A 72089-nucleotide genomic window follows, 5' to 3' on the forward strand; every position below is an offset into this window, starting at 1 on the left:
AGAAAGATTGGCTCCCTGTTATGCTCAGTGTAGTGTGCACAACTAGTAAACAATAGCCTGCTTACACAGAGCTTATTACAAAGTTGTATATTAGCATCCAGGAAGAGCTTTTTTTTTTTTTTTTTCTTTTTTTTTTTTAATGGTAGAAACAACAGAAGAAATGATAGGTGAGAGTAATTAATAATAATAAATTTGCTCGCAGGGATTTCTGTGGCTATTTTAAGGAGAGACAGAAAAGCAAACTTTAACATAAATATATGGAAATATCAAGGGTTATACTTCATTGCATCATTGCATGTGACCAAACACCTGCAATCAGGACATCTACTACTGGAATGAGAACAATCCACAGGTGGAGAAAAACTGGTTGGAGGTGAACAGAAGTAAGAATGATGTCTGACTGGAAACACAAAAGAGGACATCTTGAAGGGTATGTAGACACAGCATTTTATTTTGTTTATTTTTATTTTTTAACGCACCTACAGTTAATCCTAAATTAGGCAACCTTCAGCAATCCCAAAAAGAGTGAGGCAGTAATGCTGTCCTTCTGGTGGAGTACTGCCTTTAGCTTGATGATTGCAGTCCAGACAATAACTTGATTATAGTGATTCACACATGTCACTTTTCATTTGGAGTATTGCAACTCCATATGGGTGGATGTAACATCCTTAACACTTAGGAAGTTCCAACTCATGTAAAATACTTCAGTACCTTTTCTCCACAGCACCAGCAATCACAAGCATTATCAAATTTATCCTTTCTGCCTTACTTTGCCTCTCCAGAGATTATCAGTCAATTCAAGGTCTTTGTTCTTATCATAAAAGCATTCCATGACCCGTGCCAAGGCTATCTAACACTGCAAGAAAAAGTTGTAGGATAAACACTGCTTCTCTGGTACAATGGAAATTTCAACAGTGAAGAGGATTTTTTTTGTGTGGAAAGGAGAATTTTACACTGGCTGGTAGGACTGTGTAGTAAACTCACTTGTCTCAGTGCCTTCTCAATAAGTTATTGTGTTACTTGTGTACCTGAACAATATTTGCATATTCAAAGCATCTGCTTTTATGTGCAAACTGATGGAGCATTGTCTTTGTGACTGAAACATTTGATGAGAACAGCTGGACTTGACATACATTTTTATGGGCAGATAATATTTGGGTGAAATTTAAGCCTCCAACTTGAAAATTTGAACTAATACATCTAATTTCCTGCAATATCTACAATACTCTGCCACTGAATGGCAATAGGTATCTATGCAACTGAGTTGGTATTATGCAGTATTAATGTTATAAATGTTTTGAAATGACTTTCCTGTTTAGCTTTCCTGGCTACCTTTTAAAAAATAAGATGAAAGCCATACAGCGAAGAGAAAAAAAATATATGATAGTTTCATCTGGACGTTAGAAACCATACAGTTAGATTGTTTCTAGGGCTTTTATTTTCTGAACAGCAGAGGTCTGTGAGAATCCTAATTACTTAAGATATGTTCATTTTACTGAACACATTGATACTACCTGCTCAGAATTAAAAACATGCTCAAATCTGTTTGCTGCATCTGAATGATCTAATCTTCTTTAGCAGAGAATATTAGGATTTTGCAACAAATTAAAGCCACCAAATTTGTAATACTCTGATAAACACCAATGAAATTACTACATAAATTTGAAATTCAAAATGTCGCACTGACGAACATGTTTGACTGACAATTTTCTTTGGCATAGAGTAAGATGTCATTTTTTATTTTATTTTTTTTACATACAAAGGTATTTTGTAAGCATTGTTTATTGTATTCATAAAAATATAATGTCTATAAAGATTCAGTGACTGTAACAAACAATACATAGCAGTTTTGTGACAAACTACTGCTAATGGAAGCCATCTACTAAAAGTATTATATACTTTGAACAATTTTTAGTGAGTCCCAGCTGGTTTATTTAATCTCACAAAGACAGTGAAGATTGTTTGTGAGCTTCTGAGAGACTTGTTATCACATAACATATTTGAGAGATTTTATGGTCTGCTTCAATAATTCTACTGACAAGCCCAGCCTGGGAGGATAAGTGAACAAACTCAGCGGAACAGTTATTGTTCTTGTTCTTGTGTCTTCTGTTTCTGTAGAAACCACTTTCCAAAATTTACTGCTGTAAATTTCTTACTTATCATTTGATTTATTTTTAAGCAATCTTGATAACATTTTTTTCCTAAAAATATTTGTCATTAGTTTGCCCTCAACCATGATCACTTTCGGTCTAATCATGAGGCTGTGTGCAATAACAGTTACCTTCTCCCCTGCTGTACAACAATTTGGCAGACTTTATGAATCCCTAGAGAGCAGTTAGGTAAAAATATACACAAACAAATTTGATAAAAATATTTAGGATGTTTCAGAATGTAAATTGAAATAAAAATTGCAATCTGCCCATAGGTCATTGGTGCCAGCAAATGGACTTTAGGCTAAACATCTCCAGTTTCTCAACAAAAATATTTTCCACTTTTCACTTTGAACAGAGCTAGGAATAAGGTGGTGCAAAAATACCTGAGTCTCTATTTGAGTCATGCCTCCTTGCAGCTATTTTCTGGGTCCGGAGGCTCTGTGAAGTATGTCTAGGAAGGACATAGAGACAGAGCACTCTTTAGTGATGACAGCCACTCTCTATCAGAAAAAAAATCTCATTTGCTGTATGAGCTGTAAGACAGTGTAAAGGAGGCCCTGTTATGTTCTACTGGCTGTTCTTATCCTCTTCTGCTCAGCAGGAGCCACCTAAGGCAAACTGGGACAGAAGTTTCCAAAAGTGCCGTGCTGTGTTTTCACTAAGAAAGGAAACTAAGTCACAGAAATGTGCCATTATCAGACAGTCTATTTAACTCTAGGTCCCACCCACTTCATGGTTCATTTGATTTTTTCATATACAAATGGTTTAAGAGCAGATTAAATAAATTTTAGTAAGCCCTTGCTCCTAGCACACAGGCTACCAAGCTAGTTATTTACATGAACTTTCAGAACTGTTGTTATTTCAACTACCTTTGAATTTCTATAAGCACAACTGGAGTGTGTGTAGCAGTGTCCACTGTTAAGTGTCTTTTCCTCTTATTGTAATTAGGCCATAAAGGCAGCATGAAGAATATGCCTTATTGTGTGATTAGGCATAAATCACCTTTCTGTGAAAAAACTTGGCAGATTAGTGCTCCTAGTTTTGAAAGATCAGTGGTGAGATACTTAGTAAAAAGAGCAGTTAAGCAATGTTCCACAGATATAGTGCTGACAACAATACTGTACACAGTGGGGAAATCAATACTACTGAGTGGGGATCCAAAAGTGGTGCTGAAAAGGGTCATCAAGGTAGTTTGCAAATAACCTGCCAAAAGTAAGGAAATGACTGACAAAGCATGTATTTGAAAACAGTGAGGAAATCAGAAGCCTGATAGAAGAGCCACACGTACACATTGTTTTACAAAGAGAAAAAAATCCTGAAGGCATTCTCAGCGTGGCCTAAAAAAAAAATCTTTCTTTTCTTTCTAAATAGAAAAGAATAAAACTGGTAACTCACAATAATCTAATATGTTTGTGCAAACATTAACCATTTCCAGGCACATGAAGGAGAAGAAAATCATCAGGAGTAGTCAGCATGGATTCACCAAGGGCAAGTCATGCTTGACCAACCTGATAAATTTCTATAATAAAATAACTAGCCTGATGGATGAAGCGAGAGCAGTGGATATTGTCTTTCTAGATTTAGTAAAGCCTTTGACAGTCTCCCATAGGATCTTCATAGAGAAGCTGTTGAAGTATGGGCTGGATGAGCATACAGTGAGGTGGATTAAATACAAGCTAAACAGCTAGGGCCAGAGGGTAGTGATCAGTGGCACAAAGTGTAGTTGGAGGGCAGTAACAAGCAGAGTCCCCAGAGGTAAATACTGGGTCCAGTCCTGTTTAACATCTTGATTAATGATGTGGATGACAGGGTAGAGTTCACCCTCAGTAAATTTGCAGATGAAACAAAACTGGGAGGAGTGGCTGATTCGCTGGAGAGCTGTGCTGCCATTCAGAGGGACATTGACAGACTGGAGGAATGGGCTGACAAGAACATGTAGTTCAACAAGAAAAAGTGCCAAGTTCTGCACCCAGGGAGGAACAACTCCAGGCACCAAGACATACTGGGGGTACCCAGCTGGAAAGCAACTTTGCAGAGAAGGACCTAGGACCTAAGTTGAACATGAGTCAGCAATGTGCCCTTGCTTCTAAGAAGGCTAAGAATGGCTGTATGAAGCAAAGCATCACCATCAAGTCAAGAGAGGTGATCCTTCCCCTCTACTCAGTGTTGGTGAGGCCTCACCTGGAGTACTGTGTCCAGTTCTGGATTTCTCAGTACAAGGGAGACATGGACGTACTGGAAAGGGTCCAACAAAGGGCCACCAATATGATGAAGGGACAAGAACTGGGACTGTTCAGCCTGGAAAAGAGTAGGCTCAAGAGGAAACTCATCAATGTACTTAAATACTCGAAGGGAAGGTGCAATGAAGATGGTACCAGGCTCTTTTCAGTGGTGTCCAGTGACAGGACAAGAGGCAATGGGCAAAAACTGAAACACAAGTGCTGTCTAAACATCAAGAAACACTTTTACAGTGCAGGTGACTGAACACTGCCACAGGTTGCCCAGAAAGGCTACAGAGTCTTCCTTCTTGGAAATCTTCAAAAGCCACGTGGACATGGGCCTGGGCACCCTGCTCTGGGTGTCCCTGCTTGAGCAGGGGTTGGACCAGATGCACTGCAGAGGTCCCTTACAACCTTAACCATTCCGTGATTCTGTGACTGTCTTGGACTGCAACAGGATAGAGATTCTTATGCAGAGCTGATGTACTTATTTTTTTAATTTGGGCGTGGTGGTGGTGGTAAATCTTTTAGCAGTTGTTATCCTAAGAGCTGCTACTGTTTTCACAGTATGGTTGTTTTCATAGTTAGCTGATGTTAGTAGAATATATGCTACCCTTAATTCACAGCAAATACTAAATTAAAAATGCAAAGCTTCCCTATTTTCCCTATTCTTCCCTATGTCCCTGATGTAATAACAGTGATGCTGCTATGCAGCTCCTGAGCTGTGAGAGACCTTTTGAGACCTTTTTTTTGTCTTTCATACACCTAAGTTATGAAGGCAGAGGTTTCATAGGGTATAGATATAGAAAGAGCTGATTGTAAGAGACAGTGTCTCTGCTTTTGTAAGAAAGCTGCAGGCATGTCTAAGCCAGACAACAGGACAGAGAGGCTCAGAGACATCTAGGGAAATACTTTGTGGAACAACCTGGTAAAAAGCTAGAAAATAAAAACTATGCAGTCTTCTTTACAGGAAAAAAAAAAAAAAGCCTTGAAATTATGAAGAAATAAAGAGCCTCCTTCTGTTTAATTCATGCTAACTTCAGGGGTTTTTGACCTTTTTCCAAGAGTGTGCAAAAGACATACACCTGATGATGTATTCTACAGTTGTTTCCAACCAACACACAAATCAGCAAACAAACAGATAAACAGATCAGTGAAAATCAGCCAAACAAACAGTCATTTTCTTCCCCCCTAGATACAAGGGTGCAAAGGAAAATTATTTATTGAAACTTTAGCAGCAGGCAAGCTACTCACAGTTTCTCCCTTTCTAGGCACCCTTTCCCTGCCTTGGAAAGCATGGAGAGGATTACAGAGGAAGAAAGGAAGAAGGTTGAGAGAAACCTTTATTCTGGTACTATTCCACATGAAGAATATCTTTTTTTTTCTTATTTCTTTTTTTTTTTTTTTTTTTTCTGAAAGTGGGGAGTGGCAGGGGGAGAGAATGAGAGACCTCTAACCCAGAAAGGATTGGGGTTTTAACTAGAGGCACTAAATGAAGTCCTGTGTTCCAGTTCAGAATTTAAAGCATCTCCCAGGTGAATGCCTTGGGTGGAGGTTGTCATCAGTTCGTAGACTTGAAAGGAAGATATTACAGTTTGCACAAGTAATCAACAATTTACTGGTGCATATACTTAACTTTTAAATAAGACATTTAAAAAAAATTAAAAAAATATTAAAAAATATAAAAAATTAAAAAAAATATATTTTTTTTATTTCAGGAAATTTCTATAATTACAATTATTTTAGTTGGAAAATGAGTCTTGCTCTGCTAATACCCATATTTTTTCTACTAAAATCTAGCATTTCCTTCAAAAGAAAACCTTACAACAAAACTGTTTCCAGCTCATCATATGAGCCTTACTCTGTCACAGGTTCTTTATTCATCCTTATTTATCTTTAAATCTTTACCCTTCTTTATATTTAGTCTGTTTATTTCCATTTCACTGTATATACTCTGTGAAAAACTTTAACATTATTCTGTTAACTGAGCGTATTATTGCTTATTTTTGCTTAGTCTTGTGCACTACTCTGAGGTATTAGATTCATTTCTATAGACATCTCTGTAAAGCCAAATCTCACCATTCTTACCTATCAAGGGAACTATATAGTCAGTGTTAGTAAATAGGTAAGTACTGTATTATAAGAAAACAGACAGTGTTGGGACATGTAATGATGATGTACTCTTGTAAATATATCTTTTTGTTTGTTTGTTTGTTTGTTTAAAAACAATACAGATGAGCTTTTAATTTTGCCACTTCATTCTAAAAAAAAAAAAAAAGTACTTTCTAAAGGTGACTATTTCTAAGTATCCATTCAAATAATTCAACACATCATTAAAGAAATAATAATAATAATAATAAATCTCTTTGTAGCCTCTTCATTTCTAGGAAGATAACAAGTAAATAATCCATACGCAGGCAGCAGAATTGCACAAATACAGATACAGCATTTTGCTAGTCAGTCCCACTTGGTTTTCTGAGTTGGTTAGAGACATATCAAGGGCCAGAATGGTGTCTCAGACATCTTCTCAGACAAGACATAACCATTTCCCATCTTTGGCTAGGTTTCTTGGCTGAAATCATATTTACTTGGACTTTATCAGAAGACCAGTCCTACCAGAAGATTGGACACAGGCAAGATGACAAAGGACATGGGATGGGACATAGGACCATGGATATGGATCATATACAGATGCTGGCAGTGCTTCTAAATGGTTGCAATACAAGTTGGAAGCAATTTTGTTCTACAAAGTATTCTTGACATTATTTTTGGAGTGTACAGGAGGAGTGAATTGGCTATTATTAAACATTGAATACTGAAAATGGAGTGGTATGTTTATATGTACCAGAAGGTCTAGTATTTTCTATCAACAGTAAAGAATGGGCCTCAGAGGATTCACTGAGGGCAAGAATAAGTGTTACTGCCAACTCAAGGCTGTCTGAGAATTTGTAATGTGTTGGGAACAAAATAATATCCTAGCTAAACAGAGGAAAGAAGGTCCATCAGTAATATTCAAATTTTAGGGATGATAGAGTGATAAATAATCATGTAATACAAAACTGGGACAGGTAAGCATATGTGGTGGTTTTACCCAGCCGGGCAAAGTCCACTGCAACCACTCTCTCACTCCCCCTTCTCAAAAGGAAAGGCTGAGGAAATATGATGCAAAGGGCTCAAGGTTCAAAATAAGAAAAGGGAGATCGCTCAACAATTAACATTATGGGCAAAAAAAACCTCAGCATATGGAGCATATGGAGATTAAATAAATTATTATTTCCCCTTCCAGGCAACATCCACCTGCTCCACCGGGGGCTCCTCCACGGGCTGCAGCATGGAGATCTGCTCCACCATGGGACCCATGGGCTGCAGGGGGACAGCCTGCTCCACCAGGGGCCTCTCCACAGGCCGCAGGGGAACTTCTGCTGTGTTCCTGGAGCACCTTCTGCCCTCCTGCTGCACTGACCTTTGGGGCTGCAGGGTTGGTTCTCACTCCTCACTCTCCCAGCTGCTGTTTTACCACAGTTTTTTTGTTGGTGGTGGTGCTGGTCGTTTTTGTTTTTTTGTTATTTTTACTTTCTAAAATCTGCTTTCACAGAGATGCAAACAGCATCTCTTATCGGCTTGGCTCTGGCCAGCAGTGCGTCCCTTTGGAGCCTGATGAAGCTGACCGTTAACTAACACGGGGCAACTTCCCTGCTTCCAAAACCTCACCATGTAAACCCACTACAACGTACCCTAAAAAGATGACTGTAAGAACATGGTTGGAGCCAACACAGGCCACATCATCCAGGCAAAGAAAAGTCTGTCACTCAACAGCCTCACTGGACACTCAGGACAATTGTGGAGGAGTATCTGGTCTGGAGATGTTAGTAAGTATAGGAAGAGCTATCCCTACAGTCTTGCCCCATGTCACTTAAAATGAGACCATTGTGGTAAAAGTAGCTACACAAAACCAGAAATTATTAGGATACATGGAAAAGCTTTACAACCACATCAAGGATACAGTGGCCAACAGAAAATTATTATACACCAAATGGCAAAATACAATATGGGAGAGCAGAACTATTATGGTGATGTTTATTATGGTGATGTTTATTCATCAATTATCAATTTGCCAACTTACTTAAGGCTGGATGTAATGATTGATGGCCCATCACAATGTCTGTGGTAAGAGATATCTGTGCTGTTTGTATAATGCAAACAGAAGGATTCAGTACAGGTGGATTGCCAATGATCAGTTACCAGAAGAAAAGAAGAGTATAGACAGATAGATTCTAATGTATAATAAAATGCTAATCTTGCAGGAGAAAATACCAGGAGATTATGGATTGACAGTGTATGAGCCTTGGGGAAATGGTTCACAGATTCAGGATACCTGCAAGGATACCTGCAAGGACATCTGGTTTGCAACGATGTCTGTTTATTGACTATTCAACATAAAAGACAAAGAAGGAAGCACTTCTTTACTGTATGGATGATGGAGCACCAGTTGCTCAGACAGTTCTGGTTTCTCTCTCCTTGGATATCCTCAAAAGCTGCCTGGACATGGTCTTGGGCAATCTCATCTGGGTAGCTCTGACTAAGCAGGGGTATGTGTCACTATTGGCTAGACCTGGGAGTGGAGAACAGCAGCTTCCGTTTAATGAGACCAAGAAAGAGAAATCTCCTGGGTCTTAAAGTTCCACAGATTTGTTTTCCCTTAACGCAGATTCCTTCCTATTTACCCATCATGATTTAAAAAAATGGATCAAAGGACTTCAGCATTCCATAAATGAGGTTATATGGTAATGCAATTGATGAAGTTAAAGGCATAATTTGTATTAAGACATATTTTTAATATAAATTAAAGTTGCAGCCTGCCATTCAAACTGACTTCAATGGCTCTGTTTTGCTTTGAACCTGAGGCGATAACAGTTTTGAGCAGTCCCTCAGTGTGTCGAGCCACAGGGCTGTGAAGCCTGTTACTGTGCATTTATTCTTTGTCTCGTACTTCAGTGTGGCTCCTTGGAGGCTAACATGGCACAGCTATTTTGTGAGCCTGCTCATATTCCTCATTGTTCTGCACAGAACCCTGCTCTGAAACCTCAGAACTAGGAAAATTTGCAAAACGTAAATCTCATCAAAAGGCAAGGAAAGTAAGAAGTGACAATCACACAGTGGGTTTTTTGTTTGCTTGTCTGCTTATTGAAGATGTCTGTATTTTGAAATTGGCAGTGTCTACCCACTGAAAAGGGTTCTACTGCAATGTCTCTGGCTTTGCCTTGTACTGATCTTTGAAGTAACGCATAAGACCTTATGCCTTTCTCACCAAAACAGAGTTTTGCCATTTACTTTAATCATGAAATAGGATAAATCTTTATTAGCATATATTTCCCTAAAGGACAGGAAGTATTTATTATCAGCTCATCAGAGATGGGCTCCCTAGACATGTGATTTGATATGCCCTATAACATTCATTTAGATAGTGTAAATTGTGTAAATGAACACCATTATCACCACGGCTAGCTAATGATAACACTGTGAAAGGTTATGCTGTTGCATTAAATGTTTCTTTTGACTAATAATAGTTATTGTTCTATTATTTCACTTCACTGAAGTGAAAGGATTTCCTGATATAATTTAATATTGGGCTTTTAATTGAGATTTGCTTTGCAAAACTATCATGAAAATTTACAAGTAGAGGAAAAAAAAACATTGAGTGCGCTCTTCACAATACTGACCATTGAAAATGATAACACTTAGATATTTTAATCAGCTGTCAAAGATGTCCCATTTAGCCTGAATGACTAGAATTTGAAAAGGCAGATTTAGACAATGCTTTTTTTTAAAGTCAAGGCAGGTTCCATCAAAAAAATTGCAGACACAGATTTGAAGTACTGCAGTCATAGACAGTCTTTGTTATGAATTTAAATTTGAGTATTTTTTGAACTAGACAAGACTGAAAGTAAACACTATAAAATTAAGAAATAAATTAAAATAAGCTATCGAGTGCATTGAAACTCAAGGATCCCAGTAGTGGGTTTACATGGCAAGGTTTTGGTAGCGGGGGCCTGCAGAAATACCTTCTGTGAGAAGAATCCAGAAGCTGCCCCATGTTAGTTAAGGCCCAGTTTCAGCTGGCTCCAAAGGGACCTGCCACTGGCCAGAGCCAAGCCAATAAACAATGTTGTTTGCATCTCTGTGAAAGTAGGTTGAAGAAAACAAAATAATAATAATAATAACAACAACAATAATAATAATAATAACAAGAACAGCAACAATCTAATAATAATAATAATAATAATAATAATAATAATAATAATAATAATAATAATAAAAACTGCTCTTCAACAGCAGCTGGGAGAGTGAGGAGTGAGAAACAGCCTTGCAGGCGCCAAGGTCAGTGCAGCAGGAGGGCAGGAGGTGCTCCAGGCACGCAGCAGAAGTTCCCCTGCGGACTGTGGAGAGGCCCCTGGTGGAGCAGGCTGTCCCCCTGCAGCCCATGGGTCCCACAGGGAGCAGATCTCCACGCTGCAGCCCGTGGAGGAGTCCCCGGTGGAGCAGGTGGATGTGGCCTGGAGGAGGCTGTGGCCCATGGAGAGCCCCCGCAGGAGCAGGCCCTGGGCCGGAGCTTCAGCCCATGGAGAGGAGCCCACACAGGAGCAGGGGGTCTGGGGGGAGCTGCCGCCCGTGGGGGACCCGTGCTGGAGCAGTTTGCTCCTGACGGATGGACCCTGTGGTATGGACCCATATGGGAGCAGTTCTTGAAGAAGAACTGTTCTTGAGGAAGAACTGTGGCAAGCCCCCACAGGATCAGTTTGGGAAGGATGGCATCCCGTGGGAGGGACCCCACATGGAGCAGGGGCAGAGAATGACCGTGCAGGAGCAGTGGAGACTAAGTGCTATAGACTGACCGCAGCCCCCATTTCCTGCTCAGCTCACGAGAGAGGAGGTGGAAGGGGGTGGACTGGGGGAAGGTGTTTTTAGCTTATTTCCTTTGTTTCTCACTTCTCTAACTTGCTAGTAATAGGCAATAAATTTTACTAATATTCCTATTCTGAGTCTGGTTTGCCTGTCAATTTTTGAGTGATCTCTCTGTTCTTACCTCGAACCTTGAGCACTTCGCATCATATTTCCTCAGCCTTTCCCTTTGAGGAGGGGGAGTGAGAGAGTGGTTGTGGTGGAGCCTGGCTGCCCACCCGAAAAAGCCACCACAATCCAAAATGAAATCAAACAGTATTTTGGCACCTAGGATTCTTAGGGACTCCTGCCACTACTGACTTCACTCTTCAGGGCGCTGTTTGTGCCAAACATATCTGCTAGATAGAGTGGGGTGATCCCATTGGCTATAATTGTGTGCTTGGTTGTGCAATTTGGCTTTATGTGGTTTTGTGTTTGTTCAGACAGGAAAATGTAAGAATGAGGTTCTCTGACAAAAAAAAAAGGACTCCAACTGAGGTTACAGTCCCATGTCCGGGAAAAAATACATGACAGTTACATCATTTTGATAATTTCAAAGATTCTTCATAAAGCTGGAGATGTAAAAGACCTCTTGATTTATCAAAATCCATATCTAGCCAAACAGAGATGTTACCCTGAGAAGAGATCCATTGCCTGCTATGTACAAAATAAAAGCTCATTCATACAATGTACACTGTCAGGCAACGAACATACATATATGCACGTCTGGCCACACAAATTAACCCAGACAGCTCTCATACAGATACAGGCAGCACCAATGGCCTCATCCTGTTACTCCCCTCTGGCTGGGCAGGATGGAGGTCCATAAGTGAGGATACATGTACACATAGGTACTTGCGTACCTACACTGGCTCCTGGTGCTGTACCATGGACACAGGGGCTCTGACTCTCACCCACCATGGGGCTGGCACTTGGTGTCACTCACTCAGGTCATCCCAGTCACTGGCACTCAGGCACACGCCATTTCCCATGGTCCAGTTCAGCTGCTGGTGCCCCGCATGACCACTTCTGTTTATCTGCTTGCCCTTCTATTTTCTGTGCTCCTTTGTGGATGTGCAGACAGGTTTTTACATCATATAATGTGACATAGTCAAAAAAATATTTGATATTTAAAACATCTATTAAAAGTAAATATTATATTTAGAAACCAAACATTTCCAGAAATGCAACTTAGCAAAAGTCTGTTTGGTTCAATATCTTTCTATTAATGCTAGGCAAAATGCAACTTCAAAGGGAAGTCAGCCTGAAGAAGAAACAAGTCAAGATATATATATATATATATATAATTTAATATGAAAATTGCAAACTTAATCACACAAAAATTCTATAATTCTCTTAAGACATAAAATGCTCTATAACTGAGCCTACTGAAATCCATGAGAGAATCCAGAGAACGTTTTAATCAGTTTTCTACACTGAATGTTTTTTTGTGATACTTTACTACTAATACCATGCTGCCAACTTTTAAAAGATGTTTTGACAGCATGGTTCAAAGATGAGAGTTAGGGGAAATTTCTTTTCATATCATGGATGTTAGCTAAAATGGCTGACGTTAATCCAGCTGCAGACATTGGTCTATAATACAGCCCACATAACTACACCCCTTGAAAACACTTGCTCTGTAGGATAAGTTGTCTGTGCCTGATGCACAGCTGTGGCCAGACATGTCACCCTGGAAGAAACTGCTGTGAAGAGCAAAATCCATGTAAGGAGTATCATAGAGACAAGGAATGATTTTTTAAAGGCATCCATAATTTTTAGGCATGATTTTTCACTCAAAATGAAAACTCTGAGGGCAACACCATATGTCCAGCTAGCTGCAGACACAATATTACTTTTTCACACAATAAAACTAGTATCTCTTTGACAACCATTTTTTCACCATTAGCCATCAGGAAGTTATGTTACTGAATCTAGTAAATCTACTGAGGTTCTCCAGAGAGCTTTTCAGGGAAGACAACAAAATATAATCTTCAACAGCCTTGTTCATCTAAGCTTCCTTCTGTTCTTGATATACTTTTCCTTTGAGGCCAACATTGCGTAGTACATCCCTACTAACTGGAGCTGATCCTTTTGAATCTTATTTATTTTTATTGTCATCTTATAACTTTCCGTCAATCTTATGTGGATATTTTGAATTATTATTATTATATATTTTTCCTGAACTGTCATAAGACCAACAAAATGATGGTGGGAACATTATTACGTCTCTTTTTTAAAAAGCTCAGTTTAGTTTCACTTTTGTTGTTGTTGTTTGGTTGTTTGTATGCTTTTGCTTGTTTCTTTGTTTGTTTTTCCTTCACAGACTTGATACTGAGGACAGCTAAACTTAGGTATATTTCTTTATCTGGAATTATTACTGAAAATGCTCTCAGAACTGATAAATCTTTAACGGTGAATAAAAATGCAAAATATCCTACTGAAGAGGTTTCATCTCTGCATGAAACAGCATGGATGTTGTTAGCAGGAGAATCTCTATTTTCAGGTGCATCAACAGAGAAATCTGGCCAATCTTGTGTCTTCTCAGTCTGCTCTTTTCTGACAAAAGAGTTGTACACACACTTTCATCCAAGCATGCATGAAGAAAAGGATGTATAAATTCATGAATGGCAACATAGAGAGGCGGTTGTAGAAAAGGCATAAATAGAAGATACAGGAAGAATAACAGATGGGTTTCATTCATATTGGACAAGTTTGATTATACTGTAGTTGCACATATTTATCCCAAAATTTTAAGTTCTTATTTTTATTTTTTAAATAAATACATCCCACATTGTACAAGATATTGAAATCCTGCCACTTTAAAAGCTCGTTTCCAAGTCTTTCTTTTCTATAAATTGTTTTAAGGGACTGTAATCTGGTTCTCTGGTTGTGATGGCCCATGTCTTCACCTTCATTGCCGTTTGAGAGCTAGAGTATTGCTTTCTTCAACACTCTTGTCACTTAATTCACATGAAAACCTACAGAGCTCCTTCAAAGTTATTACACAGAAACAGTTGTCTGAACCAAGTGAACAGATTTAAGCAGTATTTCATCTAAATTTAGATAGGTGTGATATTTGTCTGGAAAGGTTGCAAAGCACTTAAATGCAGCAGGATAGAGTTGTATATTAAGCTGTTAGGACATAGCCTCATACTATAAACGCTGTTCATATTAATGTTATGAACCAGCTACTATAATATAATTTCTTTTATGTGCATTCAAAATGCCATCTATTTAATCAAAATTAACTGGTTAATGTATAATTCTGTAACAGTAAAAAAATTTAGAAGTAAAAAGCATCAGAAAATATCCTCTAGTTTTGCATGTGAATGCATGAAAGTGGAAGTTGAAAATATATTCTGTTAACCATGTATATGCCTTTAGGATGCAAGCTGGCAAACCTTTTATTCTAGTCCTTCCTCTTTTTTCACTTGCATTTGACTTCATCTCAGTCCAGCAATGTCTCTCCAGGAAAGAAAGATTTTGTGTGCTGTGTGTGAGATTTGAAGGAGATGTAAAAAGATTGCTTAAAATAGAGTAAAACTCAGCTGTGCTACAAGTGAGAGCCAAACAATAAAGAATTGGCAAAAAAAGAGTGTAGTTTGTAATTCAGCAAGAAATCTGTATTACAGTAGTTAATACCTTAGGAAAAAAAAATCAAGTGAATAATCCAGGAAGTTTTCATGAACTCCCATAACAGACAAATCTGAGCAATCATATTGCCGACTATTTCTCATATTCCCAATACTTTTCTGAACTTGCTTGAACAGAAGCTTGTTCAAAGCTTCTGCATATTCAGTGTTGTCTCACATCAAAGACTATTCTGGAAAAAAGTTGGCAGACCCCTCATTTGTTTGCTTTAGAAGTATGGATACCATTCATTAGAATAGCTTCTGAAATGAATTACTTGCTGCATTTGGGTGAATGGTACATTTGTGGCTCATGTAAATTACACATTCTTCGCTTTCATTGTTTCACATTATTTTGAAGATGGCTGCAGTCCATGGCTTGAACCCCAAATACGCTAATGGTGGTACAGTTAATAAAATAAATATTGTATGCTGGAGTAATGGAAAACTCAACAGCTATCACTTCTTATAAATAAACTAGACAGAAAGTGCCTCCACATTGGAAGAGAATTATCTGAGAAACTGCATAGCACAAACAATCCTTAAATTAATATTTGGCAGCCTAGGATTAGTCAATAGCTAATGATCATTTGATTTACTCCAGACAACAATATCTAGGAATTTCTTAAGGAAAGTGTAAAGCAAGAACTTTACATTTCCAGAAGTTTAAAAACTGTATTGTCAGCTTTCCTATCCCCTCACCATAAACAACTGGACAGTCCTGCACATGATGATCTTTTATGGCACTTCGATACTGAATTTGAATTAGCGCATCCGTCCAGATAGTGTCCTGATTTTTTTTTTCCTAAAATATAACACTAGTGTAAAAGAGCTTGGTCCTTCCTAAATAACTCATGTATTCAGAGTGAAGTCACTGCAAAAAGGTGAATTTATAGCTGCAAAAAGGTGAAAATATAGCTGCATCTCCCAGTACAGGTTTATCCAAAAGGAGCCCGGTTTGTGCAATCCAGGATTGCTCCCTATGTGAGCCAATGCACAAGAAATGGAAGTGACTAAGATAGTCGTTTGAAAAACACAGTTCCAATGTAAAGAAAAATCCTAATGCAAACATAACTTTAATGCTGCAGAAGATAAATCACACCAGAAGAGCATCATGTTTTACATCTTTGCTTGGTCTGAATCAGTAACCTCCTTCAAAAAGACAGTCCAAGCTACTAGTTGAAGAAGATGCTTTAATTCTTTTTTTTTTTTTTTTTTTTTTCTTGCCAGGGAAATTTTACTTACATAACTAATTAAACTTGCACTGGAACAAGGACTACCTTTAAGATTACTCACTTCTTAGGTGAGGGTGGTAACCTAAATATCCATTATGCAGAAAATTCATTGTTAATACGAATCAGGCAGAAAATAGGGCTGTCACTTTTTTTTTTCTTTTTTTCTTTTTTTTTTTTTTTTAATGTCCTAACCAGGCTATTGAATTACTCTCAATAAATATTTAAGTATACTGCACAAGGTAATTTATCTCTAACAGGATAGATTGAGATCGGAACACCTGAAGGAATGATGTTTAGGCTTCTTAGACTTAATCTACAGCACCAGACATAGGAGAGTATGGTATTCATAGATCCATGTTCAGACTGTCATTTTATAGCTCCACCACTTTACTGTTAGAATGGAGGTGGGTTCAAATTAAGAGTAAAAGCATTTGAATCCAAGTCCAACTTATATATACACCTTCTGAAGGGGGAGAGGCTTCCTCCTTCTATGTAGGTGTGAGCACCTAGTACTCCTTTCTGACATGCTTCTTAGTAAAATAGAAATATTTTTTCCTACAGTAACTTAAATGTTGAAGTAAAATGAAAAAGCAAAAAACAAAACTAAAATGAAGATTATGTTGGTACCACTACTGAGTCCTTTTAAAACTATCTTTCTTCAGATTTATTTATTTATTTATTTATTTATTTTTCCTGATAATGAGAATCAAGTTTAAGGCAAGGAAAGCATGAGGAGGAACTGCATGTTGCAGCATATCATTTTACTTTCTGCCTAGTGAGGTACCCAAAAGCCCAATTAAGTCATTATGTCCATGAACATTATGAAGGTATAACTAGTATGTTATGAAATTATGTTCAGTTATTATTGTACTTGCACTGCCATTTTAATAAATAATCATTAAAATATGTTGCAGTTATGTATCATTTTTATCTTAATATTTTAAATTCCACTACCTTTGCTGAAGCCTCAGAGCATTATTGACTAAGAAGGTAAGTCTAATTTTGCATTTTTGCATAATAGGATGAATATTCACATCAAATACTAATACTCTGATATTGCAAAGCCTTCATACTTTCCCCTCTTTGTTCCCTTTTCTTTTCATAAGTATACGAAAAGTCATCTCACTGCTCTGTTTGAAATCTCTTCTTAACAGTTTGTTCTTCCTAAAAGCCTAAAAAAAGATATGGAAATGACTAAGAAATGTGTGCTATGACCTCTGTTTTTCATGGGACTCTCAGAATTATCCCTATAGTGGGTACTTTACACTGTATCAAATCTTCCTATCTAACACAGCATTTAAGGAAACAAATTTTTCCTAGAGGGTTTTCAGTGCATAAAACCTCTTTCAGCAAACTGCAGCCTTGAGAGACCAGACCCACTGTGACCAGCAGGCAGGTAGGGAAGCTGTGGCCACACTCATCTCTCATGAAGCCAAAGCTCCTCCCTGTGCAGTTGTACCTGGCCATGTCCTCTGCTGCATCCACGAGTGTCAGAAGCTGGAAGTCATTCAAACTACATATAGAATAAAGAGCTATTGAGAAGTCATGATGCTTCCCTGGCAACACAGGGGTCCTCAACACTGTGGCAAGGAATTACAAGGTAGGGTTTAATAGGGAGGTAAAAGCATCTTAGATTCTCCTGCACTGCTATAATGTGTGCACTGGGTGTCTCCTCATGTGTCTCTCTATGACAATGATAACACCCTCTCCCAAGAGTATAATACTTTCCTATTCCTACTGCTCTTTTGCTTCCTTACGCATGGGGAAGAAACATTTGTAATATCTCATACAACTGCTAAAAGCAGCAATCGTGTTGTGAATGGTGAATCTTCTTCCCCAACAGATTAGAATTCGCATTAGGGGTAGATAGGTCAGATTTGCAAGGTATTTTATAAAAAGTGAAGAAATCTTGCAAATATTGTATTCAGAAACATTTTAGCAATGCTATATATGCTAGAACATCACTAATTCTTTGTTGAAAGTTCAAGGGAATTTGTTCGTTTTGCTTTTTAACTAAAGAAATACATTACTGTATGTTTAAACACATATCATCATTTGATTGTGGACATGGGAAAGAGTTTGTTTTGGAGGATGGCCAGTACTCAGTTTACAATACAAAATGAAGACCTACAAAGTGCAAATAGTATGGATATAAGATTATAGTCCAGGTAAATGTAGAAGTATTAATGTAATATGTTCAAATCAGAGTAAGCATTAAGTTATGCTGTAAAACAGTGTTCTTTTTTTTTTTTTTTTTTTTCCAGGTTTGTTCTTGTCATTGGTAAAGAATCTTTGTTGGCTATTTTTTTCCTCCCAGAAGTGCAAACTGCTTCATGTCAGCAATTATGCTTGCTTTGCACAGTAGAGGACAGCATGCATTTTTTCTTTTACTGCTGACTCTATCCACATTTTGCTTGATATGCTTTTCCATCCCCACCTTCACCTTCTGTACTCTGTGAACATAAAAGATAAAAAATAGATTAAATGCAAGGGAGCTGAAGAAACTGAAGTAATCACACAGCTTTGCTTTCCTATACTCAAAGTAATATTGTCACTTTCTCCAGTAAGAACAATCTCTCATATACCTTGTGGAATTCAAATGAAAGAGTATCGTAATGTTAAAAAATCAAGACCACATTTTGTCTTAGTCCCTTATTATTCAAGTATACTAATTGAAATCAGAGTTAGTATTTGACACAAATACCAGCAGCAAAATCTGGCCCAGAAAATCTCTGAAACATGCAAGTAGTGTGCATTGACCATGATTGTTATTTGAACAGAATATCTTAAGATTTGTCTAAAACAATAGTGTTCTGCAATTAACATTTTTAGTGCCTATTGCAATAAAAACCTTTATTTTAAGTAAGAGAAAATATTACTATTCTGATTTCAGTCTGTTAGATACACTAAAGTGTTTATTTTTTCTTTATATTTTATGGTGCAAAAATCTCTTATTTTCAAACAATATACTTTCTTTCTCTTCAGAAAAGAAAGAGGGTTATCTATCAATATATGTTTTGGCATTGATTTCTACATGAGTGTTGATTAACGTAGTGCTGTAGCACAGACATTCTCTTTGTGTCTGTATGTGCGTTTGCATGCTTGAGATAGAGACCTTTTCTCTATATTTCCCTCTCTCTTTTTTTGGCAAGCTGAACATAAAGATCTATTTTTTGACAGGCTGCCACTCTCAAGAGGGCATAAAATCTGCATTTCCTTTCATCTGTCTGGATTAAGGGATTATTCTGCAGTCTGCTTGGTGTCTGAAATACTTTATATCCTTCATCTTTGAGTTCTTTAAACTAATATTACAACAACAGGTGTGTTTCTAAGATTTGGCACATGTGTAGAAGAGTGAGAGGTTTTATCACATGGCTGATTCATATCTTATAACCAGATTTTTTATTTTATTTTTTATTTTTTCACAGAGAAGTTATTTTAGAAAGTAACAATATCATAATAAGGAAGTCATGCTTTTTATTCTTGCTTCATTTTATGATAAAAGTACATCAAACAACAAAGTTGGAAGCCTGCCCCTATTATTTGATCAAATTTCAGAAGGGAGGAGGGACGGGAGATGAGAAGAAGGGAATTAATTAGAGCAGCAAAAACTGTATGTAAAGAGGAAGATTTGTACAGTGGTCTCAAGTGCAATGCTAGAATAAGAAACAAAATTTTATTTAAAAAAACTTTAGAAGAAAATGCTGTTCCAGTTAATGGCTTCCCAATTTCCAATTTCTAAACTAATTCTAACAGCTCTAGACTAACTGTGTCTACCTTGGCAACACCCCTACCCTACAAGCAGAAATACCAGAGCAGCTGGAAGGGAGCATCTGGGGTGTTCTACTGTTCACTACTGTCAGGCATATATCATTCACCCTGACCCTCACCTCTCTAGAGACTCTCAATTAGTTTGGGCCAGGTGTCCTGGGCCAGGTGCATGGTAGCACTGTATATTTTACTGAAGGTGTTTCAGGGAGGTAACACCAGCAAGAGGCCAGAGATGGCCACTTTATAAACAAAAACAAAGAGGTAACCCAACTGAAGAGAAAAATGAGGATTAAAAAAAAAAAAAAAAAAAAAAAAAAAACCAAACGAAAACACATATTTTTGCATACACAGTTGGATTGTACAGTCCTATTATAGTAATGGCTCCCAGCAAGTGCTTTAGGTATGATCTTTCAGGTATTACTTTAGGTATGATATCTCTTTCTCTAGGTCTTTCATTTTTAAATCAGACCTTTCCTCTATTCTTATACTCAGTTCCTAATCTATTTTATTAATAATTAAGTCTACCACCTATCACAAAATATATCAATGAATTCCTTACCTGTCTCAGTACCTTATTCCCTTACTTATTTTGTTTGTTTCTTTCTTTCCCAAAAAAACTCTAATGATTCTTAATCTTTTCAAACTGCTTTGGTATACCTTTAATCCTTTCTGTAGTGCTTCCCAATAAGAACCTAGACACTCCTCAAACCCTGCGTTTAGAACTCAACTGAGATTTATATAACATCTAATGTATGTGCTGTCCCTGTGCATAACAGTGAACTTCATTCATAATGGAGTGGGATGAAAGTCTCTGAGATATTTTTGGGATCTTATTATTTGTTTCTGGTAGTACCAAAATTATAGAAAGGATTTTTAGGTAGTCAAGACCATATAGTCACTACCCAAGCAAATCATACAATCTAAATGGGGCAGAGCTCAGAGGAGAAAAAGAACAAAGGGACTTTTATACACATCATCTAGTTCTTTGCCTGAGTGAAGAGCCAAGCTGTATTCTTAAGCTGGACATATGATAAATAAGAACAAAATAAAAATTCTGTCTTGTAATTATACTTATTGCATTTTCAATTTTGTTCTTCTGTTTCACTCTACAGTTCTCACTCCTTTAAACAATTAAATATTCATTTTTGACCTCTTTTTGGTCAAATGGAAAATTATGATAAATTATTTGGAAAGGAATTTAAATCCTGATGCTAGAAGACACTTAACTATGTGCTTAAACTTCATATAGAATGCCCCCAATATAACCAAAATACAAATAAAGGTTTTAGATGTAGTAGTAGTAGTAGTAGTAGTAGTAGTAGTAGTAGTAGTAGTAGTAGTAGTAGTAGTAGTAGTGGCACACTCAAGAATAAAGAAAAGTTTGAGAGAAATTGGTTGTGCAAACCAGGCTAACTAAAAGTGTTTGATGAGGAATGAAAAGTTAATGTTTTAGGTGTAGGAATACCAGAAACAAAGACCACGACTTAAAAGTGCTTAAAATTGATTGCTTTTGCATGGGAATGACACAGGGCATAGACAACATAGACAAGAAAATGAGATACAAGACTCAAGCAAGTGAGATGAGGAAGACCTAGATGTATGTTTACTACTCTTTATTTTGATATCCTCGGCTGAAACCAGCAATAAGACAGTTGAAACACTGAGAACAGGAAAAAATAAACAAACAAATACATTAATAAATAAATAAATAAAAGTGAAGGAAAGAACAGAGACAATCTGTAAGAATGAGAAGGAGAGGGCAGAAAACCAACATCAGTACACAATGAGATAACAGATCAAATCAGAAAAGCAAAGAGCTGGAAATTCTGGCTCCTTCTCTGAGACCATCCAGGAATAACAGACCACTTGCAAGAGACTGAAAGGTGCACTGAGGATAAGAAGGAAGAATTATGCACTGCAGCTGTGGGATTGAACACTTGGAGAAGTCCTGTCTCACTCACAACAAGCAAGTGCTTCCAATAGCTGGCATGTTTCCTCCTGGCAAGATGGTTAGTAACGTTAGACATATTTGTACTAAAATTATATAGCTCAAGCATTAAAAAGCACATCAATTTGCTAGTATGCATTTCTTTATACTGTTGCAATATTACTGGCATTCTGTGAAGACCAGAGTGGGGGAACCTTGGTGATACTTCATTGCTGTGACACAGGTAACAAGAAAAAGCTCTACTTTAAACATACAGAATGCACACTATCAGCTTTATTTTGCTGTTGTTATCAGAAATGTGCATTGTATTATACAGATTTGTAATTAATTCCAAATGCAAACTAAGCTGAAGTTACTAAATTGGACAATGTGTACTCCCATGAGAGACCTGCAGGGAAGATAGTTTACAGGGGCACGAGAAACCTTATATTGTGTGGAAAAGGCAGCTGTTGAACAACAAATGTGCAATCCCAGATATTGCCAACAGCTTCAGTTCAACCAATGCTAAATCAACAGAGTCAGAAAAGTATCCTGCATTCACTAAATTATGGAGGGTGTTTCATGGAAAGCAAATGACTTTGCCTTAGAAATAGTAGTGATTTACAAAGCCAGGCGGTGTATCTTGCTAGGGTCTTAACACACAAGGCAGCATGTTATATTCATGCATGGGACATGACTTGAATTTTAGAGACCTAATGATGCTGCAGGAAGATTCTGCAGCAAGGTTTTGAGTATGTCCATGGTGTTGATGTGTCCAGAGCAATCAAGAGAACCTTTCAAGAGGACTTAATAGAGGAACGTAATGTCTATATCATTAGTCCCTGGAGTTTCAACCTTGCAAAACTTAAAACATTTTGATTTTTTTAATTTAAAAATAGTGTTTTACTCTAAACTTTCCTGTGGCATGTTTAATACCTTTTATCTCATTGAAAACAAACATTCTAATCATTTTTTTTTTTTCAAACTTGTGATTGGTGCTAAAGTTGCGCCAGGGGAGGTTTAGGTTGGATATTAGGAAGAACTTCTTTACCGAAAGGGTTGTTAGGCATTGGAATGGGCTGCCCAGGGAAGTGGTTGAGTCACCATCCCTGGAGGTCTTTAAAAGACGTTTAGATGTAGAGCTTAGTGATATGGTTTAGCGGAGGACTTGTTAGTGTTAGGTCAGAGGTTGGACTGGGTGATCTTGGAGGTCTCTTCCAACCTAGATGATTCTGTGATTCTGTGATTCTGTGATTGAATAAAAAATTAAAACATTTCAAAGTAAAGAATTTTATATCAATATATATGTGTATAAAAAGTTAACAAACTCACAAATCCATTTTCATTCAATGTTACTCTAAAGCCTTTTCCAAGTCCATTCTTTCCAAATAACAGTTCTCTACTCCATAACTATGATGTACATTCTCTTTTTCTTGTTATATGACCTTGTACAAGTTCAAATTAACCTTACCATCTCTTTACCAAATGACGCATAGCGATCTTTATTACTAACCTGCCCCTAGTATTATTTACCGCTCTACCAGTGTTTATGTCATCCACAGATTTATTTGTATTGATTTTATATTTTCTTCTAGAACATTGATAAAGACACTGAACAACACTGGTCCCTGATGGATGCACATACAGCAGAGTCTGTAAACTATAACCATTCATATGATCAGTCTTTAATACATTGAATATGGTTTTTGTGAATTTTGAAGAGTGCCATATTTTTTACAGGTTTTTATGCCTTCTTAAAGAAAATGCCTTTGTGTTCTATCTCTAGCTATATTATAAAGGCACAAGTACTACCCTAAACCAAATGTATTCTCATCAAAAAGACACCACTTTTTTGATAAGAGCTGTTTATTATAAAACTATGCTAATTGTCATTAATTATGCTACTGTCTTTACTGATTACATCCCATATTATTCTCTATTGATGCCTAGATGAAAGCCAAGCTAACCTATCAGTGCTTTCTGAGTTCACATATTTAATCTTCCTTAAATTTTGGTGCAACAAAAATTATTGATTGTTCTAAAACTCTGGGTAAGTTAATATTTGAGAACTGGAAAAATATCCTTGGCCACTTCCAGCTGTCATAGGCCACAAAACTGTGAAGTACCTCTGTACACATACTGAGGTCCACTTTAAAACCATTTCCTCACGCCCCTCTCCCCTCTCCCCCACACCAACAAATACATTTATTATAGATTTGTTCCAATTTTTTTCTCATAGCCAGCTTGCATATACTTACCCTTAGACCAGCATTATCTTTTATCCTTAATGGTCATACTCCTTCCTAATATTTTCACCCTACTCTGCTGATATGAAGTATTTATACTCTTTCAAATTCAGCTCTTCTTTTTCTAGGCTAAACAAGGTATCATTTCTTAGTCTAACCAAGAGAAATACTCCATTCTGCTGATCACAATATTAGCTTTTCTCTCCAACTGTTCTTCTTACACATTTTCTCATGTGTGACCAAATATTTAGCAATGTCTAATGAATTGTATTTTTCCTATTTTAATAGGAAATACATCACTTTTTTTTTTCCTGAGACACACTAGATCACTAGCTCATAGGTATTCTGTGGCTAACTAATACACCCATCTCTCTCTTTTTTCATGTCATTTCAAATGAATGACACTCTCTGATTCAAGAGCAGTAGTTCACAGTCAATGCTATTCAATGTCCTTTTTCTGTGATTTAAAAATATTTAACTTATTTAATGTTTGCTGTTAATAAACTTCTCAAGATACTAATAGAAGAGAATGTATTTCACTTTCTCTACAAGATATGAATACATTCATCATAGAATGGCTTGGGTTTGAAGGAACCTTAAAGAACATCTAGTTCCAACCCCCTGCCATGGGCAGGGATGCTACCCACAAGATCAGGTTGCCCAGGGTGCCATCTCTTAGTTGAAAACGGTTACCATTGTCCTGTCACTGTTTGTCTATGTAAAAAGTCACTCTCCATTTTTTTAAAAAGTCCTCTTTAAGTACTGAAAATCTGCAATTAGGTCATACCAGAGCTTTCTCTTCTCCAGGCTGAACATCCCCAGTTCTCTCAGCCTTTCTTCATACACGTGGTGCTCCGGCACTCTGATCACTTTGTGGCCCTCCACTGGACCCACTCTAGCAGATCCCCTTCCTTGTGTTGGGGGCCCCAGACCTGGATGCAGGACTCCAAGTGGGGACTCACAAGGGCAGAGCAGAGGGGCGTAATCAACTCCCTCAACCTGCTGGCCACTCCTTTGTTGATGCAGCTCAGGATGCAGTTGGCCTTCTGGACTGCAAGCATGAGTGTTTCACTCAGTCTGTCCTCATGTCTGGGATTGCCCTGATCCAGGTGCAGCACCTTGCTCTTGGACTTGTTGAACCTCATTAGGTTCACATGGGCCCACTTCTCAAGCTTGTCCATATCCCTTTGGATGGCTTCCCTTCCTTCTGTGGTATCAACTGCACCACTCAGCTTGATGTCATCTGCAAACTTGCTGAGTATGCACTCAACCCCATATCATTGATGAAGATATTAAACAACAGTGGTGTCAAGATGGACTCTTGAGAGACACCACTCATCACCAGCCTCCACCTGGACATGGAGCCAGTGACCACAGCTCTCTGGCTGCAGCCATCCAGCCAACTCCTTATCCACTGAGTAGTCCACCTTTCAAATCCATATCAAATCCATCTCAATTCATCCTGATCAGGATGTCATGTGGGATCATGTCAAAGGCCTTACAGAAGTCCAGGTAGATGACGTCAGTCTCTCCTGGTCAACTGATGCATTCACTCCACCACAGAAGGTCACCAGATAGGTCAGGAACAATTTGATCTTAGTGAAGCCATGCTGGCTGTCTTAGATTATCTCCTTGTCTTTCATGTGCCTTGACATTGCTTCCAGGAGGATCTGTTCCATGATATTTCCAGGCAAAGAGCTGAGACTCACCGGTTGGTAATTCCCTGGGTCTTCCTTTCTACCCTTTCTAAAAATGGGAGTGATTTTTCCAGTCACCAGAGACTTCACTTGACTGACAGGACTTTTCAAATATGATGGAGAAAGGCTTCGCAACTGCATCAGCCAGTTCCCTCAGGGCCCTGGGATGCATGACATCGGGCCCCATAGACTTGAACCTGTTCAGTTTCATTGCGTGGTCTCAAACCTGCTTTTTGCTCACAGTTGGAGGGACTCCCCTAGTCCCAGCCTAGAGTTTCAGGGACTCAAGAGATGTGGGAAGCCTGGCAGGGGAGACTGAAGCAAAGAAGTTTTTGAGTACCTCAGCCTTCTCCATGTCTGTTGTTACCAGTTCTTCCTTCTTGTTTATCAGAGAGGGTACACTCTCCTTGGCCTTTCTTTTCTGGCCAATGTACCTATTATTGACCTATTGACCTATTATTGACCTATTCTGGCCAATGTACCAATGTACCTCCCTTGTTATTCTTTGCCAAGTACAGTTCCAACTGTGCATTGGCTTTCCTGATCCCATCCCTGCACATCCGGACAGCATCCTTGTACTCTTCCCAGGCCACCTGTCCCTGCTTCCACTGCCTGTGCACTTCCTTCTTACACCTCAGTTTGACCAGCAGGTTCTTGCTCAGCCATGCTGGTTTCCTTCCTTCCCTGTTTGATTTCCTACACATGAAATGGAGAGCTCTTGTACTCTATGAAAAGTACATTGTCCCACTTTTTTCCAAAGACACTATTTGGTGCTCTACCAAACAGTTTAGACACCTCTGTATCATGGGGATGGTCATTCTTGTCAAAACCTTAAGTAGATTCTTCTCAAAAAAGTATGATGGATCTAATCCTCCTGGTAAAAAGCTTCCATGTGTACTCTCAGGGAATTTTACCATTTTTTTATGTGGGTGGAAATAAACACTCGGGGGGGGGGGGGGGAGGAATGGGGGGAATGTATATAAAAGATTCACAGAACTGCAGAGTTGAACAGTCATCATTACTTAATGACTTAGTTTTAGACTCATCTTCTGTGTATGAAGAAGGATGAGGAATGTGAAATTTCAAGCCCCTTTTTAACACATAATCCCTGATTTAGATTTTATTTTATTTTTTTCTGAAATAAATGGAACTTCCTTGAACCTATTAAACTCACAACAAATTTTAAAAGTTTTCTTGAGAGACATTTGGGACTTTCACTACAGATTTTATAACATTCATGTGGTAGCAGTACTAGAGACAAGGAAAAATGTAGACAATCTAAAAGTGAAACATAATTTCAATTTCAGAAAAGGTAGTTTCAAATTTGATCATTAAAATATGGAAAACAGATAAGAGATTAACCTTTTTATTTTTTATTTTTTTCTGGAAAGTGATCATCTCTTGTAGAAATACACAGAATAATTAATCTGTATTTGTTGCATGACAGAGCAGAAAACTCTGATACCACTGGGATGGCAGCTGGCCTCCCTTTTTAATTTGCCACTTACGCACTTTTAGTCAGTGATTTTCTTCCCCTATCACACGCATTTATGAGCTGAGTGACTACTGGCTGTTACAGCTTGTTACTATGGCTTAAGTTCTTATTTCTGACAGAAATAAGAGGCAGAACCACACTAGAATGTATTAAACATTACTAAAAATGTTTAAGTCTTCATGGAGAAATAGTGAAAGAAGACTATCATTACTTATTGAAAGCTGCTTGGAGCAAGCTGTTTCTACTTATATTCATATAAGGATTTTTTGTGCTTTTTCTTAAACATGTTACTATGTGAAATGTTCAGTTGAGCAAGCCAAGCATAGGACTTAGGAGAGGGAGACCAAAAAAGTAGCAATCTCAGCTAGAACTAATTAAATAAAAGTTCGTTTACTCTTCTTTCTCTCTTTACCCATTTTTGAGTGTTTTGGAGGTAGCCACTTCTTTCGTCACATCATCTATTTACCTTTCTTTACTAGGGTTTGGCTATGGGTGAAGAACAGTGGGAGATGTGAGAGGCCCACACCCAATACCTGAGGGCCAAGTACTGCCATCATTGTCCATAGCCTAACAAAGGGCAAGAAGCTTTTAGTCTGCTAACAAATCAGTTGGTCTCTTTTACCTGTCCAGTTTCATTTTTCAAACTAAAATTAGATAAAATTATCAGACAAGAGTGGTGCTTTCCTGCCCTAACTTGCAAATCCAGAAAGTGCCATTATTTTTGCTATTAAAAGGCTCTTCCACACGTCTCATGATATGTCAAACTTTTATATGAAATGCATAACCTCTGTCCAATTGTGTCTGATGTAACCCCAGTTCTTTTAAAAGGACATACTGTCTAATGGAGGGAGTCACTGATGCCTATGGAAAATAGCTAGAAAAATCTTGCAGGGTAGTTTTGGTTTCACTATTGTTTGAGAACATTACAAGCAAGTTTCAGTCTCTTCATTTGGGGTGTTTGGCTATCATGATTTGCACAGATGTTTCAGAGATCTTAGAAAAAAACATTATTTGGAGGGTAGTATAGGAGCTCTGTGTTATGTTCTGCACTAAGTCAAACTGTCAGAAATAATCCTGTTGTGAACGATTTTTAACTGTGATACATCACTTACTCAAGTGGACATTAAAAAACTTCCAGTGATACATCTGCAGAGAGATGTGGTATTGTACTATAAAACATCTCTTTTGGACAACAAACAGATCCAAGATGGCAATCAGTGTTCCCTAACTAAGGTGCAGCTGGAATTCACAACCTTAGCAAGCCTGGCAGAGCTTTCTGTAATCTAAATAGTTCAAAATGTCACAAGGAGAGATGTGAAGGTCACAGAATTGCTCTCAGCAGCAGTGAAATACCTACCTGGTACTCACAGCCAGGGCTTTCCTAGTGGTAGGTGTCTGATGAGGTCAGTCTTTTCTCATACAAGCTGTGGACAAAGGGAGGATAGAAGTTATTCATCTCCTGCAGTCCCACTGAGGCATCACTCACCCCAGGGCCACATCATTCACTAAGGATTGGAAAATTTAGCTTCTTTTGCTTAGTTTCATCTGAAAGTGTAGGCTTTCATGTCTCATAGGAGAATGATATAATTAGTGTCCTTTCAGTGGCTCTCAGACTCCTGAGTGAGTGAAAGATGTTCCACTTTCTACAAAGAAAGAAAGAAAAACAAACAAACAAACAAAAACAACAAAGGTAATATTTGGACCAATAAGCAAGAAAAAAAAAAAAAAACATACAAAATGCCAGGAATTTTATTAAAAGATTGGTTAAACTGTTAGTTATATGAAATGCTGTGTGAGATAAGTGTGTGGTAGAAGGTTGCCTGGACTTTGTGACGGCAATGATTAGCAATGGCATCACAGGCACCATGCAGCATTTTAATACTAGAAATTTAGCTGATAAAAGATTCAGTTCTGGGCTAGATGGCACTGGGTTCTGAGATTCCGCCTTTTAAAATTCGAGAAGATATTTACCCATCCTTCCCTCTTCAGTTCTGTTATTAACCAAGTTGTTTGCATTCATATGAATAGAATACCTGAACATTTAAGAGATACGTTATCTTTCTCTTTCTTTTGTTGTCATTTTCTATTTATTGTATGACAGCTGGCTGAGCTGTAACTAGAAAAAAAAAATAATAACACAACACTTTTGGAAGCATATCTACCTGGAGATGTTGTTTTAGAAACGTTTGATTCAGCACTGTAGAGTTTTGAATTTCAGAATGAATATTTTATAAAATCTTTTTTGCACTAAAATAAGGTAGTGACTGGCAATGTTGTTACACCTTGAAAAAAAGAAAAAAAAAATCAGCACAATGTTAAACAGTTTTTCATTTTTTTTCTTGTTTACTGCTATTCAAGAATCCAAGACATGAGCAAAGACAGTGGAAGTTGATGGTGTGTACTGCTTTGCAGAGCTAGGCACATAATTAATTGAATATATTACTATACAACCCACATGATCCGGCATCATACAATACTTAGTATAATCATATACACTTGTAACATGAAGAAGTATAGGAATTACAACTGATATCAACTGGTATAGCTTCAGGGATAATGTATCTTCTCAGATGATCCCATAGTATTTCATGTCAGAATTTGCAAGAGATTTGAAAGAATTCTACACCATGCTAACAAACTATGCTATTGGATATTTGACACAACAGTGTAATGGCTTGCTGTTGACATAATAGCATGTTTAGGACCTAACGTATTTTATTCACTGTTCTGTAACCTAGTTTGCCCTCCTCCCTGGCATTTTCAGAATAATTTAAAAATAGAATTGCATGCTTTCTGAAGCATTGTCTCTAATAAGAAATGTTTGGAAACTGAGAACTCACTTGGTCCTCACTTTCATGAAAGATTCATAGTGATTTAGATGTAATGATGATTGGACCATAGAGATATGGAAAGCTAAGTTGTTCTGGCTGTAGTAGTCTCTAGAAGTAGAAATGATTACTGCTACATTTATAAATCTTTATTTAATTACATTTCATGGAAGTCATATGAAGTGAAAATGGAAATAAGAAGTGACTTTTTTACAGTAGGGAAAATTAACATTGAAACGAATACACTGATGCAATAAGTAGAGTGACCATTTAGAAAATATGCTCAACTTCAAACACAATTCAGTACATTTGCTGGAAGAAATAGTTTGTACATCCCTGTGGCTAATCTTGGGGTGATGGATGTGTTGGAGGAAGTTACAAATTGTCTTTTTTGGACAGCAAATGACACAAAAATGAGAGTAAATGACAAAAATGACAGTAAAAAACACCTGTTACATGTATTATAGTGGTTGTGGACAAGTGTAGTTTATAATAAACCATTTAAATACAAATAATCATTAAAATTTTCTAGCAGTGTATGCAACCATAGTCATATCTTAAAGTTTGCGTTTCCTCTTTCTACTTCTATGCAAAATCTGGAGAAATAAGTTGATGTCGTGTACCAGAAATCATACGAGCTATCTGTATTCCAAATAAAGGTCATTACTTGACAAGCTTATTGTTCTGATAATGGCTTTGATTTTTAGCTATTGTACACATTACTAGTAAATGTATGAATCTAAGCCAGTATATAAGCTTCCTAGATTAGCATGAAAATGCAGCAGTTTCAGAATAGGAGCATCTACTCATCTATACTAGTACTTTAAGTTCAATGGTGGTTGTATCATTATGTTGCTACAAGAGTTTCCCAAGAATGCAAACAGGTTTCTGAATATATAAACTTTCCTTGCAGCAAATATTTAATCTATGACCTATTTAATCATCCAGAAAAAAAAAAAAAAAATGTGGAGGAAGAGAATGTCACAAATGTCACTGCAGGTTCTTTTTGGCTGTAAGTGGCCCAGTGAAATTTACCACAGGGCAGGCTTTCTCCTGGAGCACTGGGGTGTGTGGTTGCTCATGTCAGCTGAGGAATTTACAAAGCCAAGTTGATTCTATATGTTCAGTCATAGTCTCCAGACTATTTATCAGCCTGTCTCTGCTACGCACAAAGTTTGGTGTGGAGATCCCTGAGCTAGCAGAGATGTAAGTCAGGAAATCCACACAGTGCGGATCAGCTCTACGCCTGACCTAACTAGCTCTGCTCTGCAGCTATCTTTACTAGCTTGAATGCACTGCTGCACAAATGTGGCTTAGTCTGTAGTCAGACCCAAGCTGATTCACATCCAGTCAGCTCAGGGAGCTCTGCACCATGCATGTGCTGCTTCTTGTTCTGCTTATCATTAACAGAGCTGGGTCAGATGTGTTCGTGCCCCTGCTTTAGATATATTTATATGCCTGTTTGTAACCTTTCCTGACCAACACACCATTGAAAAGCTTTGTTTCCTAGTGCAGATATGGACCAACAGTTCATCTTTGTACAGTTTAATATTGGAAACTTTTATATTTGAAAAAGTTACTGTTAGTTTATTTCTAATTAAATAAAAAATGATCAGTTAATAACAGGGATTATTATATACTATTCATTTATTTTTACCTTCAGTGTAATAAATTTACCATTAATACACTGGCAGGCATTGCTAAGAGTGAGAGAGAGTGCCTATGACACATTACACAGAAAAATGCATTAACAGCTGTTTCCCAGCCTGATTTTTCAGATGATTTTTAATGTGAATGTAAACTTATAATTTCTAGGAATCCTGGACAACAGAAGGTTAAAACTAGAAAGACCTACTCTTTCTGCATAATTAAAGCCACCTATCCCTTTCCAATCTACATAATACCCATAGTTACATGCAAATTATGTGATTTTCAACTGTTTGTAGAGTCTGTTCCTATAATTAAATGCAGCACAACAATGTTTTTAAGAGCTCAGAGACATTACTATGAATCATATGTATCCTGCAGAGCCTCATTATCACAATCAGAACTCAGAAGACAACAATTTTGCAACAAACATTGTAGTTTGATACAATGGATCAGGCGTGAATAATTTAAGGAACCATGGCAAGACCTTGTTGATTGCTTCTCTTAACATTATAAAGAATAATGGTAACACAGACTTTTAACAAAGGCCTGTATCTCTGGAGAGATGGCATTTAATATGACTGGAAAGGAATGAGCTGGCATCGGTCCAGCCTGTGAGTGTTCCCGCTTAAAACCCCTACAATTAACTTGGTTAATGAGAATCATGTTAAACATAAAGTAGTTCACGACATGAAGTTGAGAAAGAATCATCACGCTCCAAGTTAATAGGGGGAAAATGGACAAATTAATCCAATTACTCCCTCTTTTTTAGTTATTCCAAGGAAAAGTAAATTTCTTCACAATCAGCTTTCAATGCATTTCCCTAATTAATGCAATTTAATAAAATGAAACAAATCCATGATGATATTAGCTGAGTTGTGCTTAATGAAGTTGGGCTGTATGAAACATTAACTGCAGTGCTGAATCCATTTCTTTGGTCTGGGAAATATATATTTATCATTTCAGTACATTTACTCTGGAATTTCCAATCATGAGGCCTTATCACCGTAATCATCATGTCCTGATAAATCTACATAAATTAACATTTTGATCAATGTCATCATTAAGCTCAGTGTAGGAAGAATTCTATCAAAGCTCAGAGTAGGAAGAATTCTATCACTTGGCAGCGTGTGAGAAAAACAGGCTCCTTGAGAACTTAGGCTTCTCAATGGTAAGAAATCTGATGGATAACTGTCAAACTGTAAATGGAAATAATGTTATCAGCTTTGTTCAACTACTCTCTTCCACAGAGGTCTGTACATCAAAGTGGTTTTGATAATGTTATTGTGTAAACAACAAAAAGTGTATTAACTTTCATCAATATTAACAAGTATTTTCAGAAATTACATTTAAGAGAATGGAGCTTTGATGGAGACTGCCATCTATGACAAAAAGTTTAGCACCGTCTACTCTTCCACTTACATGTTTTTTGTTGTTCTTTTTTTTATTATTATTATTTTGTATGTTTAGTTCTGGATTTTATTTTTTTTTTTTTTTAATTGGAACTATGCTTGCTACTCAAAATATGGAAAAGATTGAAGTCTGCTACCTAATACTGCAACATCTTTCTATGTGACACAATTTTATTTTAAAAAATCTGGTAGGATATGATTTAAGCAATGATTATTTATATAGGGGCGATTGGAACCGGGGAAAATCTTCAGACAATGTCATGTGCTTAACAACAAAATCTGTTGAATTAAAGCAGAAAAATGTGCATAATCCTTCTAATGAACACAATGTCATTCACCCTTCAAAAACCTTACTGCTATAATCATTACCAAAAGGTAATGAGGCGATCGGCTCCGGGGGAGCCAGGGGGAACAATGGCAAGGCCAGGGAAGATGGCAATGGCCCAGCTGAAGTGCATCTACACTAATGCATGCAGCATGGGCAACAAACAGGACGAGCTGGAAGCCATCGTGCAGCGGGAAGGCTATGACTTGGTTGCCATCACGGAAACATGGTGGGACCACTCTCATGACTGGAGTGCTGCAATGTCTGGCTATAGGCTCTTCAGAAGGGACAGGCAGCACAGAAGGGGTGGTGGTGTGGCTCTCTACATTAGAGTGTGTTTAGATGTTGAGGAACTTGAGGCTGGGAATGATAAGGTTGAGTCCCTATGGGTTAGGATCAGAGGGAAGGCCAACAAGGCAAGCATCCTGGTGGGGGTCTGTTATAGACCGCCGAACCAGGACGAGGAGACGGATGAGGAGTTCTACAGGCAGCTGGCAGAAGCCGCGAAATCGTCAGCGCTTGTTCTCGTGGGGGACTTCAACTTCCCAGACGTATCCTGGAAGCACAATACAGCCCAGAGGAAGCAGTCTAAGAGGTTTCTGGAGAGCATGGAAGATAGCTTCCTGATGCAGCTGGTTAGTGAGCCTACCAGGGGAGGTGCCCCGCTAGACCTTCTGTTCACGAACAGTGACGGTCTGGTGGGAGATGTGGTGGTTGGGAGCTGTCTTGGGCAGAGTGACCACGAAATGGTTCAGTTCTCTATTCTTGGTGAAGTCAGGAAGGGGACCAGTAAAACCGCTGTCTTGGACTTCTGGAGGGCTGACTTTAAGCTGTTCAGGTCACTGGTTGGCAGAGTCCCTTGGGAGGAGGTTCTGAAGGGCAAAGGAGTCCAGGAAGGCTGGGCGCTCCTCAAGAAGGAAATCTTAACGGCTCAGGAGCGGTCTGTCCCCACGTGCCCAAAGACGAGCCGACGCAGAACTAGACCGGCCTGGCTGAGCAGAGAGTTGTGGCTCCAGCTTAGGAGAAAAAGGAGGGTTTATAATCTTTGGAAAAGAGGGCGGGCTACTCAGGAGGACTATAAGGATGTTGCGAGGCTGTGCAGGGACAAAATTAGAAAGGCCAAAACTCATCTGGAGCTCAATCTGGCTACTGCCGTTAAAGATAACAAAAAATGTTTTTACAAATACATCAATGCAAAAAGGAGGACTAAGGAGAATCTCCATCCTTTACTGGATGCAGGGGGAAACTTAGTTATAAAAGATGAGGAAAAGGCTGAGGTGCTCAATGCTTTCTTTGCCTCAGTCTTTAGTGGCAAGACCGGTTGTTCTCTGGATACCTGGTACCCTGAGCTGGTGGAAGGGGATGCTGAGCAGGATGTGGCCCTCGCTATCCATGAAGAAATGGTTGGCAACCTGCTACGACACTTGGATGTACGCAAGTCGATGGGGCCGGATGGGATCCACCCGAGGGTACTGAGCGAACTGGCGGAGGAGCTGGCCAAGCCGCTTTCCATTATTTATCGGCAGTCCTGGCTATCAGGGGAGGTTCCAGTTGACTGGCGGCTAGCAAACGTGACGCCCATCTACAAGAAGGGCCGGAGGGTAGACCCGGGGAACTATAGGCCTGTTAGTTTGACCTCTGTGCCAGGGAAGCTCATGGAGCAGATTATCTTGAGTGTCATCACGCGGCACTTGCAGGGCAACCAGGCGATCAGGCCCAGTCAGCATGGGTTTATGAAAGGTAGGTCCTGCTTGACGAACCTGATCTCCTTCTATGACCAAGCAACGCACTTGGTGGATGAGGGGAAGGCTGTGGATGTGGTCTACCTTGACTTCAGTAAGGCTTTTGACACCGTTTCCCACAACATTCTCCTCAAGAAACTGGCTGCTCGTGGCTTGGACTGGCGTACGCTTTGTTGGGTTAAACACTGGCTGGATGGCCGGGCCCAAAGAGTTGTGGTGAATGGAGCCAAATCCAGTTGGAGGCCGGTTACTAGTGGAGTCCCCCAGGGCTCAGTGCTGGGGCCGGTCCTCTTTAATATCTTTATCGATGACCTGGATGAGGGGATCGAGTGCACCCTCAGTAAGTTTGCAGATGACACCAAGTTAGGTGCGTGTGTCGATCTGCTCGAGGGAAAGAAGGCTCTGCAGGAAGATCTGGACAGGCTGGACCGATGGGCTGAGGTCAACTGCATGAAGTTCAACAAGGCCAAGTGCCGGGTCCTGCACCTGGGGCGCAACAACCCCAAGCAGCGCTACAGGCTGGGAGATGAGTGGCTGGAAAGCTGCCTGGCGGAGAAGGACCTGGGAGTACTGGTTGATAGCCGGCTGAATATGAGCCAGCAGTGTGCTCAGGTGGCCAAGAAGGCCAACAGCATCCTGGCTTGCATAAGAAGCAGTGTGGCCAGCAGGTCTAAGGAGGTGATTGTCCCCCTGTACTTGGCTCTGGTGAGGCCGCACCTTGAGTACTGTGTTCAGTTTTGGGCCCCTCGCTACAAGAAGGACATGGAGGTGCTCGAGAGAGTCCAGAGAAGGGCAACGAAGCTGGTGAGGGGTCTGGAGAACAAGTCTTACGAGGAGCGTCTGAGGGAGCTGGGGTTGTTTAGCCTGGAGAAGAGGAGGCTCAGGGGAGACCTCATCGCTCTCTATAGGTACCTTAAAGGAGGCTGTAGAGAGGTGGGGGTTGGTCTATTCTCCCATGTGCCTGGTGACAGGACGAGGGGGAATGGGCTAAAGTTGCGCCAGGGGAGGTTTAGGTTGGATATTAGGAAGAACTTCTTTACCGAAAGGGTTGTTAGGCATTGGAATGGGCTGCCCAGGGAGGTGGTTGAGTCGCCATCCCTGGAGGTCTTTAAAAGACGTTTAGATGTAGCCCTTAGTGATATGGTTTAGTGGAGGACTTGTTAGTGTTAGGTCAGAGGTTGGACTAGATGATCTTGGAGGTCTCTTCCAACCTAGACGATTCTGTGATTCCGTGATTCTGTAAACATCAGAATACTGGAAATTCTGTCACTAATATTAGACTATCCAGTACACCTAATGGAGCAGAAGAAATGGGGCAAATCTGACTGGGACCTCTGCAGAAGAGCAGAGAAGAAACATTTCCCAGAACTGGCCCACAAAGGGTGTTTAAAATGAGAAGACAAGAAAACAAGTTATATGTTTATGGTAGTGTAACTGCACTGATAGAAGTTTGAATACTTCTGTATCTTCATTTCCTAAATTTTCACTGGTGTAGAATTACAGCTTAATCGTTTAATAAGACACCAATATATTATTTTTTCATATAATGAAATAGGTCTGATGAAGGAAATTAGCACTCTTCTATACATAAGAGAGAAAGATCTGCAGAGTGCAAGTTATAAGCAAGCTCTAGAAGGTTTTATAATGTCAGAGTGTAAGTTTTATTTATCAATTGTTTTCATTTAAATTATTGTCTTGTCTCAGCTTAATTTTGATTACAGTCGAATAATAAAATTACAAGCAAGAGATCATTAAAGCTAAAATCTGAAACTGATATGTTTGGCTTCAACAAATCTTTAACAAAAGAAGCAGCAGAGCCTCATTAATATTTGCATATTCTTTATGCTAAAACAATAGGGGGGCCATAAGCATCAATTCAAACTTCTTGCATTAATTCAGTACTTATTGGCCTTTTGCTCAAATCAAACATGGAATGCAAAATATCTCTTGGAGAAAAATGTGAGTCAGAACTTACCAACTGTATGTAATTCTGTCTTGTTTCAGATTTGTGGGCTGACCTGTGATGAAAATAAATAAATAAATAAAAATTTGTAGGCAATTTCAGTCTTAAAATTTAAGTTTAATTTTTATTTTAAGCGAGTCTTATTAGAGAGAGAAAAATGTCTTTCTATCAGTTGATAAGGTTCATTTTAGCTAAGAACACCTAGGTAATTTTCCATTTACTTTAGCATTAGAAACTGAAACCAGATGAATTTTTCATTTGCAAAGTCATGAAAGTATTTATAACATCCCTTTTCAACATTTCAAAATTGAAACAAAATTTAAAGAAAAATCTCTTGGCAAAAACTGCTAACATATTCTACAATTCTAATCTGTAACTTTCATGAAAAAAAAAAAAAAAAAAAAAAAGGGTTTGCAATATCTGTAAACTTCTCTTGACAGTGTATTAGTAACTGTGGAAGAACCGGCAGTAACAGTCACAACACAGTTGCTATTTCATTTAAACGTACTTCTTGGAAAACAAATGTTTCTACAGCTCTACTAGTAGTTTGTTCCATCCAGTTGTAGCTAAGCAACAAGCATTTTGTCAAGATTCTGCTGCCACCATTAATGTCCCCAAACATATGGTTTTCCAAAACTATAATTACAATTTAACAGTAGTAAAACAAGATGGCAACTATTATGGGACACAGCCTTACAGATCTTCATGCTACAAATTAAGCCAGTGGTAATTACGTTAACATTGCCAGAAGCAGCAAATCCATTTTCTTACATAAAATCAAATGTTGAACTATTTAGTCTTAGGGTAACAATTTTAACAGTTATTTGCATAATGTATAATGAATTATATCGTTTTCATAGCACTCCTAATAAAGCATTGTAGAAATAATAAAATAAAAATGAAAATTAAGTATCATTTGAACACAGCAATCCTAATGTCTGTCAGTTGTTTTTGTTTGTTTGTCTGTTTTTTTGTTTTGTTCTTTTTATTTTTATTTTTTTTTTCAAATCAGTACCAAACATGGGTTGGTCCTGTTCTATGTTCAAAGCAGGGATCTGTGAGATGTACTTCACAGCACCTACTATGTTTGCAAGAAGTTATCCCAAGTAGGCCCATTGATCTTTCTTACCAGCAGGCCTATCCTAACACTTAATATAGTCATATTGTAAAACACCTGATCTGTGATTATGATTACTCCTTCTATATGAAAAGTCTGTTGCCTACAACCATAGTTATGTTATTGTTGTAGTCAGATTTGCTAGACAACAGGTGATGAACTACTCCATTCTGAAAAACAGCAGTTGAACTTCATCCAGATATATGTTCAATGGAATTGAGTGGAGCTGAGCATATTCATATGCAGTTCACATATATTTTCATTACAAGATTTTTTTATTTTAAAAGGACATTATCATAGAGCTGCAGGTTTTCAAGAACTTAAATTGAAGCATATAATAAAATTCCAGTGACTTCAAAACATGCAACAGCGACAAAAAAGAATCACTATCATGTTCAGCTTCTAATACACTTTCTAAAGAAAAAATAGTCTTGTAAGTTTCCATATTGATGATAAAAAAGTACATTTGTTTTTCATTTGTTTTTATCAAGAATGTGATATCTACTTCAAGTAGTTTAGTTTTATAATTTCACAAAAAGTATTCTGCAGCTCTGCCTCTTCGAATATTATTTAAAAATGAATTTAAAAAACAAAAATTGTGTCAAAGCTTTGTGTATTAGTTTTGCCATAACATCAAATAATATGCTAACTTTATGGATGCTAAAGAGTTTGTACCTAGGTTCCAGGTCTTATGTCTGTTTCTAAATTCCTAGTGAATGTTTTGCACTTATTAATCACACTTACGTTACATGGAACAATATTACCTTTCTATTTTTCCAAATTCCTATGAAAATATTATCTGATAACAGATTTTCATTATTTTTATTATATTTTGATCTGTACCCTTGTTCTACCTTCAATGTGAAAAACTGGTTTTATATTCTCTCGCACTATGCCATGTTTTGCAACTGTTTACTAAGGTTTGTTATTTAGAATGTAATAGCATAATATGGGAAATGGAGAAACCATACCTTCCATTGACTTAAGTAGATGTTTAAGAACAGTGTACTTATCTAACTCTCCCCTCTCACACTTTTTTTTCTTCTTCTCTTCTTGTTCACAGGGAAAGGCAAAAAATAAAGAAGGGAAAAACCTTAACATTTATGTTAAGTCTTTTAGGCTAAAAAGACATTTAAAATTACATTAAAATAAAGTTGATATTTGAAATTGAAAAGGGTGGTTTTTGTTTCTTTTTCAAAATGTAATTTCTGTTTGAAAGGCGAATAAATCAAATTATATTAAGTATTATATCCAGAGAATAAAAACTTACAAAACCACGTATGAGAGAAAACTGTCCCTATGGCAGAGAGTTAAGAAGAGCATTTTACAAGCATTAATATAGAACATTGTCCAATTCTCTGTTATTGTTCCAATAAAGGGCAAATCTCATATCAGACTGGAGTATGAATTGGATTAAACATGTATTATCATTAACAATTATGATTCTATCATGATGAACTCCATTTGGCCTCAGTTATTGCTGAATGCATCAAGTGGTACCTTGCAGCTATCTTAAAAATCAGGGAGACAGAGGAGAGCAAAAGGAAAAGCAATAGGAGAGAGCTGCCCAAATAAGAAACAACTACCACTGCATGTTTCTTTGCACCTCTGTGCAACTTCCTTGATACTCTTATTACTTGAATAAGTAAAAAGTGTTTCCAAAGAGATGGGAAAGATTTAGGAAAAAGAAACTGCTAATGGAAGAAGTGGAGTAACTGAGACATCGGTATCACTTAACACATTCACAGCTGTGGGAGAGTTCTGTAACACTCCTATACTCTGTAGTATGTACTACAGTTCAGGGAGATAATCATCTTACATTATTGAGCTAACAGTTAGGTCTCAAGACAGATACCTTCTGTTAAGGAAGATAAATAGTGTCAGTGGAAAATGCAAACAATCCAAAAATAGCTATCTAAGATGGGTGCTATGACAGACCCCGGTAGAGACCATCAGCATTGCCTACAGAAGAATTTAGTACCTAGTTTATAACAGATGTTTAACATTTCAGAGACTGAAGACAAGTGAGATGTATCCTACTCATACTATACTTACTGCATCAACATATTATTCATGGTTAAAATGCTGAAAAAAATCTACAGTTGATTGTTATAAATTCTAGGTGTATATATGACTCAAATCAACAAAAGACTGACCTCTGTGTGCCTGTTGACACCTGTGAGATTCAGCATATTCATATATAATGAAAAAAAACATGCTGTATCAGGAACTTCACCTTGTTTTCTCTTTCTTTTAGGAAGTCAGAAAACACACAAAAAAGTTTATATAGTTCTGAAAAAGTCATAGTTCTTAGGAACATTAAGAGAAATGTAGGAAGAGATGTGGTTTCAACGTATCTAGGCCATATTATAAGATCATTTTACAATTGCAGACTAGGAGCTACACTTTAAACTTATTTTAAACGTCTATATTTTAGACCTATAACCAAAGTGTGGAGCTACTTACACACAAAAAAAATAACTTGCATATATTTTCTATGTGTTGGATTAAAAGAATACTTACTCCTGTTTCCTAAACCCATCTCACCACTGCTCAGTGTGTAGGTACCACACTGTGATCTAAGTGTTTATTTAAACAGCTACAACTGAGGCTTAATTCACCACAGACACAGCTGTTAAAAACAAACATTTAGATGTGAAAACAGCTCAGTGGACTGCACGGTGCTAGTGCGATGAACAGGAGGAGGTAGCTGCAGAATGCCTGTGTCTCTTTGAAGTGCAGCCATTAGCAAATATTATTGTGAAAACATTGGCTGAACTTGTAAAAAGAAAATAACTCATGCTCCTGCTCTGGTCTGGCAGTGACCACTGAAGTTTTACTTTCCCTTACACATTACAGGAAAAATGCTGAGGAACACCAAATCTTTACTTGGGATTTAGCCGAAGTACTAACTGCTCAAAAGAGAATGGTTGAAAATAGGTAATAACCACTATTCACACATCTGTTGCATCTATTACTGTGTTTCTGAGCTTAGTGTGTAGCTCAGGAGCTCTTGGCTCTGTTTATTTTTTAACTGGCCACATCTAGAGTAAATTAGACACATGGTTTAGACTTCTGTCCTTATGTCTAGATTTCAGTGGAATTACTCTGTGTTGCCAGTCTAGATAAACAAATGCTGCAGATTTACCAGTTGCAAATGCTCATAGCTCATTCTAAGGTTAGTGTTTATTTTGAATCATTACTATTACTTTGTAATATGATTTTTTTCAAGACCTAAGTATAAATTGTTATTAGATATTAGAGTTTTATGGCACACTGACATCAATTAGTTCATTTTGACAGAAGAAAATAAACATAAAATTGCAAACAGGTATATTTTACTGTATTTTTATCTCTCTGAGAAAAAAAAAAAAAAAGAAAAAAAAAAGTATAGCTTAATTATCTTATAAACACATACCTAAAATAAATAAATAAATAAATGAAAAATGAAAATCTGGAGCCTGTAAATTGTGTATGTGACAAAACAACGTCCTAGGGACCTTGATGATTATCTTGGAGATAAAAACTACATATATTTATGGGATTTAAAAAACCTAAGAATTTTCTAGTTAAAGGTTGTGATTAAATTCATATGCTGATGAAAATCCTGGCAGTTTGTGGAAAAATCTTTTAGTTATGAAGAGGAAAAAATTGCTGATGTGAGAAAGGAAAATAATAGTATATTCTTTTAAAGTTGAACATATAAGTTAGTACTGAAAGATAAAACTTTAAAATATTGAAAATGAAATAATCTGAACCAAAATTCGGGAGATATTTTTGCTCAAAAAAAAAATAGCTATGAACCTCATTTTGTAAAAAGATATTGAATGAAAATATCTTTGATATTTAAACATGTAATTTGTCTATAAATTTATATCTACTATTCAGCTGACAAAATCATCTAGTGTCCAGAGAAGAACGATAGACTATTTCTTAAAGCAACTAAGCCTGAAATCAGTTTTCTCTATAGTTTCATCTGAGATGAAGTAAACTTTATGAAGACCTCAATATGAAACATTAAAGTTTCCTAGGCTACTTATTTTTTTTTCCTACACATGTGCAAGCCCCCCTTTAATTTTATTTATTTATTTATATATTTATTGACAGTGATCCTCAGCAGAGTGATTAAAACCAATAAAGATTTCCAATACAGAATTCACTCACCTGTGTCTCCCCAGAGGGCTTTTCTGGAAGGGTTTTCTGGAACATGTCTTGCCAATTTGTCACCACAGTACTTGCTGGTGTTCACAGCCACTTCCTGTGACACAAGCCTCGTGAAGGCTTGTGCCACAATTTGTCATTCATTTAATAGCTCAGTAATTAAAGCACTCATCCAAGAGAAAGAAAAAACACGTTAAATTATTCTCCTGGCATGATGAGACTGAAATGTAGCCCACACTTTCCTTTTACCTTGAGAACAGCACTGCATGATAACCTCCATGCCTTCTTTAGCAGCTGTTTGTGTGTTCCTGAAAGAAGAATGCAGACTAAGGATTGATTGGGTAAGCAGGCAGAATTCTTTATTAGAATTTGCATGCCTTGGGAGTATGAATCCCTGAGAGAAAAGGCAAATATTTTCCAACTCACAGACCAGAGCCTCTGCGCTGCCACCTCAGGAAAGAGTACTGCTGCACCATCCCATGAATGGTGTCATTTAGACTGGGGTTGCATCTGCTCACAGTGAGGATGGGCACCCTAGGGCGGATATGTTGTATGTCCCCATTGTTATAACCCTTCAATTCTAGAGGGGATTTTGAACGTATTTCTCCATACTTTTGTATAACATCTCAGATGAAGAGAGAGATGTAATTTATTGGGTAATCTTGTCTTTAGTGCTCCCCCAGGGTTTTTTAAACAATTCCCTTTTCAATGAGCTACTCTTTCTGGATACTTATGGGAAGACTAAAACAAGACTATAATAAACCACTGTACAAAGAGTACAGGTACTTAATTTTGAATTCTTTTACACAACTAGTTCTTAAAAATGAGGCACATCACACTATTGGGATACAACGTTCTTTTTAGATCTCTCTCTTCAAGCTTGTTTAGTTGTTTCAACTGAGAACCCAATAGAAGGATAAGATATTCAGAGGAGTACCTAAAATGAAAAAGTGCTAAGAAGTAGCAAGGTGGTTATTTAAAGATAATTCAGCAAAGGCTGAAAGAAAATTTATAGTAATTAAAGCAACTACTACAGCAGACAAAAAAAAAAGAAAAACACTCCTCCAAAAAGCCAGTCATTTTTTTCTAAGTAAAGTACCCTGTGGTTTCAGTAAACATCAGTAAACAGCAAAATAAAGGAAGCTATTAAACGTACAAAGACATCCTTTAAAATATTGAAGTCATATCACATTGAAAAAAATACAAAAAGAGATGCAAACACTGATGAGTTAAATCTAAAAACACAATACAATGGGTCAAAATAGGTTTTGTTAAAAAGATTTACCGAAGGCATAAAAACTGATATTAAACCATTTTCAAACAGATCAGAAAGAGGAAGTTTGCTAGACAATATGTAGGGCCAACAGGTGATCAAAGTGTAAAGGGATGGTAAAGAAGATAAGAATTTAGCAGAAAAGCTAAGTAACTTCTTTGCATCTACATTCACAATAGAGGAGGTACTCAGGCCAGAAGCCTTCTTTGTGAGAAACTTACTGAAGGATCAGTCTCAGACTTTACTCTATCTAGTTGTGCCAGGAGAGGTTTAGATCAAACATTAGGAAGAATTTCTTCATGGAGAGGGTGGTTAAGGAGTGGAATGCGCTGTTCAGGGCAGTGGTGGAATCCCCATTCCCAGAGATGTTTAAGAAATGGCACTAAGAAATGTGGTTTAGTGATGGGACTCGGTAGGTTAGGTTGATGGTTGGAGTTGATGATCTTGAAGTTCTTTTCCAATACAGTTGATTCTATGATTCTAAACTGAAGTGTCATTAGGAAAGATTCTAGAATAAACTAGAGAAATGAATGGTAATGACTTGACAGACCCAGATGGCATTCCTCAAAGTATAAAATAGGTGACCTATTTAGCTGTGATGTGTCTGCTGTCTGTTAAAATTGCTTCAGCAGAGGGGGGAATGGAGGGTGACAAATATAAAGAAGAAAAAAAATTAAAAATTAAGAAATCCCCCAAACCTGAAAAGTAAGAAATTTGATTTCTATACTGAAACAAAAGAAAATGAAGAAAAAACAAAACCGGTGGAAAGTTTAATAGAGAATAGATAGTGCACAGATACATATACGTAATCACAGCAACATGTGACATGCTGGGAAAGAAAGAACCACTGGCTTTTGAAGAAATGAGCTATGCTTCAGAAATTTGTTAGCATTCTTTAAAGGAGTCATTGTGAGCAAGAACAAGAGTCATCAAGTCGCTATAAGCTATTCCAGTCTCCAAAAAACTTTTGACAAATCTTTTGACAAAAACTCTCAAGAAAACTGGGTTGGCACTGAATAAAAGGTAAGTTCATAAAAAAATAAACTGTTTAAAGGAGTAAAATTAAAAAGTAAGAATAACTGTTTGGTAAGAATAGATGACTAAAGCCACTATTAGAATCCTATAACAATTAAAGCTAGAATCTGCTATTCAAGCTATTCATCAACGATTGATAAAATGATGTGAATGAGAACACATGGGTTGCTAAATTATTTGGGGTAGTGAAGCTGAATATCGAACAACAACATGTCACAAATGAATCATGATCCTATGTGGCTGAGATAGAAAATGGCAGCTGAAATTCAAAGTGTATTAAAATAAAATGGTTTGTATGGGGGAAACACATCTTAATTTCAAATACACAATGATAGGATAGTGAAAGAAGTTTCACAAGTGAAATCAATAATTTTTATACAAACATCAGCTCAGTACCCAGTAGTTATAAAAGAAACAAGTAAAATATTAAAAATTAATTGGAAATAAATACCTGGAAGAACAAGAATCATCATTACACCATTATACAATCCACAGTATGATCATATCTTGATAATTGTTCTGGCCAGACCATTTCAAAAAGGATATGGCTGAACTGCAGAAGATGAAGAAAAGAGTGAATTAACTTCTATATGAGGGACAAGTAAGTAAATGAGGAATTTTAGGCTTAAAAAAAAAAAAAAAAGATGTTAAAGAGGTCTTTAAGATTGTGCAACAGTAAAGTTAATAGAAATTAAATATTCCTTAACCCCCATGTTATGAGAATATTTTATGATACCCTACTGTTAATAAAAAATTAATGAAATTGTGAAGTAACAAGTTTAAAACTAGCAAAAGGTGATTACATTATGTCCTTTCTTATATTCTCCTTGGACATCTGTATGGGTCCCAGTTCTGACTGGTTTCTTATTTAATGTAGCAGAGCTGTTTCTATTTTGTTGCATTCTTATGTCGTTTGATAATCAGAAACTGTTTCTTTCTTAAATATTACATGAATGTAATAAAAAAGATTAAAGGGTTAAAAAAAAGAGAAAAAAAAATCAGGTAGTGCAAAAAATTATATACCATTACATTGATTTATAAATACTTTCAAAATTGACCACTTCGACGATTCATTCTGAGTTAGCTTCTAGTTTCTAAGAGCTGAAAACAAACAATGCAATCCCTTCAATATTTCAAAGTGGTCCTTCTCAAGTAGGATACTTTTAAAAACATATTTCATCCCATATCTATTTTTCCCCTCTGTAGATTTCTTTTCATGTTCAGGAGCTTCATGGGCAATGTTCAAATAGTTATTGAAGTTCTTTTGATTTTGCTGCTACTTTATTTTTCTATTTTTTATTTTTTTGCCATTCCCAATATTACCTTTACAATTGCCAAATAAATTTTCAATCAATATTTAAATATAGATTCCACACAGCTCTAGGAAACAACAGATTAAGAATTCTTTTCTAGCAGGTAAACAAAACACAATGTTTCTCTACATGCATTGAATTTATAACATCCTTTTTTTTATTTACATTATTTATAACATAATAAAAGCCTGATTTTTAAGCTTGTAGGTTGTTTTCTAATAACACATTTTTGTATCGAGAAAGTAATCAAGGTCTTGTGAGTGTCTGAACTGGGTCTTCTGAAGCTCAAGTCATATCAATATCTCTGTCTGCATCTGATTCATGAAAATGCAGCTTCAGTTCATAGCTCATTCCTTTTGCACCGTCTGCATCAGATTTCACTTGTACCTGGATATGACATTGGCTGAACTAACATCCTCTCTTCAGCTTACTTCTTGTTACTTAATGTCAAATGCTATTATTGCAAAAGTAACAGCTGGAAACTGGGGGAAGGGATGAAGTGGTTTCCAAATGAAGATTTCAGATCACAACAGAGACAAACAAACTTTTCATATTCAGGATGTTTTGACATAAAAGCTAGGCATTACAGGCAATTAACTCAGGGCAAGAGTTAATTAATTTAATTCTCCATTTCATGGGGTTCATGTGTTTGAAATTTCCTAAGCATTCCGAGACATGTTGGTAGAGAAATAAAACTCATACTACCTAACATGACAGATTCCACCCTTCCTTTGGCAATTTTGAGCTCTTATCCAGAATTTATTGCACTAGAAAGAAGGAGTTCTATTTTTAAGATGTGTTATGCTGACACAATAATTAGTAATAGCACTATATTCTCAAGTGTCCAGGCATGAATGGATAGAAGTTGTCCATTTCTTTTCTATTCAGCTTCCACATATAGCAGGATAATGTCATTTATTTACTGTGTATAGCCACATGTCTTTTAACTAGTTTTCAGTGAAAGATTATGCCACTTGGGTTTTCAATTATAATGTGGAAGGTGCCTGACTTAGTTCGTGTTTGCAGGGAGCTTTGAAAATAAAGAATGCTTTAGATATGCTACTTTGATCAATAATATCTGTATTTGACTAGAATCTTCAAATCTAATCCACTGGGGGCCTCCAGCATAGTCATGAATATAAATCAGGCACTGAGGAAATCTGCATAGGTAAAAATGGCACCTTCATTAGATGCATACTCTGGCAGGATTTCAGTACCTGATTAAGTGACTAAACTTTATGATGGAGATCACTTCACCTAATTTAAGTATTACTTTGCCTAAGGGCGACCCCTGTAGTACTTTCCTCCTAACATAAGAAACTAAATTTAGTCCCTGGGGCAACAGAAAGGGCTTTAAAGATCCAGTCTTCTACAAAGTACAGGTCCTTAACTGGAAAATTAAAGGCTATAAGGATGAGTGGATATCACTGCAAGTGAGCTGGTCTGAAGACAGTCATACAATAATGCTGTAATATTTTTTAATTTATTTATTTTTAATTACATTGATTAAATTATTATTGGCTCATAAGAAGAAAGTGTCACTAATTCCTTCCTTGGCATGTTTAGGTGACAGTCTAACTTACAGTCTGACTCCTCCTTACTCTTAAGGCTGATCAGGCTTTTTCAGAGACCTTCATTTTAGTTACAGGCTATACACTTAAACCTGCATTAATAGGAAGCTCAAGACCTGTAATAGGCACTTCTGAACAAGCACGTGTAACTAAGTTTAGTTTCATACAATGCTGTCAGCTAATTAAGGAAGAACCTAATTATTTTTGTACTAAAATGGTGATAATGAAATAGGCAGACTGGATTGCCATGTAGTTATCAGATGCCTAAATTACAATTTAGGGCAATTTGGGGTAGATTACATTCTTCTTTCATATGTGTGTGAACCCTTAATCAAGTGAGCAGATTTGTGTATTTCTCAAGCGGACTTAGGTGCTTAAAATTAATTTGAAGCACCCAAGACTAATTTCATGGTTATCAGCATAATGTGATCAGAAGAGCAATAAAAACATTTAGGGGACCTGGTAGGAATTCAGAAAGTGTCTGTTGTACTGAAACCCCAGTACCCTGTTGTGTTCAGGCAGTTGCACTCTGAGAAATACTGGGAGCGAGATATAAAGTAACCAGGGCAAGAATAATCAGTGACACAAACACTGAAATGTGAGCAAGAAGGTGTTTGGTAGATAGAAAGAGCACTGCATGTTATGAAGCTGAACATTAGCATTTCAATTTTTGCCTTGTTGTGAAACATTTTGCACTATTGCAAAGAAGACACACACCATGTGTGATTATATAAAAAGAACTGCAGCTTGTCAGACCTGCAAAGTCTGCTCAACCAAAAATGGAAAAGTTCTAGCTGGCATAGTGCTTCCAGTTTTGCAAAAGGCATTTCCAGAATGAGTTGGACCTTCTGAAAAGAGTCTTGAGTAGAGTAATGAGTATGACCAGCAGTCCAGAAAATAAAATCTATAAGGAAATATTGAACAAATTAGAATTATTTAGCCCAGAGAATAAAAGCTTTTGGGAGATAATAGTCCTCAAGGCTAGGATATCAAGGAAGAAAGTATTCTGTTTTGTTCTTTGATTATGAATGACAGAAAGAGCAGGGGTCTTAATTTGCAGCAAGAAAGATTAAATTTTAGGAGAAACTTTTAATAATAATATTGAAGCACAGGAAAAGTGAGGAAAGTGAAATGTTTCCAATACTGGAAGTCTTCATGTAGAGACTTGAAGAAACAAGAAAACAAGAAACAAGAGACAAGAAAATCCTTCCTAGAGTAAAAGTTCAGTTAGAACAGCGTTTAAGGCCATTATTCCCATTATCCCTAAACAAATTGAATTCGATTATCTAATTTATTATTTTTATTTATTTCCAGTAAATTTATAGACACCCTATTGCTCTTAACTGCATATATTGAATAGCTGTTTTTGATGGTTTGATTCACAGATTTTTAAAAGACTTTAGAAAGTCTAACAGAAAAGAAATTTTTATTAACTGTGTGTGTGTCAGTCTGTAAAAAAAGAGTTATATGAGGAGATACTGTGTGGATAGTAGATAAAGTTGAGTTATACAGTTAATAAAGAAGTATGCTGGCAGCCTAACTACCTCTAGCAAACAAAATGCTGTCTTTTGTCACCGGAGTGTCCAACACAGGCCATTGCAGTTTTCATATTTTCCAATACTTTATTCACCAGGTTTCCCCTTATCTATCTTATTGTTTACAGTTGTTCATCGTTTCAATGTATTTGGCTATGTTTTTGAACACCAAACTAAGGCAGAAAATATCTGTGCAGGATGGTTACTTCACCTGAACTTTTTTTTAAGTAACCACATCCAAGAATGTGATAGAGAAAAAACATTGCTTTAGGTTAAAACATTCAGACAGAATCTTCTTCAAGAAACCATAGTTTGAAACCAGACTTTGGCAGCAGGAAAGTGGGGAAAGGAGTTTTTCTTCAGCAAGATATCTTTTTATTTTTTTTTTTTTTTTTGCCTGTTCTTCTAATATCCAGCAAGGTTTGATCTAGCTGTAAGTCTCTGAATAGGAATGTTGCACACATGCTCAGATTTGCTAAAAAATTGGTAGCTAAATTCTCCATATAGTCCTGTGCCTTGGCCTTCCTCTTACATCTCTAAGGACTTTTTCTGAAATTGTCACTCTGGGCTGCTATAGATCATGTATAGGTGGGTACCTAAAATGAGCGGATACTGAATGTTCTCAGTGATTCCTCCAGGATTTGTGAAAGAAGAATCTGTCTGACAAAAATTCAGATAGACTAATATAAATTCATACAGCCTCATTAAAGCGTATGTGTTGAAGGAAGTGTTCTGGTTCCAGGAAACTTGGAATAGGAATATAGGAACTGATGGTTAATTTGGGGGAGAGAAACATGTATGGAATTGGTATTTGTTAACAGTCTTGAAAGATGACTAGGAATTGCGATTTGAGGAGAGAAATTGGAGACCTGAGATTCAGTGGAATTACTCGTCATCTGTTGCTACATTTTAGTCCTTCCTGCTGGTTTTACAATGGGTACATGTAGATACTCTTCAGGTTATTTCACCATCTGTCTGAAATGTCCTTGGAGGAATCATACAAAAGACAACTTTGTAAATATCTCTTCTTGCCTCAGAAATTACTCCCTTTCTGATGGGACCCAGCAAATACCCCTCTGTATATTTAGTCATTTCATCTCTGCCTGAGAAGCAGAGCATGCTGGTGGCTGTCAAAGTGGATATAGAAAAGAAGCCCAAAAAGTCATCCTATTTTTTTGGTAAGAAATTTTGACTTTAAAATAGTTTTGTTTTTATCATTTCAGAGAATGAGGTCCTCTCAAAACTCAACATACATGAGCTTTAAAATAAACTGAAGGAGAAGAGCAGATCTAAATTAAGACACAACCATTTGGATCTCTGCTTGCTTTTTTTTTCTCTAAGTCTTCTGGACTTGGCTGAATTTTCCTTTTTTTTTTTTTTTTTTGTTAACATTATACTATTATTTATATATATTTAAAGCAGTACAACATAAAGTACAGAGTAAATATTCTCTCTATTCTGTATTCAGTGGCCAGAGATTTTCCATTTCATCTGTCTTTTACAACTATAGCAATGTCTGTGCAGCATATGCATCAACCCTTACTCCAGCAATCTCTAAAGGTTTGTGTGTGTGTGTGTGTGTGTGTGTATTTGAGATATGCTAGGAACAAAACTCTATATCACAAACAAGTTTTTTTACTTCAAATAGTTTTACTGTTTAAAGTGAGCTTTGGTAAAAAGACATAGAATTTACAGCTCTATTAGAGAAGATTTTTTTTTTTTCCTGATGAATGCAGGGGAAATGGGAAATGGAATTTTAATGATCTGCAGCACCTGCATGTTCTGTATACAATAAGGCTATCACTCCTTAGCATTGTGGAATCTGATTTTGTAGATTTTGTAGATATGGGAATATTAGATAGAAACATATTTTGAACGGTAAAGATAAGTTTATATTATTTTAGAGAAAAATCTGCAAATATTATGAAGAAAACTTTTACCATGAGAATATCCTAAGCCAAATCCAAACCAAAACCATAAACCACAAAATACTCCCTATTTTAAGAAGACCCTCAAGTTTTTAATCCAATGCCAGGATTCTGACTCACTATTTTAGATATCAATGCTGAAAACAACAGAATTTCATCTCATAATAATAAAAAAAATACTTCAAGAATATTTAATAGCTGTGTAATGGGATCATTTTTATACTGCTTATGCTAGTCTACAAAGTTAAAGCCTGGACACTTAGATAATGCAGTCTAATCTCTTGTATTCCATCTGGAAGACTCTTAGTTCTGTTCCCTGTTATAGGTAAAGTGACCTTCATTCACAACTTTCTTTCACAATGGTTTTTATCCCCTGTCATTATAGGAGAAGGTAATCTTTGCTCTTGTTTATGGATTTTTCTTTTTTTTCCTGGTATTTATTTGATAAAACATTAGGAAAGTCCCTGCTTACCTAATATGACAGTAATGTTAACTTTAATCTGAAGGAAAGCTACTAGCAGTTCTCCTATTGGCCTCACAAATAATAAAATACATTAGCAGAATAAAGGCAAAGCCTGTGGGACAAAAACTGTAGACAAAATAATATTTTTCAAAGTTTTAAAGGAAAGTATAATTCAGCTTCATAATTCTCATTTCCATAGTACTCCACTGACTTTCACCCACAAAAGAACTCCTCTAACTTTGGCATGAACATAACAGCGTACCTTTTGGAGCAAAATCATAAGGTTATAAGCCTCCATTTAAGGTAATATAATTTCTAGTACAACTGCTTTTAGAAAGGTGTTGAAATGCACTAAGGAGGGGATTAACCACTAAAGTTTGAAAGTTTTTTTTTAAAAAAAGTTACTACTTGAACTAATATGGTAACCTCTTCTTTCTGTTTAAAATAAATAAATAAATGTTTTTAGGATCAAATTTTAAAATCACAATTAAAATCATTAATTGTGTAATCACACACAAAGGAATAACTAGGCCTGTTCTTACCTCATTTTATGCCCCAACTGAAATTTTAATGTTTTTTTTTCAAGCAAACAATAATCCACAGTTGCTTCATGGAAGGTGATTGATGATTTGGTCCTAACAGAGAGATGCATTGTTTAGATCAAAATAGTTTTAGAGCCTCATAGTAAGATGGTTACATGCCTGTGACACAAAACAGTGATCCTGACCCGTGGCTGTGTCTCTCTCACCAAGATAAGCAGGTGCCATGAGTAAAAACATGCAGGTATTACTGTAGGTAGGTATATATTTTTCTGTGTGCAGTCCCAAATCGAATTTAAGTTTGTCTTCCTTGCAAAATGCTTGTAATTCGACCGAAGAAGTGCCATTGATTTACATGCATTTTTGTAAAAAGATACCACCTTTCTTTGGGCCAGTAGATGCATGCCAAGTTAGATCAGTATAGCTCTGCTTGTGTTAACTAGAAAATCAGCAGAAGTAGAAAACTGCACTGTTTTCCTTTGGTTGACTATGGAAGCATAGTATGACAAATCAGCACTTCTGATGGAAATTATTAGATAAATAGCTAAAATGAAAAGGAACTTCAGTTTTTCCCACAAATTTCACTGTGCAGACAACTTTATTTTCTGAGGACAGCAATGTTTTATAAGTTTTGTCACATGATACTACAGCATAGGGACTAAGTCCAATCTTTCTGAGTATTTATCAAACATTAAAGGTTACTGTGTTCTGCTTGTGCAGTTTTAGAGTGAACTTGTGTAAGCTGCAGTGACTTTCAGAATTACACACTTAAAAAAAGAATATCAACTGGTTTCAGAGTTTACTGGACTGTATTCATGTAATCAAGCAGTTAATCATATGTTTGCAGTGGTGGACAAGATACAGGAACCTGCTGGTCATTGCCTACGTTCTACTTTGAGCAGGCATGGAAGAGGGGCAATTTCCTGTTACTTGCCCATACCAAACCTCTTCTCAACATTCCTCACACTCTGTCTTCAGTCATTAACCTTTTCTTCCACTTCAGAGAATTTATTGGAGTCATCACTCTGGTCACAACCAAACTCTGCTCTGTGATTCACATCATCTCTCCCTCCATGAAACGCTTGTATCCCTTCCATTTACATGGTTTGCTACCTGGGTGTGATAGTCCCTGAGCACCATCAATCAGAGCCAACATATTACTTCTGACCCTGCTGACCCTGCTGCTTGTCCCTTCTTGTTCTAATGGGCCAGCAGGAAAGACCAGAGATGGATGGCAGAACTGGCTTTCTGACTGACTTACTTGCCAAAAGGCAGAAGAAATTTTGCTCATGGAGTTGGAGAACACTTATTTCTACCTCCAGTGAGTAATGCTGCAGGAGAGCCTTTTCAGGGCTCCTATGAATATGTGTAACAGGCATTATATATTTTTTATTGTCAGAACATTCAGACAATAGACTAGACTGGTCCTTATTGAAACATCAACCAGATTTTTTTTTTTTTTTTCAATTATTTCTAATCTGGCATTTCAGCATACATTTAATTGAATACATAGACTGAAATATTATGTTTGCTGGAATTGTAAATTGTGGTGTTAACATCGTTATGACTTCAACTGACAGTCATTACAACTGGCCTTCCTGGACCTTAACAAGACTTGCATTTTTTTTCTTTTGTCAGAGACATCCTGATGTCACAAAATATTAAGCTGAATAATATTATTGTGATAAGAGCTAAGAACTGGTTTCTTGTTTGGAGATTATACAGTCATGAAATCTTTATAGAGTACTCATAATTGTTGCAGATGAAAGACCATCATCCAGTGAATGACATACACATTGATAACACACACTTTTAGTTTACAGAAACACAGTCTCACTAACTTGTACTTCAAGACCAGACAGACATGTACCAACAGCAGAAGTAAGAACATTCTGTTCTTAAAATCTAGATGTTGCCTTGCCCTTTATAAGACATCACAGGGACTGAGCTAAATTTGGTTCTCATAAAAAGTGTCGGGGTTCTCTATAAATAGAACTTGCCTTTCCCCTCTTCATTGATTTTCAACTAGATGGCAAAATGGGCTAGAATGTAGCAAAATTTTAATGTTCACAGCAGGAAGCGAAATAAGCATTATGTATTATGTCAGTAACTCAGGCCGTCTGTTTTTGTTGGTATGGAGTACAGTGTATTTCTTTCATGCTGTAGTAATGTTAAAACACATCAATAATATCCTAGTCTTTTGGAAGAATATATGCAAAATAATATAAATATTATAAAGCAAATAAATAATATAAAACAAATAATATAAATTAATATAAAGCAAATAATTCAGATAAACTGACATTAAATAGCTCAATAGAAAAAAAAATCAGTATTAGATGTCTCTGGAGCTGGAAAGCACTAGTAAAGTGAAACAAAATTCGCAACGGAGAAAACAGGTTATTAATGGAGACATTGTCAAATTGATAAGGATTGTTTTCCTTGTCTTGATTTCTGTGAAAGATGAAAGCTAATTTGTCATTGCTTTACTGTATTCTCTGTGAAACAGAAATTAAAAGAAATTGTTAAGATAATGCACTTTGTCTCTATGAAAAGAGACACTGAGTTCAGATGATAATTGTAATGTTATCTCTTGAAGGCAGATTTTCAGGTCAGTCACCACAAAACCATTATTGCCCCACCATGATTAACTGCTGTTGTCTTGTGTCAATCACAACTCACTAACATGTATTTTGAACTAATCTAATTTATATGAATCATGAATCTTTGTCATTTCACGGGTTATTATAACATAAAATGTTAAGAAGATGAGAAGACATCTTACATTGTAATATCATCATTAAAGCTGTAGTCTCATGACAAATCTGTCTCAAGGTAAGGCTCTCGCTCTGTCACTCTTTGCTCTGCCTTCATGATGAGCCAGATGTGCTCCAGAAGCTAACGTAATGACCATTATCAGTCATGCTAAACAAAAGCTAACATGGTTACTCCTGGGGAAGGCTTAGCCTGGGCTCACAGCAGGCAGAGCTAACTCACTTACTGGCTGTCAGATAAGTTTGCTTATCATTGGGTATCTTGGGAAACGGGTGGAGTGAAGAACTATTTACACTCTTAATTGTATGTGAGCCCCATGTTAATAAGCTGTCCAAATGGCAGAAGTGTATTCAACATTTCACTGTTCTCTGCAAATGACTAAAATTTTCTGACACATTTTAATCTTTATTTTAAATAAATCTATGTTTAAATTAGAAATGACATACTTGATTTTTAATAAATTGCTTTAAAAATTCCCATGTCATGAATATAGTATGGATTTTTCAAGAGACACAAGGAATTTATGCAGTTTTCCTCTTCAACAGCTTTAGATTTTCCAGGAAGCTATGTGGTTATATGCCAACAATTTTCAACAAGTTTGTTATTTACACTAGAGTTAGATCAAAGAAAGCACTTTAGTATTTCTAAGTAAGAAAGCAAAATACTGGAATGTCGGTGCAAACCAGGAATCAGGCAAACAACAACTCTATATAACACTTTTACTTCTTTTCATATCATTCCTTTGAAAGAATTGGTTCATTGTTTTGTCTTTTTGTCTGTCTCTGTCTGTCTGTCTCTGTCTTTTTTTTTCTTTTTTTTTTTTTTAGGACATGTCTGGGAATAACTGTTTGTTTTTAAGAGCAGCAACATGGGTTCATCTCAACATAAATCTAAATGGAAAACTTCTCTGATCTGAAAAGCACTTTAATTACTAGGGTCTAGAATAAGTTGAAAGGATGAAACCTCATTTCTTCTGCTGCAACAGTATGGCAGTCCAGAAATGAATCACAAGGTTCATAAGGAGGAGATGGTGTAAAAGAGAAAAATCCAGAAATAAGTCTTCTTGAGTCTTTTCTGGGATGTCTCTATAGAATCCAGCCTTTAGTGCTTCAGCCTGCCTCACTAAGGTCATCCCAGTTTTGATGTGACTGAGATTTTACTGAGAGTAGGATAAATCCTAAGTACAACTGGAATGTGGTGTTTTTAAAATATAAAGCCCCAATGCCTTCACTACAAAAACATTATGTTATGTATTTGCCTGAGCAGTCTTTCTAACCACAAATGCCAGGGGAAAAGGATTGCTGATTTGCAACTGTTAGCATTGGTCACTACAAATCGTCATACCTGGATTTCCTCATAACTTCAAAAATAAATGTTGCCTTTTTACTTTTTCATGTGTGTTAATCTAAACATGGATAAATTGAGCATGGTATATCCTGTATAATGGTACAGACATTATGTAAAACTTCTGATTAGATGTATGTATGAATTACCTTTTGATATTAAAAGTTTGCCTTAGGTAACTTTAATGTTTATATTGTTACTTTTCATTTGTACTTCTTTTTGTAGATGTATCAAATCAATCTTAACAGAAGGTGGGCTGCTAAATGCATCTATCATAAATCAGATTCACCGTGCATGTGTCATATCTTTCTCTATGTATGAGGCAATAGTTTCTTGAATCTATCATAATTTGAATTATATTTTTGCTTTTATTTTGCATTCAACATTTCTCTCTAAACTTAAATGGTAATAAAAATAATTGGTGAAGGTTAACACCAAAACCAGAAAAAATCATTATCTCTTGTATGAGCAGCTAATGAAAAATTCATGCATAAATTTCTAACATGCTATAAATGAGGTAATAATGAAAGATTCCATATAACAGACTGTTGTACCAGTTATACTAACGTAAAAGTGTAAGTTCGGTTTGACTGGACTATTGAGTACACACAAAAAAAGCTTTGGCTGTTTTTAAAATTAGAGATTTTACCTATCATATTTCAGAATTTTTGATATTCTTGAAATAACAAATTTATAATGGAAATTTGTTGTACTCCTACATGCTGTATGTTGACATACTTTCGGTGTGGTGCTGCTATGCGTACTACAGTAATATTTGGCTCTTTTTGATTCAAGGTTCTATGAAACATTCTTAGAATCTAGAGAATACAGAAGCGCCATGGTATTGACCAAAAATAGCAACTGAGTTCCTGAAATCTGACTATATTGGGTTCCAAGTTCTGAAATCCATAAAACCTATCCACAGCATGTCTGTTCTGATGCTTCATGGAGAAGCAGCTCATAGTGCAACATGAATCCTTGTCTATCGCAGCTCACAACATAGTGAAACATGAAGAAGCTGCCTCTACACAGCTTGTTTTCCTTCCTAAGTTAGATCCTGGCCAGATAAGCAACTATAGACAAGAACCATGGAACTTCATACAAAATGCATGTCCCGTTCACTACTTCACTGACACCACTAATACAATTCCTTGGTCTGGTGAAAAAGTAATAGTGCTATCCACATATAAAGGTACCATCAAGACCTTTCAAGACGCAAAAAACAGGTTGCCTGTTCTCAAACTTGAAATGCCTCTCCTCAAGATACAATCTACTAGTGTGTTCCAGGCATGTGTAACAAATAGCAACAGACCTGAGCTGCTTGAAGCACAATGCACAGTATTCATTGTAATTTTCATTCAGAAAGGTTCTCATTCCCTTGGTGGACACATTCTTTTATTCTTACTAAATTAGAAGTTCATGTAATTTCCTACAAAGTAAGATACCAGGGTTCTGTTGCTTTATGACTGACTCTGTGACCTACTAATTATCACATCAGCCCACAGCAGTTAAAAAAGGGACAACAGTGGATTTCTACATTTAAAATTACATAGTCATTTTATAAAAGCAGTCATGTTTCTACATACAGATTATGGGGTTGTGAATCCCATTCTCTTCATTGTACATGTAGGGACTCTAAGTGGCTAATAGAGCATTGTAAATCTGCTTTTCAGTCATGCATGCCTGAGCTATACTATACCTTTTCACAATTTGTTTGTTGACTGTCATAGTAAGACATAATTCCTGTTGTGTTGAGCATTCTAATTTCAAACACAAAGTATTCATTATAGAACGAAGTATATAAAGTTCTTGCCATTTTGTCATGTTAACCCCCCATCACTTGATTTGCAGAACTAACTATGAAATAAGAACCTACACAAGGACATTATACAAAATTTCTTAGAATCATAGAATCACAGAATGGCTTGTGTTGGAAGAAACTTTAAAGATCACCCAGTTCCAATGTCCCTGCCCTGGTCAGGGACACCTTCCACTAGACCAGTGGAAGCCCCACCCAACCTGGCCTTGAACAATTCCAGGGATGCAGCATCCACAGCTTCTCTGGGCAATTTATTGGCTTCCTATACTCAAGACCATGGTAACTTTTGTTTTGTGTTTTTATTTATTTTTTATTTATTTATTTATTTTTGGGTGGGGGGATTAAGAACCACCAAAATGAACCAGCCTGCCACACTGTTAAGTATGGCAGAAACCCAAGGAAAAAAAATGTCTTCTGTCCCAAAGACTTTAGAATCCAAGTGTAAGAGAAAAGGTGACATGCTGGCAGATGGAACTGATGAGACACATAAGCTGTCTTCTTACAACATCCGTTTAATCAGTGAGAATCTAATCAGTGAGAATCATAGCTGGAGAAATAGTCTCCAGCTATTGAACAAGATTAGAAATATGAGCATATTACATGAAATCTCAACTAACAGATTTTACTATTTGTTTGATTTCTGGACAACTACCTGCCTGGACCAGTTCCAACATAACTGGGCAGAGCCGAGGAAACATTTAATCACAACAGCTTTATATACTTCATGTTGCCACACCAAACTGAGAGGAATAAATGAGAGAAAAGAAGAGAGCAGAATCTAAAATCTCTGGAGTCCTTTCAGTAAATCTATATCTCAGTCAAGCAAATATTTCCTTTTTATTGTCTGCAATTAGTATACAACAAATCCAACAGAGAACAGGATCAATAAGTAATTGGTAAAGTAATGACTGAAAGTGAAGCTTTGCAACCTTCTTTGTGTTTCAAATATTTAATTCTTGTCAGTTCCCAAATTCACTAGGTTTAAGGGTGTGCTTCCCAAACTCCAAATACCGTAGTCAGTTTTGTAATAATGCATTGACTCAGATTCACTGAAGAGGCAGGTGAATATATTGTTTCATGATATTATGGTGCAGATGCACACAATAAAAATTACAAGAACTCTTAATGATGGCTTTAAAGAAAGTCAAGTTTGATTTCATCCTAAGTAATTAAAACACAGAAAGCAGAAATTAAAAAGAAGCACACATACAAACATAGAGACTGAAAAGACTTGCAGAAGTAGCTTTCATCAGGGACAACAAAAAATGTTTCACTTCTAACGAAAATGAAGAGAAACTTATAGAGAGATATGGTTCAACAGAACAGGTGAAAATGAACCATCCATTTATGCTTAAGACTTTGTAAGTAATCATTACATCTTCTAAGGGTAGGTTAACTTATACAAGAGGTCACCCATGTGCATATAAAGCACAAAAAAGTGTGATATCACATTTTGACATGTATTCAGATATTATATATAGAAAATGTTGAATAGGAATGACAGTTCCCAGGAATTGTTCCTTCCCTTGCCACTAAAATGTAATGTGAATTGGGGCAAGTCCTTTACCTCAAACAATGCTATTTTTCCATTTCTAACATACAATTCTTAGCAGGATTATTCTGTTTGAAATTTTAGTTAGTGCTTCTAAAGCTTTCTGGTATTCTTTAATGAAAAACAAGGCATTAAAAAATTCAGATATCAGTAAACCCAACAAATAAATGACATCTAACATGAAAAAAATATATATTGTAGGCACATTTAATTTTAAATATTTACTTAAGTGCTTGCCGGAATTGGTTCACATTTATTTTAACATTCTGCATTTTAAGATACTGTTATTTGGAAGTTGTGGGAGATATGCAATATTTAGGAAAACACATTAGCATATTTTTCTAGATTTATTTTCCTGGAAAAGACACTGGAAAAGCCTTTTGGCAGGTAGGTAGATAGTCTATAAAATACTTGTACATAGAACAAAATAGACCTTAGCAAAGATTTTTTTTCTGGCTAAAATTTTCATTTTTATTTATTTATTTATTTATTTTTTAATCATTCAAAGCTTATGAGAAAGCATCCACAATTTCGGTTCATATCTTTAACACAAAGGCTTTAAATAAAAACTAAAATACCAAATAAGCCCAAATCACCCCATATTCTTCCTGCCCAAAATACCAGACAAATTGCTATACATTTTTGTGCATATTGCACAAGAGTATTACAACCTGTATGGATAACTTCATGGTATCTACAGAATAAAGAATTAATAAGAACATAAAAATTGCCTGTGTTGTTGTTTTGTTTTATTTTAAAGTTCTCTCATCTGCTACAGCCCACAGACATAGACTCTGTGCCCTAACGTTCTTTGAAAACTCATTCTGTATCTGAGACTAAGAAAAATGAATATTTTAAAAATAGTAAAAGTAACAGAAAAAAATAATGTATTGCATAGTCCATAATCTTTGTCACCAAGATCCTAACAGTGAACTAACTGCTCGAGTTGGCTAGCATGAAATCCGATTTGCACTAATCAGCCAGAAGCAAAGGGAGCATGAAATAAATTAGTTGTAGTAATTTCACGTTTTATAACATTTATTTACCCACAATACAACAACAACAACAACAACAAAAAAGATATCACAAGATCCATTTAGAGGTTGTAGTAATAAATTTGTGATGATTCCTACTCAGTTGAAACACTTTCATTTTCTGCAGAATATGTTAAAATGTATTGCAATCTGGAGTATTTGAATAGCCTATTTATTTCTAGGCAGCCTAGCACAGACTTTACAGAAATATTTAGAGAAACTTGACATGGACCCTTTTTGTGCATTTCATTTTTCCCACTTGTACCCATGATTGACATATATGAAGTATAGCAGTGAATTTTCATGGGCAGAGCTGTAGGCTGAAAGAGTCTATTTAATAAAACGGACTATACATTTTAGGAGAATTTCACATCACATTATTTACTGGTTGCACAGTTCACTAGAAAATCTAGTTATCTGAGAAATATTTATGTAAATTAAAGAAAATGTTGATAATCAACTCTAATAATGTCTAGATGTTTGAGACAGAAACCTAATTGTTTCTTTGTTATTAAATATCTCAGGATTATGTTTCTAGAAGTTAGATTGTCAGGACATGAAAATTAATTAGGAGACTAAATACAAATTATTCCTTTTAAATAACAGCAAATTGAATACATACATCATTTCTCTTTAAGAATAAATAATTAAAGATAAACAGATTGGTGTTATTTTTATGTACTTTTATTTGTGCTAAGAATATTGATGATTCTGTACCATTAAATATGAAAACCTAACCCAAACCAATCACCTCCCCAGATGAGTCCTTTTAGTTTTGATTTCTGTTGAAATTCATCTACCTGACCCATAGCCATATGTTGGAAGTCAGCTTCAGTGTTAAATTGTATGAAAAATGGAAATCTGCCAAAGAAAAAGCTGGACAGAGCTATCACTTAAATTTTTAAAAGTATAGATTTTAGAGATTTTCCTGTTCATTAACCTAAACTGAGGTAAGAGTCTATAGTACCACTTCATCAACTAGAGCTCTCTCCAGTGTTAGGCTGATGCCATTTATCAAAAGAACATTGATTTTAAATAACAGATGAGTGTCACTTGCTGACTGCCAAGTTCAGAAAACAGTTACCAAAATACCAAATAACACCAAAGCTCAGTCTCCTTTCTCTTCTTTTCCACAACAACTAAGGAAAAAGAATGCCATTTAAAGTTCAAGAGCTCTTATAAAGATTGAGGAAGCGAATAGTCTGCAAATTAGCCTTAGAGAACAGTTTCAATACCTGCAACTGTCTAATTCTACTTTAAGCAAAGAATCTCAGACTACCTGCAGTTTAAGGAAGTTCAGTTTAAGAAAACAGAAGAGGGTAAATGTTGAATCTGTCTAGGTGTTTTTTTGTTTGTTTGTTTGTTTGTTTTTATTGTGAACTCAAAAATTTCACATAGTAAGGAGAAGAAAACAACTCGTTAGATACCAGTGGCCAAAATACAAAACTTGGCATTTAATTTTTAATTAAAAACTGTATTGAAACCAGACTTTTCCAAGCTTATCCCAAACTTGTCTTTTAAAACCCAAATCCCACGCTTTGCTAGACAACACTGAAATAGAATACTTTTCAAATGAAGCAAGCACCCAAAGCTTATCAGCTACCAAATAAAATGTGCATCTTACTTATTTCATGGCAGTTATCATCTGTCAGGAGATTGAGAAGTGTGAAATTTTAATCAGTGATTGTTGTGTGCCTGCCACTCTGAGTGTTTGCAGATCTAGACCAGTTCCTCTGTGGACTGCACCAGGTGTGGGAAGGCCGGCCCAGATCTCTGGTGCCAGGGTAGAGAGCTTCAGGCTTCAACTGGCAGAGCAGGGAGTCACACCTGGATCCAAGACAAGGTATTGATGTTTCTGATGGTATTGATCTGTCAGCAAGGTTTCTGGTTTTGCGCCGCTTACTGTCCTAGAGCTGCAAGTCATGGAAGCCTGAAGCTCCCTAACCTCCTACAGTCCCTAACCTCCCTCATTATTACAGGTAGAGAAACTGTGATAGGAATGAAGTGACTTACTTTGAGGCTACAGGAAAGTTCAGAGTCAAAACATTAATCCAATCATCTCTCTGAGGCCTCTCTGAGGCCCCATGACTGTTTGTCAGTGCAAGCTATTCCATGACTGATTCTTAGCAGGTTTACACATTTCTAAACAGGATTGTCAGGCCCAAGCAAAGGAACTCTCTACTCTGTATCTGGCTGCCCACGATCTGTTCTGCTCTGATTGGTCTGTTCAAGATCTGTCGTCAGTTCAACACATTCAGTAAAGAGACTAATAGTGAAGTGCATACAATTCTGCCAGAAGAATAAAGAACAGAGCAAGCCAGATTGCATATCCATCTTTGAAAGCTATGGACACCCACCAAATCAGATCCCTTTCTAAGCAGTCAGTGACGCCACATGGCACTGCACCAGGGAATTCAGCAGTCTGGTCATTTTTTTCAATGACCCAGCAAGAATTTTATGAGCTGTTTGAATCATCTGCTTATCAAGTTCAGCCAAGGGCAAGAGGTTAGACATCAGAGACATCTGAGACATCTGAGACATCAATTGCAAACTGATATTTAAAGAGAAAATATTGCATGAAGAGGAAAGGATCCACACAGCATAAGAAATTTAATGCAGCCAGTCCCATTCACAGACCTGCACCATTCAGACGTTGTCTCCCAAGACTCTGACAAGATATTTTCAAATGAGTCGACATATGAGCAGAGCACTGTAAAGTTTTCAAAGTAACAATATTATCTTCAAAGTTTTAAGGGTTTTAAAGGAAAGTAAGCCAACCACTGGTAAACTACAAAGAGTCTTCTATTCAAAACATTTTTTAAAGCTTGCTATGTGGTTTTGTATTCACAACTGCATGCACGTATATGCCTCTAAGCTGAAATAGATAAAAGTCACAGCACAAGAGTATTTTTTCAGTGGTAATAAATGTCAGGTGATCTTTAACTTTGAATGTGGCAGAATTTTAAAAACAGAGTAAAATAAACATACATATGCATGTATATAAACAGATTAAATTAAATAGTTGTTACATTATTTGTCTGAAGCAAAGTTTATTTGTGTTTTCATTGTGGTGAAGAATAAACCCAATTCAGGTGGCTATGGGTTTGAGAGCACATTAATGCTATTTAAAAGTACTTGCCATAATATTCACCTCGAGTAAGCTATCGTTACTAATATGCAAATATCTTTCCCGCAATTATTCTACAAACAGCATCAGAAATATTAGGATTTTAATGACCTCTGGATCTTTTACAGACATGTTTTAGTAAACTTAGCTCACATGCCTATTTTTTAAATGGTGTTTGAAACACCACAGAAAGAAAATATGACAGAAGTTTTTAAGTTAATATCTGAACTTCTCATGCTATAATCTGGAACATCAACTTATTTCAACTCTATCTGATTTTTGAAACGATCACTTTTGACAGTGTCATTTTCCATTTTATAACCAGCTTCTGTTGCAGGCAACTGAAATAGATATTATTTCTTCCTTACTTCCTGCTAAATTCAGTTAGCTTATAAGCTTGAATTGCCTTTAAGTTTCTCTTCTCTGCTTCTTGTTCTCATATTAAAACAATATTTTTTCCCTTGAGTGTTTCCTTTGCCTGCTTTCAGACAATGTTTCTGCTCTGTAAAATCTAACACTAATATTATCGTGTATCTGTTCATTTTCTCTTATCATTAACCTTTTCTGGTCTTTTCAATACACATTTATGCACTAGACTTAGTATATTTTTAAGAATTACTGTTTTCTCTCTATGATCCTCCCAGTAATTAACTGTTAAATTAACTGTTTAGGCTATCATTAAGCTAGCAGGAATACTGTAATGTATGCAACTTTTAATAAGAGCATCTGCAGCTTGGGTGTGCCTTTGTCTTTATAACAGAAGATGCACTTTGCAATGTGCAATGTATAAAAACAATAAGCTAATGTTAGCAGATAAAACTAATGCAGTACACAGTTTCCAAGTAAAGTGGTATTGTTGGCCTTTTTTGATTCTGGTAAGTTAGCCAGATTCAGGTGTTTTTTTTTATTTTGTTTGTTTGTTTGTTTTTTCTGGGCTTTTCCTATGAGGAAGAAAAAATAGTGATGGAAGCAAGTATCTTCTTTGTGCTTATTTACCATTAAGGTATAAAACTCATGTTCCTCGAACACAGCAGAAAACAGATGAAGAGGCCTTGGCTTTACATCCTGCCTCTAAGGCAGCATTCAGCACTCACCTCTCAGGAAGATATCTTTCCTGAGAGGAAAAGGAACCATTGTCTCTTCATGTCTCCCACCCCCTCTGGCCTAACTACTGCCAGTAAGAGTGTACTTGAATGTGAGGTTCAGTTCTCACAACCAGAAGACAGATGCCTCTGCCTGGAGAGTGTGAACTTACAGTATGAGCTTACAAAAACTAACAATCGATGGGGCAGCACTGAGCAGAGGCAGGAGCAGGCAGACAGAGGAATGACACTAGGGGACAAATTAAACTGGATTTGCCATTCAAGCCAGTTTGACATCGAACAGCCTGAAGTTAACATTCTGACTGAGATTGTTCACATTGTTTAATGTCCTTTAACTAATGCACAGTAGTCTATATTGTTAGCTACTTGTCTTAATTTTCCTAAGCGTCCCCATACAAACAAGTTTTCATTATACCAACCTAAGCAGCAAGATGAGAAAGCTTTGATCATTTGATCATAAGCACAATTCTAGGATGTTGTATCATGATTTTGAAAAAAGGGAAATATTACTATAAATATTACTATTATTATATCAGGGAAATATTACTTCCCAAGAAAGAATATGAGGTAAATGAGAGTGACAGAAAACCAAACCAAACCAAAACAAAACAAAACCCACTGATGTAGCCGAAAAGAAACAACCTAAGTTCCTTTCAAATCAGTAATAATAAATGGCCATTAACTGGAATGGTAAGAGGAACTACAGTCAGAAATTTCACAGGAATATTTTGCACAACTAGGTCAAAATCTTTAGGAAAATGCATGGTATGGTATGGTTTGGTATGGTATGGTATCGTATAATTTTCATTTTCATCAGTAATATAAAAGTAAATTGATGCCGAGTTGTTCACTTTCACAGTTATGATACTGTATTACTCTCAGATATGAAGGACGAATTGTGTCATTTTTGAACATGTAGTTTATTTCTAGGTGACAATATCAAGTTTGTATTGGGTATCAAAAATACATCTGGACTATGGATACCTGTGTGGGATTTATTGTTTCCTGTTCCAGTCTATCCAAAAGATCATCAGCATAAGAAAGAGACCTTTGAAGGACGCATAGACTCAGAACTCCTATGTGCAAATACTGCATGGTTCCTTGTCTTAATTAGGAACATGCTTTTCCCTATTAGTTAAGGTTTGAGGGAATACATTTTTTTTTAAAGGAATGCTCCTATAGAGCTGAGAATATATCAGAAAGCTAAATACTAAATGATAGTGCATGTATGATATGCTAGGGAATATCACTATATTACCATATTCTTCTCTTCCATAAACATCCACCATGTGCCATTGTTAGATACAGATTTAAAAAAAGATTAAATAGATATTTGATTTGGTCTTGCACTGCCCTTCTTGCTCTTGACTTAGTTAATGGCAATTAATGAGACAATTTTTTATTGATCTTTACTTAGAGTTATTAAGAAAGCCTGTGGTAGACTAATGATTCCAAGATGAGGCAAAACATTATTGGTGAACAAGCACTATATACTAATATATTTCAGCAGCAATACTTCCAATTTTAAACAAAAAATAAATAAATAACATTCAAGATAAATGTCACTCCTGATTGATATCAATTGACATCTGAACAGATAATTGACTGATGCATTATTTAATTTGCTTTTTTTGGTAAACTGTTTACTAAATGATAACAAATCATCAATGGGCAACCTAAATATGCTTACATAAATAGCTCTAATAAACATAGAAATTTAGGGTTGGGATCTAACATGGTCTTCTAATTCATTTAATTTCTTCAGAGTGCTGCAACATTTTAATATGAAGGGAAGAAATTTTTAAAAATGTACACAACATCTGTTCTTGCCAAACTTTCCTACTGAGACAGCTGTTGTGATACATTAGTAATGTATTTTGTTCAATAAATCTAGAGCTAAAGACTTGAAAGTTATATCTTGAATATGGCTAAGCAAAAACGGGCAATGTGAGGAAGAATCTCAGATTCATGGAATTACTTGGTGTAAGTCAGTTTTAACTCTCTGAAAAGTACATGCTTTTAGGACTCTTCCTTTAGCTGAGGAAGCCTACCCCGACCCACCCACTATCTTCCCACCCTAACATGCTTAAATATTCTATGTTAATATAGTGTAAGAATTCATTAGCACCTGAGTTCTGACTGCTGTTGTTACAAATACCAAAGGAGCTGGGTGTGGGTTGTATTGTGCTTTAAACTGTCAACATGGTTGTACAGTTATAAGAGCAATCAATAATGCCCTATAATATATTTTTTTTTCAGCAAACCTGAAACTACAGCAAGAGCAAGTTCTTTGTTTACAATTTAAAAAATGAAGTTCTTACATGTGGCAGAAGAGACAACTTAGGAGGCAATTAATACTTTATTTTGAATCTTTTTTACCTAAGCAGAAGGGATATTCGTATGTACTTTAGTGCAGTGGAGTATGAATTGCATAATAACAGAGATTTTGAAGCATATTTTCAGTATGATTGCTAATGACTGTAATATAATAGGGGAAATGAAACTTTGGCATAAGCAATCACATTTTAAAATTTCAAGTTTGATGACACCACTGTAAGATATTTGGAGTGGCCAAAGCATTAGATAGATCAATACAATCTTCTAGGCCCAATGGTAATATCTTCTGTATTCTACTTTCTCCTTTTAAGAGAGCTAATTGTACCCCAGTGTCTCATGGATTTAAGACTTATGTTTTATTGAGGAGTGATCTATGAAAAATTATAGAAGGGAAAAACTTAATGAAGCATAATGAAATTTAGTTAAACCAACATTTGCTACTTGATTTTTATTTCAAACCTGATTTCAGACTCCAGTTTATAGGGTTCAACTTCAGTTACCAGAAATCTTTGATTCTTGCTATCAGCACCTGGCAGATAGCTGAAATGTGCAAAGACAGAGATTTCAAAGTGTACAGCAATTTCTTCTGGCAGAGTTAAAAATACATATAGTACAAGGTGAAATGTTTACTCTGTACTTTATTTCATGCATTTGAGCAATAATTCCAAAAGTCTAACATCAGCCCTCTGTTTCCTGTAAGACAACAGCTTTAGCAGAGAAGAGAAGATTGTTCTCTCTCTGGATAGCTTTATATTACTGAGAAATTAAAGAGCACTTTAGTGAAATGTAAGAACAAAATTCCAGGTTAATGTCTAAATTAGCATAAAGTACCTCCCAAAGCTGTAACTCCCAACCTCTTTTTGACCTGTTTTTACTGAAGATGTTCCTCTTTTTTTTTTTTTTCTTTTTCCTTCAAGAAAAAAGGCAGCTAAATATACTCTATTCTTTTCAGCAGCATACAGATTTCAGGAAGATTAATTCCCAGTATAGGGAAGGACGTGATTTTCAAAGCATAGAACAGGGTCAGTCTAACAAATACTTTCTTCTGACCAATTTTTGCAGCTGCACAAAGTTTTACAAGATCTTATAGAAAATTAGGTGGAACTTTTAATAAACTATTATTTTAAAGATATAATTCCATTGGTATAAGATTACTTGTCAAGAAAAATCTTATAGTCTTTTCAGTACAGTAGAACTAATAAGGTCCCTTTTGAATCTCTTCAGAGCAAGAGGCTATTGAAGAGAAAGCCCTCATGACAATTTTTAAAGTACTGTGTAGAGTGCAAGAAAATGCATATCAGTCCAAACAGAGTCAATAAATCAGTGCTTTGAAGGAGAGAAAATGGGATTTATTTTGCAGACAGCTGTCTAGAAAAAAAAATTAAATAAATTTACAAAAATTAAGAAAAAAATCTGAGTCCTACACAGTGCTTTCTCATTATAACTCTTACTGCCTTGGGAAAGGATTTATATCAAGGCAATTAGGGTCCATACTGGCTCACACTGGCATGAGTTAGTCAGCTAACAGCCCAGCACTGTCATATTCTTTTTTCTATTTCTGTAGCTGGTGTCTTTTTGCATCCTAAACATCAGTTTCCCTATAGAGACCAGTTAAGCTTTTGGGGTTTGTCTCAGTTCTGAAAAGCTAGAGTAGTCCTTTCTCCAAGAAAAGCCTCAGAGAAAATCAAATGTATACTTTTTTTTTTTTTTTTTTTTAAGTGATCCAGCCGTGGCAGTGAAGACTTCATATTAAGGCCACACTGAGGTCTGAACTTTGAGTGGCATTAAATCTCTCAATCTAATTGATTAATAAGGAAAAATAATGAAAATGGAATGCAAGAAGTCCCTTGGGGACAGTGGAATTTTAAATAGATATTTTGCCTGTGAAATCTACCTTTTTGCTGAGGGAAAAATTAAAAGTGATTTTTGAACTCTCTTCATTTCTTTCCTATTTATTAGGGTTCCTTTTACTCCACTGCCATATACTCCAAGCTTCAGACACAAATACACACTCCAATATGTTCATAGGTTAGCGGCTCTTTGTTATAATTAATCTCATACCCTTAATCAGTTCACTATTCAGCCCTCTCCACACAAGAATTAGCCCACAAGACTTTCTCAAATCATCAGTTAATTTTTCACCCCACTACAGCCATGTGTCACCAGCTGCACTCTGTGTGCACTGCTGGAAAGTTAAAGCTCAAGGCAGAAAAATGGGAATCTGTGAAATTATGACTGTGAAAACATGACTTCTGAAAGGAGGAAAAGTCTGCTTATGCTCTTTCCTCCTTTCCTTGTAGTCTTTCTGCCTCCTGTGGGGTTATGTTCTTCAGAGGAGATGTGTATCTCTGCATGAAAGTGTTTCACAAACAAAGCTTTCAAGCTCTGTCGAGGAGTAAGTACTTGAGGAAGAAGATTCATTGTCTCAGGATGAATCCTAGCACGATGTCTCATTCCTACTGTCTACCTAACCTGTTCTTCCTACACAGAAACCATTCCCAATAAGTTTTCTGTTGACCAGGTTTAACTTTCCTACTGAAGCAGATCAAATTCCTCTAGCATTTTACCAGAACAGGCACATGCATGCGTGTACACTAAAACCTGAGAGTCACATGGGATTTGGAAACAGGTGAAAAGAGACTCAGAATTAAGAGAGGAGAGCCAGGGATGTGTGCTGGGGATTGGATTTAGGATTCTTGCAGTTGGGTCTCTGAGGCAGGAAAAGGGAAAGGGAAAGGGAAAGGAAAAGGAAAAGGAAAAAAGGAAAGGAGCTTGATAGGCCATGAGTGTTGAAGGGCACACAGACAGACTGGCTGTGCTGAAAGGCACAGTACTTAGCCCAGAACACAGCGGTCTAGGAAAGGTAGTCTTGTGAGCCAACGTGCAGCGATAAATAAACTGTCTGACCTTGTATTAGTACAAAAGCTGTAAGAGATTTAAGATCTTACAAACAAAGCTGCAGTATAATACCTCATCTTAAAATGATAGAATTTTCAGAAAAATTTAATAGAATACTCATGATTTCCACATCCACAACATTACAGTATCATTACTTTTAATTACCAAATGTCACTCCAGCAGCTAAATAGTGTCTTAATTGCCTGATTTGATTGCTTAATAAGGAAGTAAGTAAAGATATATTTATTTATTTATTTTTGTACTTAAGATTTCAAGGGGAAAAAATCAATTATTCTAAATTCAATAGTTATTTACTTGGTAATCATCTACCAGTTTTGGAAATATTAGGCTTCAGAGTCAGCTTTGTTTGGGTTAGTTGAATATTCTTAATTAAAACAGCTGAACCTAATCCTTATAACTTTAAATGCAGCCCCAAAGGCAGCACTTGGTTAAAAAAAGTTCAAAGAAAATTAATATTTGAAGTACAGCATATACTCTGTTGGTTTGCCAATTGAATTAGTACAGATGTTAATAATCACACTTTAGAAAACATTGACATAAGTTTAATTCCCTTTTTTGGAAGAGGTTACTAGTCAAATTAATTGGTGCCAGTCCCTAAGAAGGGCAAAAACAGTAACTTCATTATTTATAATAGCATTTCACAGAGATAACTCTAAATGCATGAAAAGATTATACTCTCAGAAAGTGCATGTTTTGCTACTGCAGCATGACAAAATTATGTTACACTTCTTCAGAAGACGTAAATATTATCTGTTTACAAACAAAAATGCTGTTTCCTACTGAAAAAAAATCAAGATGTGCCAAACAAGTAAAAGTTCAAATGTTTCCCAAAGATATTGAATCAGTTACTTTATCTTTTGCCCCTTATTTGATATCTACAAGTACAAATACAATTTTGTTTTCAAAAACGTGCAGGGAAACAAACGCCACGATGATTCATGAGAAAATGCTCATGAAGGCATGTTAAAACATTGTGTGATTTTGAGTCTGGAAGAGAGTATTTGGAAGAGGAGCACAGGAGAGGTAACATGATAAAAAGTTATGAAAATGCGGCTGTTTGGACAGGTTTATTGTTTATGACAGTCCCTAAGGTGTTTATATTTGGCCCACCAGTACAGAATGTGTTTCTTAGCATGTTTCAAAGCAGCAGGCTTTGAAATGCACTTTGAGATCCCAAGAACACAGTGAAACAGGCTCTACCTATTAGAGAAAAACAAGTCTGTTTTGTAAATAAAGTTTTTGTTTCCTCTGTGCGAGAGGATCTTCTGTCTTTTTTTTTTTTTTTTTTCCTGGTGTTACAGTGAAAGATCCCAACAATAGCATGCCATATGCTAATTGCCGGGTTCCAAACTACTGTAATCTTCATGCATTGATTCGCATTGATTCACACTGTTCAAAAAAAATTATTTGCTTCAGCAAACTCTGAATACAGAAGAGACCCTTGGGTCACCTAACCTGACCTGCAGATTTGAGATAATATAATTTAAGCAATTGCATTCAGGTATCCCTTTTTGAAGCCTAATAACTGGTATTTGATTGAGGCATATATATGCTGTGAATTCAAGAAAATTCACTTCTGATGAAGTGAACATGAAGATACTTGAGATCCAGTATTTTCCTTGATGCTTTTTGCAACTATTGATCACCTTTACAATTTAAAAAGTCTCACTTATCAGTCATTTGAATTCCTTTTATCTTTGTATATCGGATTAAAGACACACTTTGTACACAGGATTTCTCTGGCCTGTGAAGATAAATAACAATCAGATCACCTCTCAGCCTTTTATTTATAACAGATAAAGAATGAGTATATATGAGTATATATGAGTATATAACCCCAAATTATATTATAATTTAGTTTGAAAGACTGTCTATATGTTATCTAATCCAACCACCTGCCCAAATCAGGGCTA

The 72089-nt window shown here is 36.5% G+C and overlaps 1 long non-coding RNA gene across 2 annotated transcripts; it reads right to left on the bottom strand.

Annotated features, from left to right (window-relative positions):
* Positions 1-16876: 16876 nt before the first annotated feature.
* Positions 16877-45372, bottom strand: LOC121068463. 2 transcript variants are annotated; one of them, XR_005818896.1, is made up of 6 exons: positions 45269-45372; positions 42759-42817; positions 37244-37286; positions 29477-29596; positions 28672-28957; positions 16877-18631 (listed from the first exon to the last, which is right to left on the bottom strand). It is a non-coding gene; the product is annotated as an uncharacterized LOC121068463 (long non-coding RNA). The 2 variants fall into 2 exon arrangements; XR_005818897.1 differs by lacking the exon at positions 29477-29596 and having other exon boundaries at positions 28672-28738.
* Positions 45373-72089: the final 26717 nt, after the last annotated feature.

This window comes from Cygnus olor, chromosome 3 (assembly GCF_009769625.2).
Source record: "Cygnus olor isolate bCygOlo1 chromosome 3, bCygOlo1.pri.v2, whole genome shotgun sequence".
NCBI lineage: Eukaryota > Metazoa > Chordata > Aves > Anseriformes > Anatidae > Cygnus > Cygnus olor.